Raw genomic sequence first — 72,089 nt, 5'->3', positions numbered from 1 at the left:
TCAGTTCTCCAGAATCTGGGATCACCAGTCCTGCGAGTAGTGCTTCAACACTACAGGCCATGTCATCGAGTGCTTCAGCAACAACTGCACCTTATGACTCAACAACAGTGTCTGAAACGCAACCTACCACAAAATCAACAACACAACTGCCAATAGTGAGTGCTTCACCATCGGAACAAAGCAGTACATCAGACGGACTGACCAGCAGTAGTACTGCCTCAACACGACAGGCAATGTCTGCAAGTCATGCTGCAACATCGACAACGGTTGTGTCATCCCCACAGACTACCGCAACTACAACCACAAAAGCAACAACACAACTTCTAAGTGTGGGTACTTCACCATCACAACAATTCAGTACTGCAGAAGGAGGAATCACCAGTCCTAGTATAACTGACTCAACAAAACAGTCAACGTTGTCTAGTCCTGTTGCAACATCTACTACAGTTGTCTCATCACCACAGACGACTGCAACTACAACCACCGAACCAACAACACAACTTCCAAGTGTGGGTACTTCACCATCACAACAAGTCAGTACTGCAGAAGGAGGAATCACCAGTCCTGCTATGACTGACTCAACACAACAGGCAACATCTTCTAGTCCTGTTCCAACATCTACAATGGTTGTCTCATCAATAGTGACTGAACCAACAACCACCACAAAACCAACAACACAACTTCCAAGTGTGGGTACTTCACCATCACAACAAGTCAGTACTGCAGGAGGAGGAATCACCAGTCCTGCTACGACTGACTCAACACAACAGGCCACATCTTCAACGCCGGTTACAACAACTACAACGGTTGTGTCATACCCACAGACGACTGCAAGTACAACCGCAATACCAACAACACAACTTCCAAGTGTGGGTACTTCACCATCACAACAAATCAGCACTGCAGAAGCAGGAATCACCAGTCCTGCTACCACTGACTCAACACAACAGGCAACATCTTCAACGCCGGTTACAAAAACTACAACGGTTGTGTCATCCCCACAGACGACTGCAACTACAACCACAATAGCAACAACACAACTTCCAAGTGTGGGTACTTCACCATCACAACAAGTCAGTACTGCAGAAGGAGGAATCACCAGTCCTGCTACGACTGACTCAACACAACAGGCAACATCTTCCAGTCATGTTCTAACATCTACAATGGTTGTCTCATCAATAGTGACTGAATCAACAACCACGACAAAACCAACAACACAACTTCCAAGTGTGGGTACTTCACCATCACAACAAGTCAGTACTGCAGAAGGAGGAATCACCAGTCCTGCTATGACTGACTCAACACAACAGGCAACATCTTCTAGTCCTGTTCCAACATCTACAATGGTTGTCTCATCTATAGTGACTGAACCAACAACCACCACAAAACCAACAACACAACTTCCAAGTGTGGGTACTTCACCATCACAACAAGTCAGTACTGCAGGAGGAGGAATCACCAGTCCTGCTACGACTGACTCAACACAACAGGAAACATCTTCAACGCCGGTTACAACAACTACAACGGTTGTGTCATCCCCACAGACGACTGCAACTACAACCACAAAGACAACAACACAACTTCCAAGTGTGGGTACTTCACCATCACAACAAGTAAGTACTGCAGGAGGAATCACCAGTCCTGCTACGACTGACTCAACAAAACATTTAACGTCTTCTCGTCCTGTTGCAACAACTACATCGGTTGTGTCATCACCACAGACTACCGCAACTACGACCACAAAACCAACAACACAACTTCCAAGTGTGGGTACTTCACCATCACAACAAGTCAGTACTGCAGAAGGAGGAATCACCAGTCCTGCTACGGCTGACTCAACAAAACAGTCAACGTCTTCTGGTCTTGTTGCAACATCTACAACGCTTGTCTCATCAATAGTGACTGAAACAACAACCACCACAAAACCAACAACACAACTTCCAAGTGTGGGTACTTCACCATCACAACAAGTCAGTACTGCAGGAGGAGGAATCACCAATCCTGCTACGACTGACTCAACACAACAGGAAACATCTTCAACGCCGGTTACAACAACTACAACGGTTGTGTCATCCCCACAGACGACTGCAACTACAACCACAAAGACAACAACACAACTTCCAAGTGTGGGAACTTCACCATCACAACAAGTCAGTACTGCAGGAGGAGGAATCACCAGTCCTGCTACGACTGACTCAACACAACAGGCAACATCTTCAATGCCGGTTACAACAACTACAACGGTTGTGTCATCCCCACAGACAACTGCAACTACAACCACAAAGACAACAACACAACTTCCAAGTGTGGGTACTTCACCATCACAACAAGTCAGTACTGCAGGAGGAATCACCAGTTCTGCTACGACTGACTCAACAAAACAGTCAACGTCTTCTGGTCTTGTTGCAACATCTACAACGGTTGTGTCATCCCCACAGATGACTGCAACTACAACCACAAAACCAACAACACAACTTCCAAGTGTGGGTACTTCACCATCACAACAAATCAGCACTGCAGAAGCAGGAATCACCAGTCCTGCTACCACTGACTCAACACAACAGGCAACATCTTCAATGCCGGTTACAACAACTACAATGGTTGTGTCATCCCCACAGACGACTGCAACTACAACCACAATAGCAACAACACAACTTCCAAGTGTGGGTACTTCACCATCACAACAAGTCAGTACTGCAGAAGGAGGAATCACCAGTTCTGCTACGAGTGACTCAACAAAACAGTCAACGTCTTCTGGTCTTGTTGCAACATCTACAACGGTTGTGTCATCCCCACACACGACTGCAACTACAACAACAATACCAACAACACAACTTCCAAGTGTGGGTACTTCACCATCACAACAAATCAGCACTGCAGAAGGGGGAATCACCAGTCCCGCTTCGACTGACTCAACACAACAGGCAACATCTTCTAGTCCTGTTCAAACATCTACAATGGTTGTCTCATCAAGAGTGACTGAAACAACAACCACCGCAAAACCAACAACACAACATCCAAGTGTGGGGACTTCACCATCACAACAAGTCAGTACTGCAGGAGGAATCACCAGTCCTGCTTCGACTGACTCAACAAAGCAGTCAACGTCTTCTAGTCCTGTTGCAACATCTACAACGGTTGTGTCATCACCACAGACTACCGCAACTACGACCACAAAACCAACAACACAACTTCCAAGTGTGGGTACTTCACCATCACATCAAGTCAGTACTGCAGACGGAGGAATCACCAGTCCTGCTACGGCTGACTTAACAAAACAGTCAACGTCTTCTGGTCTTGTTGCAACATCTACAACGCTTGTCTCATCAATAGTGACTGAAACAACAACCACCACAAAACCAACAACACAACTTCCAAGTGTGGGTACTTCACCATCACAACAAGTCAGTACTGCAGGAGGAGGAATCACCAATCCTGCTACGACTGACTCAACACAACAGGAAACATCTTCAACGCCGGTTACAACAACTACAACGGTTGTGTCATCCCCACAGACGACTGCAACTACAACCACAAAGACAACAACACAACTTCCAAGTGTGGGAACTTCACCATCACAACAAGTCAGTACTGCAGGAGGAGGAATCACCAGTCCTGCTACGACTGACTCAACACAACAGGCAACATCTTCAATGCCGGTTACAACAACTACAACGGTTGTGTCATCCCCACAGACAACTGCAACTACAACCACAAAGACAACAACACAACTTTCAAGTGTGGGTACTTCACCATCACAACAAGTCAGTACTGCAGGAGGAATCACCAGTTCTGCTACGACTGACTCAACAAAACAGTCAACGTCTTCTGGTCTTGTTGCAACATCTACAACGGTTGTGTCATCCCCACAGACGACTGCAACTACAACCACAAAACCAACAACACAACTTCCAAGTGTGGGTACTTCACCATCACAACAAATCAGCACTGCAGAAGCAGGAATCACCAGTCCTGCTACGACTGACTCAACACAACAGGCAACATCTTCAACGCCGGTTACAACAACTACAACGGTTGTGTCATCCCCACAGACGACTGCAACTACAACCACAATAGCAACAACACAACTTCCAAGTGTGGGAACTTCACCATCACAACAAGTCAGTACTGCAGGAGGAGGAATCACCAGTCCTGCTACGACTGACTCAACACTACAGGCAACATCTTCAATGCCGGTTACAACAACTACAACGGTTGTGTCATCCCCACAGACGACTGCAACTACAACCACAAAGACAACAACACAACTTCCAAGTGTGGGAACTTCACCATCACAACAAGTCAGTACTGCAGAAGGAGGAATCACCAGTCCTGCTACGGCTGACTCAATACAACAGTCAACGTCTTCTGGTCTTGTTGCAACATCTACAACGCTTGTCTCATCAATAGTGACTGAAACAACAACCACCACAAAACCAACAACACAACTTCCAAGTGTGGGTACTTCACCATCACAACAAGTCAGTACTGCAGGAGGAATCACCAGTCCTGCTACGACTGACTCAACAAAGCAGTCAACATCTCCTAGTCCTGTTGCAACATCTACAACGGTTGTGTCATCACCACAGACTACCGCAACTACGACCACAAATCCAACAACACAACTTCCAAGTGTGGGTACTTCACCATCACAACAAGTCAGTACTGCAGAAGGAGGAATCTCCAGTCCTGCTACGACTGACTCAACAAAACATTCAACGTCTTCTCGTCCTGTTGCAACAACTACAACGGTTGTGTCATCACCACAGACTACCGCAACTATGACCACAATAGCAACAACACAACTTCCAAGTGTGGGTACTTCACCATCACAACAAGTCAGTACTGCAGGAGGAGGAATCACCAATCCTGCCACGACTGACTCAACACAACGGGAAACATCTTCAACCCCGGTTACAACAACTACAACAGTTGTGTCATCCCCACAGACGACTGCAACTACAACCACAAAAGCAACAACACAACTTCCAAGTGTGGGTACTTCACCATCACAACCAGTCAGCACTGCAGAAGGAGGAATCACCAGTCCTGCTACGACTGACTCAACACAACAGGAAACATCTTCAACGCCGGTCACAACAACTACAATGGTTGCGTCATCCCCACAGACGACTGCAACTACAACCACAATACCAACAACACAACATCCAAGTGTGGGTACTTCTCCATCACAACAAGTCAGTACTGCAGAAGGAATCACCAGTCCTGCTACGACAGACTCAACACAACAAACAACATCTCCTCGTCCTGTTACAACATCTACAACGGTTGTCTCATCAATAGTGACTGAAACAACAACCACCACAAAACCAACAACACAACTTCCAAGTGTGGGTACTTCACCATCACAACAAGTCAGTACAGCAGGAGGAATCATGAGTCCTACTACGATTGACCCAACACGACAGACAATGTCTTCTACTCCTGTTGCAACATCTACAACGGTTGTCACATCAGCACACACTACCGCAGCTGCTACCACAAAACCAACAACACAACTTCCGAGTGTGGGTACTTCACCATCACAACAAGTCAGTACTACAGGAGGAGGAATCACCAGTCCTGCTACGACTGACTCAACACAACAGGCCACATCTTCAACGCCAGTTACAACAACTACAACCGTTGTGTCATCCCCACAGACTACCGCAACTACAACCACAAAAGCAACAACACAACTTCCAAGTGTGGGTCCTTCACCATCACAACAAGTCAGTACTGCAGGAGGAATCACCAGTTCTGCTACGACTGACTCAACAAAACAGTCAACGTCTTCTGGTCTTGTTGCAACATCTACAATGGTTGTGTCATCCCCACAGACGACTGCAACTACAACCACAAAGACAACAACACAACTTCCAAGTGTGGGTACTTCACCATCACATCAAGTCAGTACTGCAGACGGAGGAATCACCAGTCCTGCTACGGCTGACTTAACAAAACAGTCAACGTCTTCTGGTCTTGTTGCAACATCTACAACGCTTGTCTCATCAATAGTGACTGAAACAACAACCACCACAAAACCAACAACACAACTTCCAAGTGTGGGTACTTCACCATCACAACAGGTCAGTACTGCAGGAGGAGGAATCACCAATCCTGCTACGACTGACTCAACACAACAGGAAACATCTTCAACGCCGGTTACAACAACTACAACGGTTGTGTCATCCCCACAGACGACTGCAACTACAACCACAAAGACAACAACACAACTTCCAAGTGTGGGAACTTCACCATCACAACAAGTCAGTACTGCAGGAGGAGGAATCACCAGTCCTGCTACGACTGACTCAACACAACAGGCAACATCTTCAATGCCGGTTACAACAACTACAACGGTTGTGTCATCCCCACAGACAACTGCAACTACAACCACAAAGACAACAACACAACTTCCAAGTGTGGGTACTTCACCATCACAACAAGTCAGTACTGCAGGAGGAATCACCAGTTCTGCTACGACTGACTCAACAAAACAGTCAACGTCTTCTGGTCTTGTTGCAACATCTACAACGGTTGTGTCATCCCCACAGACGACTGCAACTACAACCACAAAACCAACAACACAACTTCCAAGTGTGGGTACTTCACCATCACAACAAATCAGCACTGCAGAAGCAGGAATCACCAGTCCTGCTACGACTGACTCAACACAACAGGCAACATCTTCAACGCCGGTTACAACAACTACAACGGTTGTGTCATCCCCACAGACGACTGCAACTACAACCACAATAGCAACAACACAACTTCCAAGTGTGGGAACTTCACCATCACAACAAGTCAGTACTGCAGGAGGAGGAATCACCAGTCCTGCTACGACTGACTCAACACTACAGGCAACATCTTCAATGCCGGTTACAACAACTACAACGGTTGTGTCATCCCCACAGACGACTGCAACTACAACCACAAAGACAACAACACAACTTCCAAGTGTGGGAACTTCACCATCACAACAAGTCAGTACTGCAGAAGGAGGAATCACCAGTCCTGCTACGGCTGACTCAATACAACAGTCAACGTCTTCTGGTCTTGTTGCAACATCTACAACGCTTGTCTCATCAATAGTGACTGAAACAACAACCACCACAAAACCAACAACACAACTTCCAAGTGTGGGTACTTCACCATCACAACAAGTCAGTACTGCAGGAGGAATCACCAGTCCTGCTACGACTGACTCAACAAAGCAGTCAACATCTCCTAGTCCTGTTGCAACATCTACAACGGTTGTGTCATCACCACAGACTACCGCAACTACGACCACAAATCCAACAACACAACTTCCAAGTGTGGGTACTTCACCATCACAACAAGTCAGTACTGCAGAAGGAGGAATCTCCAGTCCTGCTACGACTGACTCAACAAAACATTCAACGTCTTCTCGTCCTGTTGCAACAACTACAACGGTTGTGTCATCACCACAGACTACCGCAACTATGACCACAATAGCAACAACACAACTTCCAAGTGTGGGTACTTCACCATCACAACAAGTCAGTACTGCAGGAGGAGGAATCACCAATCCTGCCACGACTGACTCAACACAACGGGAAACATCTTCAACCCCGGTTACAACAACTACAACAGTTGTGTCATCCCCACAGACGACTGCAACTACAACCACAAAAGCAACAACACAACTTCCAAGTGTGGGTACTTCACCATCACAACCAGTCAGCACTGCAGAAGGAGGAATCACCAGTCCTGCTACGACTGACTCAACACAACAGGAAACATCTTCAACGCCGGTCACAACAACTACAATGGTTGCGTCATCCCCACAGACGACTGCAACTACAACCACAATACCAACAACACAACATCCAAGTGTGGGTACTTCTCCATCACAACAAGTCAGTACTGCAGAAGGAATCACCAGTCCTGCTACGACAGACTCAACACAACAAACAACATCTCCTCGTCCTGTTACAACATCTACAACGGTTGTCTCATCAATAGTGACTGAAACAACAACCACCACAAAACCAACAACACAACTTCCAAGTGTGGGTACTTCACCATCACAACAAGTCAGTACAGCAGGAGGAATCATGAGTCCTACTACGATTGACCCAACACGACAGACAATGTCTTCTACTCCTGTTGCAACATCTACAACGGTTGTCACATCAGCACACACTACCGCAGCTGCTACCACAAAACCAACAACACAACTTCCGAGTGTGGGTACTTCACCATCACAACAAGTCAGTACTACAGGAGGAGGAATCACCAGTCCTGCTACGACTGACTCAACACAACAGGCCACATCTTCAACGCCAGTTACAACAACTACAACCGTTGTGTCATCCCCACAGACTACCGCAACTACAACCACAAAAGCAACAACACAACTTCCAAGTGTGGGTCCTTCACCATCACAACAAGTCAGTACTGCAGGAGGAATCACCAGTTCTGCTACGACTGACTCAACAAAACAGTCAACGTCTTCTGGTCTTGTTGCAACATCTACAACGGTTGTGTCATCCCCACAGACGACTGCAACTACAACCACAAAGACAACAACACAACTTCCAAGTGTGGGTACTTCACCATCACATCAAGTCAGTACTGCAGACGGAGGAATCACCAGTCCTGCTACGGCTGACTTAACAAAACAGTCAACGTCTTCTGGTCTTGTTGCAACATCTACAACGCTTGTCTCATCAATAGTGACTGAAACAACAACCACCACAAAACCAACAACACAACTTCCAAGTGTGGGTACTTCACCATCACAACAAGTCAGTACTGCAGGAGGAGGAATCACCAATCCTGCTACGACTGACTCAACACAACAGGAAACATCTTCAACGCCGGTTACAACAACTACAACGGTTGTGTCATCCCCACAGACGACTGCAACTACAACCACAAAGACAACAACACAACTTCCAAGTGTGGGAACTTCACCATCACAACAAGTCAGTACTGCAGGAGGAGGAATCACCAGTCCTGCTACGACTGACTCAACACAACAGGCAACATCTTCAATGCCGGTTACAACAACTACAACGGTTGTGTCATCCCCACAGACAACTGCAACTACAACCACAAAGACAACAACACAACTTCCAAGTGTGGGTACTTCACCATCACAACAAGTCAGTACTGCAGGAGGAATCACCAGTTCTGCTACGACTGACTCAACAAAACAGTCAACGTCTTCTGGTCTTGTTGCAACATCTACAACGGTTGTGTCATCCCCACAGACGACTGCAACTACAACCACAAAACCAACAACACAACTTCCAAGTGTGGGTACTTCACCATCACAACAAATCAGCACTGCAGAAGCAGGAATCACCAGTCCTGCTACGACTGACTCAACACAACAGGCAACATCTTCAACGCCGGTTACAACATCTACAACGGTTGTGTCATCCCCACAGACGACTGCAACTACAACCACAATAGCAACAACACAACTTCCAAGTGTGGGAACTTCACCATCACAACAAGTCAGTACTGCAGGAGGAGGAATCACCAGTCCTGCTACGACTGACTCAACACTACAGGCAACATCTTCAATGCCGGTTACAACAACTACAACGGTTGTGTCATCCCCACAGACGACTGCAACTACAACCACAAAGACAACAACACAACTTCCAAGTGTGGGAACTTCACCATCACAACAAGTCAGTACTGCAGAAGGAGGAATCACCAGTCCTGCTACGGCTGACTCAATACAACAGTCAACGTCTTCTGGTCTTGTTGCAACATCTACAACGCTTGTCTCATCAATAGTGACTGAAACAACAACCACCACAAAACCAACAACACAACTTCCAAGTGTGGGTACTTCACCATCACAACAAGTCAGTACTGCAGGAGGAATCACCAGTACTGCTACGACTGACTCAACAAAGCAGTCAACATCTCCTAGTCCTGTTGCAACATCTACAACGGTTGTGTCATCACCACAGACTACCGCAACTACGACCACAAATCCAACAACACAACTTCCAAGTGTGGGTACTTCACCATCACAACAAGTCAGTACTGCAGAAGGAGGAATCTCCAGTCCTGCTACGACTGACTCAACAAAACATTCAACGTCTTCTCGTCCTGTTGCAACAACTACAACGGTTGTGTCATCACCACAGACTACCGCAACTATGACCACAATAGCAACAACACAACTTCCAAGTGTGGGTACTTCACCATCACAACAAGTCAGTACTGCAGGAGGAGGAATCACCAATCCTGCCACGACTGACTCAACACAACGGGAAACATCTTCAACCCCGGTTACAACAACTACAACAGTTGTGTCATCCCCACAGACGACTGCAACTACATCCACAAAAGCAACAACACAACTTCCAAGTGTGGGTACTTCACCATCACAACCAGTCAGCACTGCAGAAGGAGGAATCACCAGTCCTGCTACGACTGACTCAACACAACAGGAAACATCTTCAACGCCGGTCACAACAACTACAATGGTTGCGTCATCCCCACAGACGACTGCAACTACAACCACAATACCAACAACACAACATCCAAGTGTGGGTACTTCTCCATCACAACAAGTCAGTACTGCAGAAGGAATCACCAGTCCTGCTACGACAGACTCAACACAACAAACAACATCTCCTTGTCCTGTTACAACATCTACAACGGTTGTCTCATCAATAGTGACTGAAACAACAACCACCACAAAACCAACAACACAACTTCCAAGTGTGGGTACTTCACCATCACAACAAGTCAGTACTGCAGGAGGAGGAATCAACAGTCCTGCTACGACTGACTCAACACAACAGGAAACATCTTCAACGCCCGTTACAACAACTACAACGGTTGTGTCATCCCCACAGACGACTGCAACTACAACCACAAAGACAACAACACAACTTCCAAGTGTGGGTACTTCACCATCACAACAAGTCAGTACTGCAGGAGGAATCACCAGTTCTGCTACGACTGACTCAACAAAACAGTCAACTTCGTCTGGTCTTGTTGCAACAACTACAACGGTTGTGTCATCCCCACAGACTACAGCAACTACGACCGCAAAACCAACAACACAACTTCCAAGTGTGGGTACTTCACCATCACAACATGTCAGTACAGCAGGAGGAATCATGAGTCCTACTACGATTGACCCAACACGACAGACAATGTCTTCTACTCCTGTTGCAACATCTACAACGGTTGTCACATCAGCACACACTACCGCAGCTACGACCACAAAACCAACAACACAACTTCCGAGTGTGGGTACTTCACCATCACAACAAGTCAGTACTGCAGGAGGAGGAATCACCAGTCCTGCTACGACTGACTCAACACAACAGGCCACATCTTCAACGCCGGTTACAACAACTACAACGGTTGTGTCATCCCCACAGACGACTGCAACTACAACCACAAAGACAACAACACAACTTCCAAGTGTGGGTACTTCACCATCACAACAAGTCAGTACTGCAGGAGGAATCACCAGTCCTGCTACGACTGACTCAACAAAACAGTCAACGTCTTCTGGTCTTGTTGCAACATCTACAACGGTTGTGTCATCCCCACAGACGACTGCAACTACAACCACAAAACCAACAACACAACTTCCAAGTGTGGGTACTTCACCATCACAACAAATCAGCACTGAAGAAGCAGGAATCACCAGTCCTGCTGCCACTGACTCAACACAACAGGCAACATCTTCAACGCCGGTTACAACAACTACAACGGTTGTGTCATCCCCACAGACGACTGCAACTACAACCACAATAGCAACAACACAACTTCCAAGTGTGGGTACTTCACCATCACAACAAGTCAGTACTGCAGAAGGAGGAATCACCAGTCCTGCTACGGCTGACTCAACAAAACAGTCAACGTCTTCTGGTCTTGTTACAACATCTACAACGCTTGTCTCATCAATAGTGACTGAAACAACAACCACCACAAAACCAACAACACAACTTCCAAGTGTGGGTACTTCACCATCACAACAAGTCAGTACTGCAGGAGGAGGAATCACCAGTCCTGCTACGACTGACTCAACACAACAGGAAACATCTTCAACGCCGGTTACAACAACTACAACGGTTGTGTCATCCCCACAGACGACTGCAACTACAACCACAAAGACAACAACACAACTTCCAAGTGTGGGTACTTCACCATCACAACAAGTCAGTACTGCAGGAGGAATCACCAGTCCTCCTACGACTGACTCAACAAAGCAGTCAACATCTTCTAGTCCTGTTGCAACATCTACAACGGTTGTGTCATCACCACAGACTACCGCAGCTACGACCACAAATCCAACAACACAACTTCCAAGTGTGGGTACTTCACCATCACAACATGTCAGTACAGCAGGAGGAATCATGAGTCCTACTACGATTGACCCAACACGACAGACAATGTCTTCTACTCCTGTTGCAACATCTACAACGGTTGTCACATCAGCACACACTACCGCAGCTACGACCACAAATCCAACAACACAACTTCCAAGTGTGGGTACTTCACCATCACAACAAGTCAGTACTGCAGGAGGAGGAATCACCAGTCCTGCTACGACTGACTCAACACAACAGGCCACATCTTCAACGCCAGTTACAACAACTACAACCGTTGTGTCATCCCCACAGACTACCGCAACTACAACCACAAAAGCAACAACACAACTTCCAAGTGTGGGTCCTTCACCATCACAACAAGTCAGTACTGCAGGGGGAATTACCAGTCCTAGTACAACTGACTCAACACTACAGACAACATCTTCTCGTCCTGTTGCAACAACTACAACGGTTGCCCCATCAACCCAGACTACCGCAACTACGACCACCAAACCAACAACACAACTTCCAAGTGTGGGTACTTCACCATCACAACAAGTCAGCACTGCAGAAGGAGGAATCACCAGTCCTGTTACGACTGACTCAACACAACAGGCAACATCTTCAACGCCGGTTACAACAACTACAACGGTTGTGTCATCCCCACAGACGACTGCAACTACAACCACAATGCCAACAACACAACTTCCAAGTGTGGGTACTTCACCATCACAACAAGTCAGTACTGCAGGAGGAGGAATCACCAGTCCTGTTACGACTGACTCAACACAACAGGCAACATCTTCAACGCCGGTTACAACAACTACAACGGTTGTGTCATCCCCACAGACGACTGCAACTACAACCACAAAGGCAACAACACAACTTCCAAGTGTGGGTACTTCACCATCACAACAAGTCAGTACTGCAGGAGGAGGAATCACCAGTCCTGCTACGACTGACTCAACACAACAGGCAACATCTTCAATGCCGGTTACAACAACTACAACGGTTGTGTCATCCCCACAGACAACTGCAACTACAACCACAAAGACAACAACACAACTTCCAAGTGTGGGTACTTCACCATCACAACAAGTCAGTACTGCAGGAGGAATCACCAGTTCTGCTACGACTGACTCAACAAAACAGTCAACGTCTTCTGGTCTTGTTGCAACATCTACAACGGTTGTGTCATCCCCACAGACGACTGCAACTACAACCACAAAACCAACAACACAACTTCCAAGTGTGGGTACTTCACCATCACAACAAATCAGCACTGCAGAAGCAGGAATCACCAGTCCTGCTACCACTGACTCAACACAACAGGCAACATCTTCAACGCCGGTTACAACAACTACAACGGTTGTGTCATCCCCAAAGACGACTGCAACTACAACCACAATAGCAACAACACAACTTCCAAGTGTGGGTACTTCACCATCACAACAAGTCAGTACTGCAGAAGGAGGAATCACCAGTCCTGCTACGGCTGACTCAACAAAACAGTCAACGTCTTCTGGTCTTGTTGCAACATCTACAACGCTTGTCTCATCAATAGTGACTGAAACAACAACCACCACAAAACCAACAACACAACTTCCAAGTGTGGGTACTTCACCATCACAACAAGTCAGTACTGCAGGAGGAGGAATCACCAGTCCTGCTACGACTGACTCAACACAACAGGAAACATCTTCAACGCCGGTTACAACAACTACAACGGTTGTGTCATCCCCACAGACGACTGCAACTACAACCACAAAGACAACAACACAACTTCCAAGTGTGGGTACTTCACCATCACAACAAGTCAGTACTGCAGGAGGAATCACCAGTCCTGCTACGACTGACTCAACAAAGCAGTCAACATCTTCTAGTCCTGTTGCAACATCTACAACGGTTGTGTCATCACCACAGACTACCGCAACTACGACCACAAAACCAACAACACAACTTCCAAGTGTGGGTACTTCACCATCACAACAAGTCAGTACTGCAGGAGGAGGAATCACCAATCCTGCTACGACTGACTCAACACAACAGGAAACATCTTCAACGCCGGTTACAACAACTACAACGATTGTGTCATCCCCACAGACGACTGCAACTACAACCACAAAGACAACAACACAACTTCCAAGTGTGGGTACTTCACCATCACAACAAGTCAGCACTGCAGAAGGAGGAATCACCAGTCCTGTTACGACTGACTCAACACAACAGGCAACATCTTCAACGCCGGTTACAACAACTACAACGGTTGTGTCATCCCCACAGACGACTGCAACTACAACCACAAAGGCAACAACACAACTTCCAAGTGTGGGTACTTCACCATCACAACAAGTCAGTACTGCAGGAGGAGGAATCACCAGTCCTGCTACGACTGACTCAACACAACAGGCAACATCTTCAATGCCGGTTACAACAACTACAACGGTTGTGTCATCCCCACAGACAACTGCAACTACAACCACAAAGACAACAACACAACTTCCAAGTGTGGGTACTTCACCATCACAACAAGTCAGTACTGCAGGAGGAATCACCAGTTCTGCTACGACTGACTCAACAAAACAGTCAACGTCTTCTGGTCTTGTTGCAACATCTACAACGGTTGTGTCATCCCCACAGACGACTGCAACTACAACCACAAAACCAACAACACAACTTCCAAGTGTGGGTACTTCACCATCACAACAAATCAGCACTGCAGAAGCAGGAATCACCAGTCCTGCTACCACTGACTCAACACAACAGGCAACATCTTCAACGCCGGTTACAACAACTACAACGGTTGTGTCATCCCCAAAGACGACTGCAACTACAACCACAATAGCAACAACACAACTTCCAAGTGTGGGTACTTCACCATCACAACAAGTCAGTACTGCAGGAGGAATCACCAGTCCTGCTACGACTGACTCAACAAAGCAGTCAACATCTTCTAGTCCTGTTGCAACATCTACAACGGTTGTGTCATCACCACAGACTACCGCAACTACGACCACAAATCCAACAACACAACTTCCAAGTGTGGGTACTTCACCATCACAACAAGTCAGTACTGCAGAAGGAGGAATCTCCAATCCTGCTACGACTGACTCAACAAAACATTCAACGTCTTCTCGTCCTGTTGCAACAACTACAACGGTTGTGTCATCACCACAGACTACCGCAACTACGACCACAAAACCAACAACACAACTTCCAAGTGTGGGTACTTCACCATCACAACAAGTCAGTACTGCAGGAGGAGGAATCACCAATCCTGCTACGACTGACTCAACACAACAGGAAACATCTTCAACGCCGGTTACAACAACTACAACGGTTGTGTCATCCCCACAGACGACTGCAACTACAACCACAAAGACAACAACACAACTTCCAAGTGTGGGTACTTCACCATCACAACAAGTCAGCACTGCAGAAGGAGGAATCACCAGTCCTGTTACAACTGACTCAACACAACAGGCAACATCTTCAACGCCGGTTACAACAACTACAACGGTTGTGTCATCCCCACAGACGACTGCAACTACAACCACAATGCCAACAACACAACTTCCAAGTGTGGGTACTTCACCATCACAACAAGTCAGTACTGCAGGAGGAGGAATCACCAGTCCTGTTACGACTGACTCAACACAACAGGCAACATCTTCAACGCCGGTTACAAAAACTACAACGGTTGTGTCATCCCCACAGACGACTGCAACTACAACCACAAAGGCAACAACACAACTTCCAAGTGTGGGTACTTCACCATCACAACAAGTCAGCACTGCAGAAGGGGGAATCACCAGTCCTGTTACGACTGACTCAACACAACAGGCAGCATCTTCTAGTCCTGTCCCAACATCCACAACGGTTGTCTCATCAATAGTGACTGAAACAACAACCACCACCAAAGCAACAACACAACTTCCAAGTGTGGGTACTTCCCCATTACAACAAGTCAGTACTGCAGGAGGAATCACCAGTCCTGCTACGACTGACTCAACAAAACATTCAACGTCTTCTCGTCCTGTTGCAACAACTACAACGGTTGTGTCATCCCCACAGACAACTGCAACTACAACCACAAAGACAACAACACAACTTCCAAGTGTGGGTACTTCACCATCACAACAAGTCAGTACTGCAGGAGGAATCACCAGTTCTGCTACGACTGACTCAACAAAACAGTCAACGTCTTCTGGTCTTGTTGCAACATCTACAACGGTTGTGTCATCCCCACAGACGACTGCAACTACAACCACAAAACCAACAACACAACTTCCAAGTGTGGGTACTTCACCATCACAACAAATCAGCACTGCAGAAGCAGGAATCACCAGTCCTGCTACCACTGACTCAACACAACAGGCAACATCTTCAACGCCGGTTACAACAACTACAACGGTTGTGTCATCCCCAAAGACGACTGCAACTACAACCACAATAGCAACAACACAACTTCCAAGTGTGGGTACTTCACCATCACAACAAGTCAGTACTGCAGGAGGAATCACCAGTCCTGCTACGACTGACTCAACAAAGCAGTCAACATCTTCTAGTCCTGTTGCAACATCTACAACGGTTGTGTCATCACCACAGACTACCGCAACTACGACCACAAATCCAACAACACAACTTCCAAGTGTGGGTACTTCACCATCACAACAAGTCAGTACTGCAGAAGGAGGAATCTCCAATCCTGCTACGACTGACTCAACAAAACATTCAACGTCTTCTCGTCCTGTTGCAACAACTACAACGGTTGTGTCATCACCACAGACTACCGCAACTACGACCACAAAACCAACAACACAACTTCCAAGTGTGGGTACTTCACCATCACAACAAGTCAGTACTGCAGGAGGAGGAATCACCAATCCTGCTACGACTGACTCAACTCAACAGGAAACATCTTCAACGCCGGTTACAACAACTACAACGGTTGTGTCATCCCCACAGACGACTGCAACTACAACCACAAAGACAACAACACAACTTCCAAGTGTGGGTACTTCACCATCACAACAAGTCAGCACTGCAGAAGGAGGAATCACCAGTCCTGTTACGACTGACTCAACACAACAGGCAACATCTTCAACGCCGGTTACAACAACTACAACGGTTGTGTCATCCCCACAGACGACTGCAACTACAACCACAATGCCAACAACACAACTTCCAAGTGTGGGTACTTCACCATCACAACAAGTCAGTACTGCAGGAGGAGGAATCACCAGTCCTGTTACGACTGACTCAACACAACAGGCAACATCTTCAACGCCGGTTACAAAAACTACAACGGTTGTGTCATCCCCACAGACGACTGCAACTACAACCACAAAGGCAACAACACAACTTCCAAGTGTGGGTACTTCACCATCACAACAAGTCAGCACTGCAGAAGGGGGAATCACCAGTCCTGTTACGACTGACTCAACACAACAGGCAGCATCTTCTAGTCCTGTCCCAACATCCACAACGGTTGTCTCATCAATAGTGACTGAAACAACAACCACCACCAAAGCAACAACACAACTTCCAAGTGTGGGTACTTCCCCATTACAACAAGTCAGTACTGCAGGAGGAATCACCAGTCCTGCTACGACTGACTCAACAAAACATTCAACGTCTTCTCGTCCTGTTGCAACAACTACAACGGTTGTGTCATCACCACAGACTCCCGCAACTACGACCACAAAAACAACAACACAACTTCCAAGTGTGGGTACTTCACCATCACAACAAGTCAGTACTGCAGAAGGAGGAATCACCGGTCCTGCTACGGCTGACTCAACACAACAGGCAACATCTTCTAGTCCTTTTCCAACATCGACAATGGTTGTCTCATCAATAGTGACTGAAACAACAACCACCACAAAACCAACAACACAACTTCCAAGTGTGGGTACTTCCCCATTACAACAAGTCAGTACTGCAGCAGGAATCACCAGTCCTGCTACGATTGACCCAACACGACAGACAATGTCTTCTACTCCTGTTGCAACATCTACAACGGTTGTGTCGTCACCACAGACTACTGCAACTACGACCACAAAGGCAACAACACAAATTCCAAGTGTGGGTACTTCACCATCACAACAAGTCAGTACTGCAGGAGGAGGAATCACCAGTCTTGCTACGACTAACTCAACACAACAGGCCACATCTTCAAGGCCGGATACAACATCTACAACGGTTGTCTCATCAATAGTGACTGAAAGAACAACTACCACAAAACCAACAACACAACTTCCAAGTGTGGGTACTTCACCATCACAACATGTTAGTACTGCAGGAGGAGGAATCACCAGTCCTGCTACGACTGACTCAACACAACAAGCCACATCTTCAAGGCCGGCTCCAACAACTACAGTGGTTGTGTCATCCCCACAGACTACAACAACTACAACCACAAAAGCAACAACACAACTTCCAAGTGTGGGTACTTCACCATCACAACAAGTGAGTACTGCAGGAGGAATCACCCTTCATGCTACGACTGACTCAACACAACAAGCCACATCTTCAAGGCCGGTTACAACAACTACAATGGTTGTGTCATCACCACAGACGACTGCAACTACAACCACAAAGGCAACAACACAACTTCCAAGTGTGGGTACTTCACCATCACAACAAGTCAGTACTGCAGAAGGAATCACCAGTCCTGCTACGACTGACTCAACACAACAAACCACATCTCCTCGTCCTGTTACAACATCTACAACGGTTGTCTCATCAATAGTGACTGAAACAACAACCACCACAAAACCAACAACACAACTTCCAAGTGTGAGTACTTCACCATCACAACAAGTGAGTACTGCAGGAGGAATCACCAGTCCTGCTACGACTGACTCAACACAACAGTCAACGTCTTCTAGTCCTGTGCCAACATCTGCAACGGTTGTCTCATCACCAGAGACTACCGCAACCACGACCACAAAACCAACAACACACCTTCCAAGTGTGGGTACTTCACCATCACAACAAGTGAGTACAGCAGGAGGAATCATGAGTCCTACTACGATTGACCCAACACGACAGACAATGTCTTCTACTCCTGTTGCAACATCTACAACAGTTGTGTCGTCACCACAGACTACTGCAACTACGACCACAAAACCAACAACACAACTTCCAAGTGTGGGTACTTCACCATCACAACAAGTGAGTACTGCAGGAGGAATCACCCTTCATGCTACGACTGAATCAACACAACAGGCCACATCTTCAAGGCCTGTCACAACAACTGCAACAGTTGTGTCATCCCCACAGACTACCGCAACTGCGACCACAAATGCAACACAACTTCCAAGTGTGGGTCCTTCACCATCACAACAAGTCAGTACTGCAGGAGGAATTACCAGTCCTAGTACGACTGACTCAACACTACAGACAACGCCTTCTCGTCCTGTTGCAACAACTACAACGGTTGCCCCATCAACACAGACTACCGCAACTACGACCACCAAACCAACAACACAACTTCCAAGTGTGGGTACTTCACCATCACAACAAGTCAGTACTGCAGGAGGAGGAATCACCAATCCTGCTACGACTGACTCAACACAACAGGAAACATCTTCAACGCCGGTTACAACAACTACAACGGTTGTGTCATCCCCACAGACGACTGCAACTACAACCACAAAGACAACAACACAACTTCCAAGTGTGGGTACTTCACCATCACAACAAGTCAGCACTGCAGAAGGAGGAATCACCAGTCCTGTTACGACTGACTCAACACAACAGGCAATATCTTCAACGCCGGTTACAACAACTACAACGGTTGTGTCATCCCCACAGACGACTGCAACTACAACCACAATGCCAACAACACAACTTCCAAGTGTGGGTACTTCACCATCACAACAAGTCAGTACTGCAGGAGGAGGAATCACCAGTCCTGTTACGACTGACTCAACACAACAGGCAACATCTTCAACGCCGGTTACAAAAACTACAACGGTTGTGTCATCCCCACAGACGACTGCAACTACAACCACAAAGGCAACAACACAACTTCCAAGTGTGGGTACTTCACCATCACAACAAGTCAGCACTGCAGAAGGGGGAATCACCAGTCCTGTTACGACTGACTCAACACAACAGGCAGCATCTTCTAGTCCTGTCCCAACATCCACAACGGTTGTCTCATCAATAGTGACTGAAACAACAACCACCACCAAAGCAACAACACAACTTCCAAGTGTGGGTACTTCCCCATTACAACAAGTCAGTACTGCAGGAGGAATCACCAGTCCTGCTACGACTGACTCAACAAAACATTCAACGTCTTCTCGTCCTGTTGCAACAACTACAACGGTTGTGTCATCACCACAGACTCCCGCAACTACGACCACAAAAACAACAACACAACTTCCAAGTGTGGGTACTTCACCATCACAACAAGTCAGTACTGCAGAAGGAGGAATCACCGGTCCTGCTACGGCTGACTCAACACAACAGGCAACATCTTCTAGTCCTTTTCCAACATCGACAATGGTTGTCTCATCAATAGTGACTGAAACAACAACCACCACAAAACCAACAACACAACTTCCAAGTGTGGGTACTTCCCCATTACAACAAGTCAGTACTGCAGCAGGAATCACCAGTCCTGCTACGATTGACCCAACACGACAGACAATGTCTTCTACTCCTGTTGCAACATCTACAACGGTTGTGTCGTCACCACAGACTACTGCAACTACGACCACAAAGGCAACAACACAAATTCCAAGTGTGGGTACTTCACCATCACAACAAGTCAGTACTGCAGGAGGAGGAATCACCAGTCCTGCTACGACTAACTCAACACAACAGGCCACATCTTCAAGGCCGGATACAACATCTACAACGGTTGTCTCATCAATAGTGACTGAAAGAACAACTACCACAAAACCAACAACACAACTTCCAAGTGTGGGTACTTCACCATCACAACATGTTAGTACTGCAGGAGGAGGAATCACCAGTCCTGCTACGACTGACTCAACACAACAAGCCACATCTTCAAGGCCGGCTCCAACAACTACAGTGGTTGTGTCATCCCCACAGACTACAACAACTACAACCACAAAAGCAACAACACAACTTCCAAGTGTGGGTACTTCACCATCACAACAAGTGAGTACTGCAGGAGGAATCACCCTTCATGCTACGACTGACTCAACACAACAAGCCACATCTTCAAGGCCGGTTACAACAACTACAATGGTTGTGTCATCACCACAGACGACTGCAACTACAACCACAAAGGCAACAACACAACTTCCAAGTGTGGGTACTTCACCATCACAACAAGTCAGTACTGCAGAAGGAATCACCAGTCCTGCTACGACTGACTCAACACAACAAACCACATCTCCTCGTCCTGTTACAACATCTACAACGGTTGTCTCATCAATAGTGACTGAAACAACAACCACCACAAAACCAACAACACAACTTCCAAGTGTGAGTACTTCACCATCACAACAAGTGAGTACTGCAGGAGGAATCACCAGTCCTGCTACGACTGACTCAACACAACAGTCAACGTCTTCTAGTCCTGTGCCAACATCTGCAACGGTTGTCTCATCACCAGAGACTACCGCAACCACGACCACAAAACCAACAACACACCTTCCAAGTGTGGGTACTTCACCATCACAACAAGTGAGTACAGCAGGAGGAATCATGAGTCCTACTACGATTGACCCAACACGACAGACAATGTCTTCTACTCCTGTTGCAACATCTACAACAGTTGTGTCGTCACCACAGACTACTGCAACTACGACCACAAAACCAACAACACAACTTCCAAGTGTGGGTACTTCACCATCACAACAAGTGAGTACTGCAGGAGGAATCACCCTTCATGCTACGACTGAATCAACACAACAGGCCACATCTTCAAGGCCTGTCACAACAACTGCAACAGTTGTGTCATCCCCACAGACTACCGCAACTGCGACCACAAATGCAACACAACTTCCAAGTGTGGGTCCTTCACCATCACAACAAGTCAGTACTGCAGGAGGAATTACCAGTCCTAGTACGACTGACTCAACACTACAGACAACGCCTTCTCGTCCTGTTGCAACAACTACAACGGTTGCCCCATCAACACAGACTACCGCAACTACGACCACCAAACCAACAACACAACTTCCAAGTGTGGGTACTTCACCATCACAACAAGTCAGTACTGCAGGAGGAGGAATCACCAATCCTGCTACGACTGACTCAACACAACAGGAAACATCTTCAACGCCGGTTACAACAACTACAACGGTTGTGTCATCCCCACAGACGACTGCAACTACAACCACAAAGACAACAACACAACTTCCAAGTGTGGGTACTTCACCATCACAACAAGTCAGCACTGCAGAAGGAGGAATCACCAGTCCTGTTACGACTGACTCAACACAACAGGCAATATCTTCAACGCCGGTTACAACAACTACAACGGTTGTGTCATCCCCACAGACGACTGCAACTACAACCACAATGCCAACAACACAACTTCCAAGTGTGGGTACTTCACCATCACAACAAGTCAGTACTGCAGGAGGAGGAATCACCAGTCCTGTTACGACTGACTCAACACAACAGGCAACATCTTCAACGCCGGTTACAAAAACTACAACGGTTGTGTCATCCCCACAGACGACTGCAACTACAACCACAAAGGCAACAACACAACTTCCAAGTGTGGGTACTTCACCATCACAACAAGTCAGCACTGCAGAAGGGGGAATCACCAGTCCTGTTACGACTGACTCAACACAACAGGCAGCATCTTCTAGTCCTGTCCCAACATCCACAACGGTTGTCTCATCAATAGTGACTGAAACAACAACCACCACCAAAGCAACAACACAACTTCCAAGTGTGGGTACTTCACCATCACAACAAGTGAGTACTGCAGGAGGAATCACCCTTCATGCTACGACTGACTCAACACAACAAGCCACATCTTCAAGGCCGGTTACAACAACTACAATGGTTGTGTCATCACCACAGACGACTGCAACTACAACCACAAAGGCAACAACACAACTTCCAAGTGTGGGTACTTCACCATCACAACAAGTGAGTACTGCAGGAGGAATCACCAGTCCTGCTACGACTGACTCAACAAAACATTCAACGTCTTCTCGTCCTGTTGCAACATCTACAACGGTTGTCTCATCAATAGTGACTGAAACAACAACCACCACAAAACCAACAACACAACTTCCAAGTGTGAGTACTTCACCATCACAACAAGTGAGTACTGCAGGAGGAATCACCAGTCCTGCTACGACTGACTCAACACAACAGTCAACGTCTTCTAGTCCTGTGCCAACATCTGCAACGGTTGTCTCATCACCAGAGACTACCGCAACCACGACCACAAAACCAACAACACACCTTCCAAGTGTGGGTACTTCACCATCACAACAAGTGAGTACAGCAGGAGGAATCATGAGTCCTACTACGATTGACCCAACACGACAGACAATGTCTTCTACTCCTGTTGCAACATCTACAACAGTTGTGTCGTCACCACAGACTACTGCAACTACGACCACAAAACCAACAACACAACTTCCAAGTGTGGGTACTTCACCATCACAACAAGTCAGTACTGCAGGAGGAATCACCAGTCCTGCTCCGACTGACTCAACACAACGGGCCACATTTTCAAGGCCTGTTACAACAACTACAGTGGTTGTGTCATCCCCACAGACTACAGCAACTACAACCACAAAAGCAACAACACAACTTCCAAGTGTGGGTACTTCACCATCACAACAAGTGAGTACTGCAGGAGGAATCACCCTTCATGCTACGACTGAATCAACACAACAGGCCACATCTTCAAGGCCTGTCACAACAACTGCAACAGTTGTGTCATCCCCACAGACTACCGCAACTGCGACCACAAATGCAACACAACTTCCAAGTGTGGGTCCTTCACCATCACAACAAGTCAGTACTGCAGAAGGAATTACCAGTCCTAGTACGACTGACTCAACACTACAGACAACGCCTTCTCGTCCTGTTGCAACAACTACAACGGTTGCCCCATCAACACAAACTACCGCAACTACGACCACCAAACCAACAACACAACTTCCAAGTGTGGGTACTTCACCATCACAACAAGTCAGTACTGCAGGAGGAGGAATCACCAATCCTGCTACGACTGACTCAACACAACAGGAAACATCTTCAACGCCGGTTACAACAACTACAACGGTTGTGTCATCCCCACAGACGACTGCAACTACAACCACAAAGACAACAACACAACTTCCAAGTGTGGGTACTTCACCATCACAACAAGTCAGCACTGCAGAAGGAGGAATCACCAGTCCTGTTACGACTGACTCAACACAACAGGCAACATCTTCAACGCCGGTTACAACAACTACAACGGTTGTGTCATCCCCACAGACGACTGCAGCTACAACCACAATGCCAACAACACAACTTCCAAGTGTGGGTACTTCACCATCACAACAAGTCAGTACTGCAGGAGGAGGAATCACCAGTCCTGTTACGACTGACTCAACACAACAGGCAACATCTTCAACGCCGGTTACAAAAACTACAACGGTTGTGTCATCCCCACAGACGACTGCAACTACAACCACAAAGGCAACAACACAACTTCCAAGTGTGGGTACTTCACCATCACAACAAGTCAGCACTGCAGAAGGGGGAATCACCAGTCCTGTTACGACTGACTCAACACAACAGGCAGCATCTTCTAGTCCTGTCCCAACATCCACAACGGTTGTCTCATCAATAGTGACTGAAACAACAACCACCACCAAAGCAACAACACAACTTCCAAGTGTGGGTACTTCCCCATTACAACAAGTCAGTACTGCAGGAGGAATCACCAGTCCTGCTACGACTGACTCAACAAAACATTCAACGTCTTCTCGTCCTGTTGCAACAACTACAACGGTTGTGTCATCACCACAGACTCCCGCAACTACGACCACAAAAACAACAACACAACTTCCAAGTGTGGGTACTTCACCATCACAACAAGTCAGTACTGCAGAAGGAGGAATCACCGGTCCTGCTACGGCTGACTCAACACAACAGGCAACATCTTCTAGTCCTTTTCCAACATCGACAATGGTTGTCTCATCAATAGTGACTGAAACAACAACCACCACAAAACCAACAACACAACTTCCAAGTGTGGGTACTTCCCCATTACAACAAGTCAGTACTGCAGCAGGAATCACCAGTCCTGCTACGATTGACCCAACACGACAGACAATGTCTTCTACTCCTGTTGCAACATCTACAACGGTTGTGTCGTCACCACAGACTACTGCAACTACGACCACAAAGGCAACAACACAAATTCCAAGTGTGGGTACTTCACCATCACAACAAGTCAGTACTGCAGAAGGAATCACCAGTCCTGCTACGACTGACTCAACACAACAAACAACATCTCCTCGTCCTGTTACAACATCTACAACGGTTGTCTCATCAATAGTGACTGAAACAACAACCACCACAAAACCAACAACACAACTTCCAAGTGTGAGTACTTCACCATCACAACAAGTGAGTACTGCAGGAGGAATCACCAGTCCTGCTACGACTGACTCAACACAACAGTCAACGTCTTCTAGTCCTGTGCCAACATCTGCAACGGTTGTCTCATCACCAGAGACTACCGCAACCACGACCACAAAACCAACAACACACCTTCCAAGTGTGGGTACTTCACCATCACAACAAGTGAGTACAGCAGGAGGAATCATGAGTCCTACTACGATTGACCCAACACGACAGACAATGTCTTCTACTCCTGTTGCAACATCTACAACAGTTGTGTCGTCACCACAGACTACTGCAACTACGACCACAAAACCAACAACACAACTTCCAAGTGTGGGTACTTCACCATCACAACAAGTCAGTACTGCAGGAGGAATCACCAGTCCTGCTCCGACTGACTCAACACAACGGGCCACATTTTCAAGGCCTGTTACAACAACTACAGTGGTTGTGTCATCCCCACAGACTACAGCAACTACAACCACAAAAGCAACAACACAACTTCCAAGTGTGGGTACTTCACCATCACAACAAGTGAGTACTGCAGGAGGAATCACCCTTCATGCTACGACTGAATCAACACAACAGGCCACATCTTCAAGGCCTGTCACAACAACTGCAACAGTTGTGTCATCCCCACAGACTACCGCAACTGCGATCACAAATGCAACACAACTTCCAAGTGTGGGTCCTTCACCATCACAACAAGTCAGTACTGCAGGAGGAATTACCAGTCCTAGTACGACTGACTCAACACTACAGACAACGCCTTCTCGTCCTGTTGCAACAACTACAACGGTTGCCCCATCAACACAGACTACCGCAACTACGACCACCAAACCAACAACACAACTTCCAAGTGTGGGTACTTCACCATCACAACAAGTCAGCACTGCAGAAGGAGGAATCACCAGTCCTGCTACGACTGACTCAACACAACAGGAAACATCTTCAACGCCGGTTACAACAACTACAACGGTTGTGTCATCCCCACAGACGACTGCAACTACAACCACAATACCAACAACACAACATCCAAGTGTGGGCTCTTCCCCATCACAACAAGTCAGTACTGCAGGAGGAATCACCAGTCCTGCTACGACTGACTCAACACAACAGGCCACATCTTCAAGGCCGGTAACAACATCTACAATGGTTGTCTCATCAATAGTGACTGAACCAACAACCACCACAAAACCAACAACACAACTTCCAAGTTTGGGTACTTCACCATCACAACATGTTAGTACTGCAGAAGGAGGAATCACCAGTCCTGCTACGACTGACTCAACACAAGAAGCCACATCTTCAAGGCCAGTTACAACAACTACAATGGTTGTGTCATCACCACAGATGACTGCAACTACAACCACAAAGGCAACAACACAACTTCCAAGTGTGGGTACTTCACCATCACAACAAGTCAGTACTGCAGGAGGAATCACCAGTCCTGCTACGACTGACTCAACACAACAAACAACATCTCCTCGTCCTGTTACATCTACAACGGTTGTCTCATCAATAGTGACTGAAACAACAACCACCACAAAACCAACAACACAACTTCCAAGTGTGAGTACTTCACCATCACAACAAGTGAGTACTGCAGGAGGAATCACCCTTCATGCTACGACTGACTCAACACAACAGGCCACATCTTCAAGGCCTGTCACAACAACTGCAACAGTTGTGTCATCCCCACAGACTACCGCAACTGCGACCACAAATGCAACACAACTTCCAAGTGTGGGTACTTCACCATCACAACAAGTCAGTACTGCAGGAGGAATTACCAGTCCTAGTACGACTGACTCAACACTACAGACAACGTCTTCTCGTCCTGTTGCAACAACTACAACGGTTGCCCCATCAACACAGACTACAGCAACTACAACCACAAAACCAACAACACAATTGGCCATTGTCAGTACTTCACCTTCAAATCAAAGTAGTACTCCAGAAGCCGGAATCACTAGTCCTTCTGGCACTACTGACTCACCTTTCAAACCAACAACTGCAGCCACAAATACCACTGAACGGTCAACAACACAGTCTTTTACAACCACCATTCCGCCTGTGACACCTACCACTTGTCCCCCTAATCATTTGTCCAATGGATCCAGCTGTGTCTGTCCATCTGGGTTCTATGGGGATCTTTGTCAATATATTGAAGTACCAGCTCCAACAGGTAATACTGTCTTCTTTCATCTTCCTTGCATTTTAACTCTAAAATATTTCTTGCCATTTCCTATCTTTAATCTTAACTGCAAATCATAATTTGTACTTTACTTTTCTACAGAGACATTGGAGAGAGTAGTTGAAGTCAATATGGTCATCGAGGAGGAATATAAAGAATCTTATTCTGATCCATTATCAGATGAATATCAAGAATTTGTTGGGAACTTCACTGAAAGGGTGAGTCCACAAGATAAATAACTCACGATGAATTCACTGCCATTCTTTTCCATTTGTTTTTTATGCCTTGAATTACTTCCATCCATCCATCCATCCATCCATCTTCCACCACTTATCTGGGATCGGGTCACAGAGGCAGCAGTCTCAGCAGAGATGCTCAGACTTCCTGTCTCCAGACACTTCCTCCAGCTCTTCCGGGAGGATACCAATTTGTTCTCAGTCCAGCCCAGAGACATAGTCTCTCCAGCATATACTAGGTCTTCCCCGGGGTCTTCTCCTGGTGGGACATGCCCCGAACTCCTCCCCAGGGAGGCGTCCAGTAGGTTCCATCCTAAAGAGGTGTTGAGCCTCCTCAGCTGGTTCCTCTCGATATGGAGGAGAAGCGGCTCCACCTCGAGCTCCTCCCTGGTGACTGAGCTCCTCCCCCTGTCTCTATGGGAGTCCAGCCACCCTACGGAGGAAGCTCATTTCAGCCGCTTGTATCCGGGATCTTGTCCTTTCGGTCATGACCCAAAGTTCATGACCATAGATGAGGGTGGGAACGTAGACTGACCGGTAAATTGAGAGCTTCGCCTTTCGGCTCAGCTCCTTCTTCACCACGACGGACCGATACAACTGCATCACTGCAGCCGCTGCACCGATCCGCCTGTCAATCTCACCTCCATCCGTCCCCCACTCGTGAACAAGACCCCAAGATACTTAAACTCCTCCACTTGAGCCAGAGTCTCTCCACCGACCTGGAGAGGGCAGACCCTCCTCTTCCGGTCGAGGACCATGGCCTCGGATTTGGAGGTGCTGATCCTCATCCCTGTCACTTTACACTCGGCTGCAAACCGCCCCAGTGCATGATGGTCCAGGTTCGATGAAGCCAACAGGACAACATCATCTGCAAAAAGCAACGATGAAATCCTGTGGTTCTGGAACCGGACCCCCTCGGGCCCCTGGCTGCACTGAGAAATTCTGGCAGCTGCCGGAGTCCAACATGCACCAGGAACAGGTCCAACTTACTGTCGGCAATGTGGACCAGACTCCTACTCGGGTCATCCAGAGACCGGACGGCCCTTAACAAGGGGCCCGGACTCCATATTCCCGGAGCACCCCCCACAAGACACCACGAGGGATGCGGTCGAATGCCTTCTCCAAGTCCACAAAACACATGTGGACTGGTTGAGTGAATTCCCACGAGCTCTTGAGCACCTTATGGAGGGTATAGAACTGGTCCAGTGTTCCACGACCAGGACAAACACCACATTGCTCCTCCTGGATCCGAGGTTTGAATATCGGTCGGATCTTATCTGCACATCCAGAGATGGTACTCAGGGAGACCCTCATCCACCCCCGGTGACTTGCCACTGAGGAGCTTACCAACCAATCCGGTGACTTCAGCTTCGGTGATGGATGAGTCCACCTCTGAGACCTCAGTCCACCTCTGAGACCTCAGTCCACCTCTGAGACCTCAGTCCACCTCTGAGACCTCAGTCTCTGCTTCCTCCACGGAAGACGTGGCATTGGAATTATTTCATATTTTATCAATATCAGATAAATCTTCAGTCTTTCAGAGTTTTATTCTGGGAGATGTGTGAAGAAATGACTGTATTTAAAAGTTTTTAGGAGGTTTTGTGTGTTTATTCTATAGTTTTATGATCTATTTTGAAATAGCAAGTCCCATTGTGAAATCAGTGTGTTGTGATCACCATTATCCTCACAACAATATGAAGGTTTTCTCAAGCTGTTTGAGGAAAAAGCTTCGACTGTGTTTGGATGTTGTCTGTTTCAGTTCCGTCTCTCCTCAAGCCAGTCAACACAGACCTAATAATAAGACCAGGTGTTCATTTCACCAAGCAGCTTTCGTGAAAATTCTGCATCTATTAACCCTGAAATGAGGGAAGCTCAGAGATTTCAGTTTCATGAACGGAGGTAACTCAACCCTGAGCATAAGGGGTAACACTAACCCAGGGGTCTTCAACCTTTTTCAGGATGAGAGCTATTTTGAAACAATAAAACCCGTTGCAAGCTACTTATTGTTTTTTTTTTTGTTGTTTTTTTTTTGGGCACATATGCTTACCTTTAATGAGATGCTTGACACTGAATGCTGTCAACCAGGGCCTTATAATTTGGTGTGTATCCCGAGAGGTTCACTCGGATGCAGTCATTCAGGTGGGCATCAGTGAGACGAGTTCGGAACTTCGGCTTGATAAAGTTCATGTCAGAGAAAGGCGATTCACAAAGATATGTTGAGCCAAACAGCGTAGCACATTTCATGACTCCTGTGCAGATGTTGGGGAACTTCTTTGCATCCACAAGCTTCCAGAAATCAGCAGCAGACTTGCGTGACTTAAACTGTATGTCATTTTGCAGATTGAGAATTTCCGTCTCCAGCTCAACAGTGCTGGGAGTGAAGACCTCACTCATCTGTTAAGAAATCTCAGATATGTCCACATCCATGGGGGGGTTTGAAATAAATGTGACACAGGGCTCCAGGCTCACAAAGTCTGTGAATCTATCCTCAAATTCCTGATCCAGCCTGGTCAAGAGATCTGTGCATTTCTGGATGTCCATGGCCTCAGATGCAGCAACATTTTCGGTAACACTTTATAATAAGTGCACACTATAAAGCATTAGTAAATCAATAATGTATTTGTAAGTGATCAGCTCACTATTAATGAAACATTTACAAAGCATTCTTTGACATTAGTTAAGCATTTATAAGTACATAAGTAGATGCCTCACTACATATGTATAGGCACATATCTAGTCTCTTTATAAACATTAGTCCTTAATAAACTATTTAAAATGCATTCATAATTGATGATAAACTATTTATAAGCGCAGAATAACATATGTTGTTCATTATTTAGAACACTTTTGCAAATCATATTGATCCGAAAGTAAGTTTTAATAAATCATTAGTTAATAGTTAAATTATGATTTGTGAAGGATTTACAACGGACTTAGCAGTTCATTCGTTGTTAACAGCATGTGTAACCTGTTCAAACACAATAAGCATTAACTAAGCCTTAATGAAGCATATGTCAATGCTTAATTTGATGTTTACAAACACATTAATTACCTTCTAGTTATAACTGTATGAACCCCTCAGACAGTGAAACTTTTCCCTTTGCCTAACTTATTTTTTATAAATCATTTAAAACTCATTCATAATTGATTATAAATGATTAATAAGCACAATCAAAAGATATGTTGCCCGTTATAAGAGCAATTGCAAATAATATTGTGCCTAAAATAAGTTTCAATAAATCATTAGTTAATAGTTAAATTATGATTTGTTAAGGTTTTACAACTGACTTTTAAACACTTTACACTCAGACACAATACGCATTAACTAAGCCTTAATTAAGCATATGTCAATACTTTTAAATAAATTTTGTAAACACTTTATTAATTGCGACTTTGCAGTTAGTAATTGAATAAACCCCTTACAAAGTATTTGTTTATGGTTGGCTATCTCAAATATAAGGTGTTTGGACAATCAACTACGCCTTCACTAAGCTTTAATTCAACATTTCTTAATACTTATAAGATGGCCATATTTTCACTATAACTCATTTGTAGATGCATATGATGTATTTAGATAACAGTTGACCAACTCACTTTTAAAAGGCAATTCATAACTACTTATTAACCAAATAAAAGAAAATAATAATTAGTTATAAAGCCTGCATTAGCGGTTAGTAAAGTATTTCAAGAGATGTTGTCTAAAGTGATGGTGGAATTTCCATTGTAACTAATTTGTAGATGGATATCATGTAGTCATTAACCATAACAGTCAAATATTTCTTTTTAATATCATACTCTATAAATGCCTAAGAACCTTAAAATAGTAGTTTTAAAGCATCTACTAATAATTTGTAAAGTATTTCGAGGGAGCTTTTCTAAAGTGATGGCATATTATACATTCTAACTTATTTCTTAATGTAAATGATCCAGAATTAGATGCATGTGTAACCGGCGGCTGTTGTTCTGCGTTGTGTCATACATAAACTCCAGGAGACAGGATTCTTATTCAACACTCCTTTATCTGAACGTGGCTAAAGCACACATGAGCTGCTGCACATCAACTTCTCCTCAGCATGATGAGGGCTCTCTTCATAACATTATACACATGGAAAAAAATGCCAAAATAACAAATACCCCACACAAGATTCAAAACACATCGATCAAAACAAATATTAACACAAATAGCACCCCAAAGATCTATTTAATATGAATTGTATTTCATTATAACCCCAAAATTAATAGAAACATCCAGAAATATCATGAACTGAACACATTAAAGAACATAATAAAAAAAAGAAGTACTGTTGTACCTGTGAACGTGGATAAAGCACACATGAGCTGCTGCACATCAACTTCTCAGCATGTCTCCTCTCACTAATAGATAAAAAAAGAGCAAGTATGTTATGGGAAGCTAACACTAACTAGCACTAGCTAGTGGGCTTTCAATCCACAACGTGATTTGAGACTGCATTTTATAGATTAAGTCTTAAAAAAAACTGAATCGCGATGGGTTTAACATGGAACAGAACTACCCCAAAATGCTCAACAGGACACTTCAAATGCAATTAATAATGTTAAAAAAAAAAAAAAAAAAACTGCACAGGAGCGCTGGAGCTGCCCTCTGATCAGGCATGAGGGCTCTGACCAGAGAAGGCATGCGCAGGCAGTGTTGCCAACTCCCCAGTAAGGATATAAGCTGTCCTAAAAGTCGCTTGAAGTCGCTAGATGACGTCATCACCTAATTTGCATAATTGGCAATTTGCATGTAATTGTAATGGAGGCTGTAGGAGAGAGGAATAACGTCGTGGGAGAAGTAAAAAGTGAGTTAAAAACACCCTAAATATGTTTAGAACTACAAATGAACTGACAAAAGTGTGAGAGTGAAGAAACATTTACATGTCCGTCCCGCTCTGTGGCCCAGGACGGGAGCAGCGGCGAATTTGTGCACACTCGATTCATTTGAAGTGTGGAGGCGGAGCGGCGTGGGTCTGCTCTCTGCTCTGCCTGCAGCAGGGGGCGCTGCGCTGACCGCTGTGAGCGCTTTGGGACGGGGGAGGGGCTCACGGCAGCACCGCTGCTCATTGAGGACAGCAACGAGACGTCCTGTCACGTCTCCAGAGCACCAGAAAAAGTCGCTAAATTTGTCGCTAGTCGCTTTTTTAAAAAAAGTCGCTAGAGGGGTCTGAAAACTCGCTAAATATAGCGACAAAGTCGCTAAGTTGGCAACACTGTGCGCAGGATACGTCACTGCGCCGGCCGGTGCACGCACAAACACAAGCACAACAGTATTATAACTCATAAATCACAATAAATGAAGAATTTTAGTGAAATCCAGGAGGGGTGAATGTAACAGATTATTAATTTGAGTTTCACTAAAATCCTTCACTCGGTGTGGCTGAATGGATGATCCTACAGACATGATTTCTGCGCCATAAATCCATGAAAGGCTTCTGAATCTGACATCTGAAATCTTTTTCAATTTCACCTCTGGGTTCTCGAGACATGACATTTCTTCAACCATGTGCACTCCATTAAAAAGTGCTGATTCACTGTCATGGCTGCTGTGCAGCTGGTCTCCATGGCAACAGACACACCTGTTATGCTGACTGCTGCTTGATTAGTCTGGATTTTTCCATGAAGACCGGAGCTCTATTGATCCCAGTGTTGCCAGGTGGGAAATGTAGGATTATCGTACCAGAGACATAAAATTATCGTATTTTGAGGAAAATTATCGTTCACCCGTCATAATCAAACTAAAAAAGTCTATTGATGCGCTGTAGTCACTCTAGTGCTGAAAAGCGTCTAACAGGCACTCACGGCTTTGCGTCAATACGGAATGGATCAAAGAACGTCTGAATGGATTCATCAGCAGCTCCACAGTGGCGTCAGGCCAATGTGTCCCCCATAAACACTGACGGGTGGAACTAATGAGCCAAACTATGAGGCCTGGAGGCCGCCTAATGTCAGGAAATAGACATGGCACCAGGTTTAAAAGGTAAATAGTTTTCATGGTAACTGACAAGGAAATAAAGATCTGGCTTCAAGTATTGAAATTTTATTTTCAGTGAAACAACATTGTCTCTGTCCTCACAATGAAAACAGTTCATAAAATAAACAAAAACTGCACTTATGCAAACCTAAAAGTGCCTGTGTCGTGCCTAAACTTGATTTTTGCCAGAAAGTGATTTCCAGTAGGCGGAATCAGTTTTTGTCAAGCAAAATAAGCTGATTTTGACACTGTAATGTCTGTACTCATTTTTCAAGTGGTATAAAGTACTGGTTGTGTTCAAATGTTGTAAATCTGACTCTGCTGAGTTATATTAAATAATTTTGGGGCAAAATATCCCTCTATATACAATACCAGAGGCATGAATCTGTTTTTGTCAAGCAAAATAAGCTGATTTTCACATAATGTCCCTTTACTCAATTTTCAAACCGTTCAAAGCACTGCCTGGGATCAAATCACTCTGCTGAGCGATGTAGTAATTTTGGTGCAGAAAAAAACCACATAGAACAAGCAGCTGGACGTACAGGAGGCGATCACATGCAAACACATAGAAACATTAGATGTTCATGAACAAACTCGTTTGAGCCTGATGGAGACTGCTGCAGAGACACAGAAGCTGCGCTTTTCAGCCGTCCGCGGACCGTCTCCGTTTCTTCTTCTATTTTTTTTTTTTTTTTTGTCCTTTCCTCACTCATGGGGCGCAGCGGACTATTCAGCCAATCATTACCGCTGTTCTGAGGCCAGCTCACGTTTAGAAAAGCACGATTGCTTGAAACTTGTCACATGGAAAGAGATGCCTTCAGGTTTCACAAAAAAATCCGACAGACAGCTGCGACAGGCTGATTACAACCAATTACAACCACACTTTCACGGAATGGTCAAATTATCGTATATTTGGCCTTTTTTGGGATTATTGATCGATCATCGTACAGAGGGCAAAATTGTCGTACAAATACGATAATTATGGTACACCTGGCAACACTGATTGATCCTCTGTTACTCTGACACTGACTACTGCTTCTACTGCTCTCTTCTGCTTTCTCAACTTTTAAGCGTTTTAAATTCTTTTTTAGCTTTTTAGAACTTTTTTCAACTTTTTCAAACTTTTTCAAGTTTTTTCAGCTGTTTTCCCCTTTTTCAACCTTTGTTAATTTTTTTCAAGTTTTTTCAACTTTTTCGAACTTTTTAAGGCGTTTACAAGTTTTTTCAGCTTTTTTCAAGTTTTTCAACCTGTTTTCAACTTTTATTTTACAACTTTTTCAACCACTTTCAAGTTTTTTCAGCTTTTTTCAACCTTTTCAACTTAAGTTTTTCAACTTTTTCAGTTTTGTTCAGCTTTTTCAATGTTTTCAGCCTTTCTTAGCTTTTTTTCAGCTTCTTAAAAGTTTTTTCAGCTTTTTTAAACTTTTCAATTTTTTTCACAACTTTTTCAACTTTTTTTAAACCTTACTTCTTGAGCTTCTTCTGCATTACAGTTTAACATTTTCAGCTCAGCATTCACACTTGCATTTTTTTCAGGAAATGAAATTGTTTTCTAATTCATCATTTACAATCAATTATGAATGAGTTCTAAATGATTTATAACTGAAAGCAAAAAAAATACAGAGCGCACACCTTTTCATACCTGTGAAAACATACATATAGCATGAAAGTTTCCCCACTTATGTTACATCATCTTGTTCAGGAGAACCTGGTGACGCTTTACGTGTGCTCGGTTTGTTGATAGGAGTCACGGTTTAGCCACACTCGATGCTTGTTCGAGGTGCTGAAAAAAGGTGACTTTTTTTCGTTTGGCCATTGCACGAATAGAATTTATCGTCCTTATGACAGGTGTCATGACATGACTGAAATTCATGACTTTGGCACAGTGGCCTGTTGGTGGAAGATACAATGAGAGCTCAAACATTTGGGAAAATCTGGATCTGTTTTGCAGTTTGCAATGAAGCCATTATGTCTCCCTGTCATAGCTGGATAGCCATCAGTTTTTATTGACACCAGTTTTTCTAACGGCACATTTTTTTCAGCAAAGTCGTTCTTCACCACATTATAAATGTCCACGCCTCTGGTTGTTGTTGTCAAAGGTAGCAATGTGAGGAATTCCTCTTTCACAGAGAAGTCATCAAACACCATTCTTATGAAAACCACTAACTGAGCAGTGTCACTGGAGCCCGTTGATTCATCACACTGAATTGAAAACCATCTGCAGGTGTCCATGTCCTTGTCCAGCTGCCCCTTTGCGTCTTCGGAGAGCGCAGAAACTCTCCTTGCCAGCGTATTTGTGCACCTCTGCACCTCTGATATAGCAGACAGGATGTCTGGGCCATTTTTGTGATCCTTGAATAAAGAATCAACAACAAGAGTCATTGCATCCTTAACAAAGCTTCCATCTGTAAGAGGTTTTTTGTGCTTTGCTCGATGATGGGCCACTTTGAACGATGCTTCGGTCGCAGCCTCGGCTTTCTTCCCTGATTTTACAAACAGCGATTGCTGTCATTACAATCCCGCTTTCAACTCGCTGACCTGAGCTGACCGCAGGCTGCTGCCAGAAGGAAAATCGCTGTCAAACTTCTTGTGCATTGTGGTGAAATGCCGCTCCAAGTTGCTTTTCTTCCCGACTGCAACGCTGGTGACTGGAACCAGGATTTAATGTGGTTATTTACACTGAAATTCAGCATTTTTGAAAATTTGAAAAATGAAAATTTGTAACGACAACTTTTATTTGAATATGAATATGAATATATGAATATGAATACATTTATTCGAGGTACAGGAAAAGCAAGACAAAATATATTGTACAATAACTAACACAAAATTCCCCACACTGGGCAGAAAAAAAACAGATTATACAGAAGCAATATAAAAAATGAAAAAGAAGAAGAAAAAAAATTCATTATAAAAAAAAAGAAACAACAAAAACAAACAAAACCCCAACAACAATATTTACAATTAAGAACTAGACATATGTTGTTTTCAAATTTGATGACTGTGCCTCAAAAAGGAGTGGGATGAAAATAACTTGTTAACTCCCACCCCTTGTGGCGCAAATCAAGCACACACACCTGTCAAGACCTTCACACTTCTGAAGAAATAGTCTATCTCCCCCTCTTGATGGAAATGGTAGGCCTTCTGGTTTTTTTTTTTCAACGGACCGGTTTGTTCATTGTTTCATCTCTCAAAGGTACACAAGAGTAAAATAAAATCCTAATTTGTATCTTCTTCTTCTTCTTTGGAGTAATGGTGGCGACCAACAACTTAGGTGCATACCGCCACCTACTGTATGTATTGGTGAATGTAAGGTAGCGGAGTCATAAACACCAACTTGATTGGTTGGATTCTTTGTCGGGTGGGGGAGGGGAGGTTGGGTAGGTTTGTATTACTTCTTTCTATTTTTTTTTTTTTTCCACATTTTCAATTAGCTTGGCGAGCTACTTATTGAAGGCTCACGAGCTACCTGTTGGAGACCGCTGCGCTAACCTGTCTCATAGAGAGAAGTAACTTAACCTTAACTCTCAGTCAGTTACCACGGTAACGGACTCTCTGGAGCCAACCAGTCCGGAACAGGTTTTTTCCTCTAACCTCAGTGTCTCTCTGACTTCCCACTGTCAGCCACAGGAAGTGTCATTTTCTCCTTCATTCATTCAGCTGTAGATTTTAACTGAGTATATTTCTGCTGTCTGTTATTTCAAACAATCGTTTTTTTGGGGGGAAAAAAAAATTCAGTCAGCCTTGCTATCAGAGTCCTCAGGCTCAGCAGGTGGTGAGTATTTGCACTAACATGTTTTCTTTGATAAAGATCAGTAGATGAAGGGGCGGCGTTACTGCACAGAGATTTCAATATTAGTCAGGAGATCACTGTTAGACGGCGGCATTTCCAGACACCTTTTCAGTGGTACACTTTCACATCACAGTATATCATCTGCAAACAACCTCAGTCATCCTTGTATGCAAATGACAGAAACATTCATGCATGCAGGCGATACTATAAAAAAACAGGAAAAAAAAATCGTGCTGTGACCCTCCCTGGGTGGTGTATGTTTCCAGCTGGGGTCCTCCACCTGGTGATGGCCAGTCAGCCTGACAGAGTGGTGGATAAACATGAGAAGAGAGCAGCAGTGAGGGCTGTAGACAGAACATCAGACAGAAGGAACTGGAACAGCTGCAGGAATACTTCAGGTTGCTTTCAAGTGTGCCTCTGGCCGTCTGATTGCACCTACATTAAATCAGTTCAAAGCCTACACTCCAGCAGTTTTCTCCTGAAACATTATTGTGATAATCAAGGATTGCATTTAAACGGATGCTTTAAGCCCAGCAGCAATGTTCTCCCTCTTTTTGGCAGCTGCAGTGTTTCTACTTTATAAAATCATATTGAAACTCTCCATACAAGCACATGAAAATGAAAACCTCTCTCTCTGCCTCCCCGTTGCCATGGTGATTCATGGAATCGGGGATTCATTGATACTGTCTTTTAAAGTTGTGGCAGATGCACCTAACTCCAAGTACAACTATTCAGAGTTGATCTAACTCATTCAGATCAGCTTTTCTGAAACTGAAACTCGGATTTTCCAGTGTCATAGTAGATCAGCACAGAGTTCAGGGTTAGACTGAGAGTTGGTTGAACCTGCTTTGTGAAAGGGACTCCAGGCTCTCCGATCATAGGGGCCACAGGGGTTCAGAACCTGGGAGTCACACACCTATATGTTTATCTGCCTGATGCATTTCCAAAACGTGTCCAGGGTCCTGTGAAGGAGGATAAATCATCATGTTTCTCACTGAGAGACACTTTTCTCTGCTTCTAAAACACCATTTCATCACTATTTCAGATGATGAACTACTACAGAGATAAGAAGGTACCAAACCTGGAAGAGGTCAAAGTAACAAACATCAGGTAAATGGTTAACACTGCTTGATGTTAAATATGGTGAATTAAATTGTCATTGTAATAGTTGTATACCCCTCCCAAAAAACAAATGTCATCATTTTGCTGCTTCTTATTTTCTCAGGCCAGGACCGCCACTGAGGAGAACGAGGACAGTGAGGAGCCTGGAGGTGGTAAGTAAAGACACTCCAACTGGGGCCCGACCGATATGGCTTTTTTGAGGCCAATGCCGATTCCGATATTTGACAGAAAGAAATGCTGATGTCTTATTTATCAACCGATTAATTTACAAATTATTTAATAAATAAAATTTGAATATATAATGGTCCGACACTAATATTACTGCTTATCAACACACACAGTGAGATGCTGTTACAGCCTGTCACGTGGTAGTAGTTTCTGCCAAAGTAAAACTAAGAGTGACATGACATCATGACGGTTGCTGAACACAGACATTGATGGTAATCATCATTATTATTATTATTATTATTATTATTATTATTATTATTATTATTATTATTTCTGTCCACTAGGGTCTGCGAAGATCGATCCGCGGATGTCCGCGCTGCACCAAGATTTTGTGAACACATTACACGTATGCGCTTCTTGCGCCGGCATGCGCAACACGAAAAACAGGAAAAACTACTCTGAAAAGTCACTGTGTGAAGCCATCAGGCTGTAGCTCCGCCTACAAAGACACCCAGAGAGTGAAAGCAGAGAGAGCAGACTCTGTATGGCCGGATGAGAAGGTCTGCCGACAGAAGTGAAAGTATGTAATCGGAGAGGCGATTCACAAACAGAAAAAAAAGGCTGAATAAACTCTGACACTAAATGATAACGTACTGACAATATATGTGCCTCGGTTTCTATGAATATTATTTAATAAAAGAGCACATTGTGCCGGAAAAGCTCCCCAAGGATGCGTGGATCAGCGCGCATGCTCCAAAGCAGACACAGAAACGCAGACATGCGAACCATGGACAAGCCGCTCCTACAAGCAGTGAGGATATGAATGGAGTCAGAGCTCCCTCTGGTGGACAAATGGTGAAAGGACATTGTTCTGCATGACTCCGACACTTCCGATACAGTACTATTTTATGAAAAATTAAGAATATATCGGCGTTCAATCAGCAAAAACCCAGTCGATGATGATTCGTTTGAAAAGGGCTGATTTAAGCCGATAAAATCGGCCGGCTAATGAATTGGTCGGGATGTAACTCCAACATTCCTGAAGAGAATGCAAACCTCAAACCATGAACACAAGAAGAGAATAACGTGTTCTGCTTTCAGGTGAACGTTTCAAAAGAAGTCATCAAACCAAGAGCTGGAAGGTAAACGAAGGCACTGACACAATATGAAGCAAGACGAGGTCTTTAGATGGTGGATCAAATCCTGCAGGGAGAACATCCAGACAGCAGAGAGAGAATCCCATCCTATAACTGAAGCTTCTGATATTCCAGTTCCAGTGTTGACGTCGACCATGAAGTCATCTTGAGCATACCAAACAACGGCAGCATGGACGTCATGTATGATGAAAACTATGATGCTGTTCTGAACGCAACTCAAGAGCTTGTCGGCTGCATCGGTAAAGCACAAAATAATTGAACAATCAGTGTGATCATCGAATCCAGAGGTTGGGTCTTTGTTGTGGAGCTGATCCAATGTTTTGTCCGTTTTTACAATCTGTAGATGGTTGTCCATTCAATGTCACTGAAGAGCCTGAAATTTCTAACCGAACGGAAGTTACTCTCGAAGGTAAGGAGTGTGTGTGCGCGCGCGCGCGTGTGTGTGTGTGTGTGTGTGTGTGTGTGTGTAAGATGTCTGTCCATCCAGTCATCCATTCACCCACCTATCCGTCTATCATCCATCCATTTCTTTGCAGCTGTGTTACAATACTGAACTCTCAAAACCTGGTGAAAGTAACAAAGGTCTTTGTTTCTCCTTCCAGATGTTTGTGGATCGAATGCAAACATTCCTGAGTATTACGAGACTAAAGAAATTAACGGAAAATATGAATGTGTGAGTAAATGTGACCTCCGCCACTCCTCTCCAAAGCCCTGCTATAATAAGGGAAAGTGCAATGTGAACCGGGATCTTGGGCCGACATGCACGTAAGTTCACTGCAGTGAGGTTTTTTTATTCCATGTATTCTGTTGTTTTATTTTGCTGATGATAAACAGGAACAGAAAACAATGTTTTCCTTCGAACAACTAAATATCCAAACTTATTGACTTTGAACTTGTGCAACACACAAAAGATGGTGATCGTATGAAGAAAGACCTTTCTATCTGATGAAAAAATGTCTTCAATTAATGTACCAAGACCAAGAAAAATATCTTATCCCTGTAGCAGCTACTTCATCAACTCTTATTGGTCACTTCTCTTTGTCCAGTCTGTAAAGTGATATTGTTTCTGCCTTATTTCATTCTCAGCTGTCGGGATGTGGATTCCACCTGGTACCTGAGCGATGACTGTCAGTTTCCAATCCAGAAAACAGCTTTCTATGTTGGCTTGAGCGTGACACTTCTCTGCCTGCTGCTGATTGGAGCAGCTCTGACTGTTCGACTGATGACCAACAGACACAAGCAAACAAAGTAAGCTGTGGACTGACATGCAGCGTTGCTACTGGCTGACAAGAGAAGAAACAAGCAGCCAAATCATCTTTATCTATTCATTTTTCAAACCATTGTTCTTTGTAGTTAGAATCTATCAGCTGGAATAACCTCAGCGGTAGCCGGAGGCTACATGATCATTTTTCAGTCAGTAACTGTCGATCTCTCCTCAGTTCATCAGTCTGAATGGTTTCAAATGTAACTTAAGCTTGACTTCCTGGTTGAAAGTTCAGTTTCATAACACGGTGAAAAATGTTGAGCATGATGTGTTGCTTTGTGGTTGGTATTTAAAAAAATCCAATTCTATCTGATTCTGCAGGAAGAAAGACATGAAAGAGAAGCTGGTGAACCAGTGGCTGAGTGAGGAATTTCAATGGACCAGATCTAAGAGTCCAGCCGGCGCAACCAACACTGGTCAGTGTTTCATCTCCTGTCCAGATGATATGTTATGACGTTCAGAAATCTCTTGAATCTTTGAACCTTCTCAGAATGAACACAAATGGAACAAGTAGACCATTACAATGCCATTGTATGTATTTGAAGGTTGAACCTAAGATACTCTGCTCCATGCTTCACGTGACTTCCATCAAACCAGGAATGTTAAAGCAAAACGTGGTTTTATTGAAGTCAGTGGAGCATTTTAGGCCATCAAAGGCATTGAAGGGAATTGTTGATACTGCATTACTGAAATGTAATCAAATCCAGTTTTCTGTTGATCTTTGATGTGTCCAAGACTCTAATCACCACCAATCATCATCAATCTTTTTATTTCATGTAAGATTGACTCAGGACTTGCTTTTTCGTGGACCCTGAGGATCAACATGCATCTTAAATGTCTTCTTCATATCTATCAACCAGCCTTCTCCAGTGAGGATCCAGGTGAATCCAGCAGCCCTGACTCACTCTACCAGATGACCCGGCCCTTTTCAGTCAACACCTCTTCTCCCGCTCAAACAGAAAGTCCATTTCCTTACAGGGGGATGTCTCAGTTTTCTCCAGCCGACCGATTCCCAACCAGTCGGTCAGTGGTTACACACAGTGGAAATCTGGAGCTTTGTGCTGGTTGGTCCTTTCTCACTCTCATTCTCATCTTGGTCCTTTTGTTGTCTTTATTTCCACAGATGAGAATCAACAGGCCTCAGATCAGGGGCTCGTGGGAAGCTTAACGGATCCCCACAACTCTGCTTTCAGTCAACTTTCAGCTGAAACAGCTGATGACTCTAATCTATTTATACACATTAAAAAATGTTGAGTTATTCTAATGTTTGAGAATGCTTTGTGTTTTTATTTCCAGTAAAGTTACCCAATTTCTGTCAAATGTTTGACAGTTGTGTTTTGTAAAATAAATACATTTTCTTGTGAAAAATTCATTCTCATTTTTTGCTTTTATTGATTTTAAGTATATTTTTGATAAAGAAATAAAAATAATTCTGATCAGTAGTTGGGAAGTAGGACAAACCAGCAGTAAAATGTATTTATTATTGTTATTATTGGAGCGACAGTAGCTCAGTTGGTAGAACAGGTCGTCTCATAACCTTCCGGTTATGAGACACTCCCGCAGGCGTAAAACTGTCGTTGTGTCCTTGGGCAAGACACTTCACCCACCTTGCCTAGTGTGAATGTCGTGTGAGAGTGAATGGTTGGTGGTGGGAGGGGCCAATGGTGCAGATTGGCAGCCTCGCTTCCGTCAGTCTGCCCCAGGGCAGCTGTGGCTACAGCAGTAGCTTCCCACCACCCAGTATGGAGAGAATGAAGAATGCAATGTAAAGCGTCTTTGAGCGTCCAGAAAAGCGCTGTATAAAACCAATGCATTATTATTATTACAATTATTTTAAAGGGGCTGTATCATGCAAAATTCACTTTTTGTATGTTTTAACCTTGTTATATAGTTATGCACTCACCCAGGGGTGAAAGTAAGATAAGATTCTTGCAGGAACTGTGCAACTCAAAAAAATGTTTTAGTTTGTGCGCAAAGCCTGCGAGCATCATACAAGACAGATATTGATAAATCCTGCTCTTTTTTTACATCCTTGAAAGCATAATGCTTCTTTAATTGTTTGAATGTTGTTTAGAATGTTTAAATATAATACATATTGTGACAGCGGCAGTGACCTTTTCACGATGGAGGCAATCGACAAGGACTGCTGCTCTTTAGCTCATTCAAAGCTTTTATTGTTGTAAGTACTAATATACACTGGGAGTTTGTCACTCACACAAAACAATGCTGGCATAGAGGCCACATCACTCTCACACCGAGCCTTCTCACTGTTGGTCCAACATAAAGTAAATGAAACTTAACAAGAAAAAGACCGGAAAAACGGCATCAACACATAGAAAAACAATAACTTAACACACCTACAACAAAACGAAGTACATTTTAACACATTTTAACACAAAATACATCTTGAAACGGCCCGAACAAACTTCTCCCATGATGCCTTGCGGCACCAAACAGTATGGCGGCCCCTGGTGGCGCCTGCCGCCGCAACAATATATACAATATATAACAGGGGTCGGCAATTAGCGGCCCGCGGGCCAAATGTGGCCCGCCGAACCGTTCAATCCGGCCCGCGAGAGGATTCCAACACGCGCGCGCACGGACGCACGCACCCCTGTTGGAGTGCGATATCTGTCATTGTGTTGCAATAGACAATCTTTGAAGGATGTGTTGTTTAGTTGTGGTTTCCGGTTTGTCACTGAAAAATAAAGAGGAGTGGCACCTCGTCTGGTGAACATAGAGCGCAAGTGAGTGCGCGGCGAGCGGCCGGCGGCGAGCGTCTCCAGGGAAAAATCAGCGCGCCCGTCGACTTGCACTGCCACTCGCTGCCGCCCGCCGCTCCATTGCTCGTCGCTCGAGTTGGTTGAAATAGTGAATTGGCGCCAGGACAGCCTGTCAGCGTGGAGGTCTTCACGGACGTGCTGACGGAGGGCAGCAGGACTCCGACCACGCAGAACAGTTGGCGTGATGCCAAGGCGAGCGGCGTCCGCGATCTCACTTGTTCACCGCTTCTGGTGGAAACCGGGGGTCAGCCTGAAGCAGCGCTGGAACCGTCCGTCCGGCAGCTCCTGCAGAAGACGGTGGAACTCACCGAGCTCAGACCGCCTCCAGGGAAGCAGGCAGCCAGAGGCGATGCGGCACCTCGCTGCAGCCGGAGCTGACTTCCTCAGGCCAGATACAGAGCAGCGACGGTGGCAGGCGGAGCATCTCGATCTCAATCTTTATTTGTAAAAGCACTTCTCATATTCATAAAAGTGCTGAACAGTAAAAACAGTCATAAAAACAAAAAAGAACAAAACCCGCACCATCGATCAGTATGCGCGCTCGCTGCTCGCGCACACACACATACACACAGAAAGCCGGGTGCACACAGGACTGTGGGACAAACATCAGAAAAATCCTGCCCACTGTGCAGGAGACGGTGATGAGGAGCTGTGATGTATGTGCAGGATGTTTTGTGTGGCATATTTGTACCAGCGTGACGCGTCCGTGCAATGCAGTCCGCTGGCCCACTGCCAAATGTAATTGCCGACCCCTGATATATAATATATGTTGTTTTTAGTTAAATGTATTTTTTCATTTTTCTTTGCATTTTTGACCTGTCCTGGTTGTCTCTTGAGACGGGGACGGGGGGAGTGTCCTTACATCACCTCGGCAACCAGCCATCCAATGAAAAGAACGCATTGAGTTTACCTCACTTCCACATGTGCTTGTTTGCGGAAGGAGTGATGCTGCTGCATGACAGAGAGACGGAGAATATTTTATGACGCGTGAACCCTCACAATTTATTACTTGTGGATTTATGTTTTGTTTATTTTGCAAAAATGACTTCCCTGTTGTCTACAAAAAACACACAACAGTGGACATTGGATTAACGTTACGCTACAGCGAGAGACTGCCGCTACAAGCTGCAACCTGTCACGGTAAGCGAGTGCTCCAGTGCTCGTCAGGCGCATTAACCTTGTTCAACACGTCACAGAAGATGTAGTCTGGAGATGAGTTTTATGTATTCATCAATTTTACACTTATTTCGGTAAAATTTGCTTGAAAAAAGAAAGGGCTCGCTTTGTATGCATGAGTGAAAGTTGCTTTTCAGAGGCGTTCAGGGGCGTTCCTGTAGAAGAGGCCAGAATATTTCTTACCGGCACGGCGTTCCGGTGCGTTCCAGCTTACTTTCACCTATGCACTCACCTAAAACACCCCAAAGCGTTTTTTTTCCTTCGTGCCTGTGTGTTTGAGCTTTCCTGGTGTTTGTGCTGCTCAGAGAGGCAGCCCCTCCCGCACCCGTGAAAACGCTCTGTTTTCCCACGTTCACGTCACACGGAGAAGACGGCTCCCCTGAGCCCCCCTCCTCCAGGCCCTCGGCAATCAGCGTTGCTGCTTTTTGTAACTCCGATTTCGATGATAAACTCTGACCATCGTCTGAAAGCAACAGTCAAGCAAGAGCAAGAGTCTGAAGGGTCTGAAGGGTCTGAAGGGTCTGGAGGGTCTGGAGGGTCTGGAGGGTCTGAAGGGTCTGAAGGGTCTGGAGGGTCTGAAGGGTCTGGAGGGTCTGGAGGGTCTGGAGGGTCTGGAGGGTCTGAAGGGTCTGGAGGGTCTGGAGGGTCTGGAGGGTCTGAAGGGTCTGAAGGGTCTGCGCTTGGTGAGTTTCTAACAGGAAAAGACGTCTTTGCGTGTGGAGAAGCTAGAGCTAAAGAGCTAAAGCTAGCTAGCGTATTTGTTTTGAAGCTCTGATTGGTTGAAGTAGCTGTCAGTCAAAGTCCACAGGGGGAGAGGCGGGATTTCAGTGAAACTGAGCATTTTCTCTTCCGGGTTTCAGAATTAGCCCCAGAAAATCTTTTATTTCACACAAAATGACTTTTCCTTAGCGCCAAAAATAAACTATTACCATGTTAATGCCATTTCTAGGGTTTGGACGAGCTAAAAAAGCAGGATACAGCCCCTTTAACCCAACTATTGGGAGCGCTAAACTGCGCAACTCAATGGTTGGGTGAGGAATAACCCAACATTGTAGTTGGCATCACCCAACTTTTGGGTTAAATAATTCAACCCAAAAATTGGGTTGAAAGAAAAGAACCCAACCTGTTGGGTTAAAATAACCCAAAAAAGGGGGTTGTCCTTTTCTAAACCAGCAGTTGGGTTAAAACTGGGTTATTTTTTAACACAACTGTTTTTAGTGTGTACCTTTTACACTAGATGTGAACATGTTGTCCTGAGTTTTTATTGATTTCTGAAAGTGACCATCAGTATCAAACCTATTTCCTATTTCTTTTGTGATAACAGCCAAACAATGAACAAACAAGAATTAGTTTTCAGTGTTCACTTGTCCACAGTAGCCTGTGTTTGCTTTGAGATAGCTGTCCCTGTGGGCCACAGATGGCCCAGTTGAAGTGTTTTCACTGATGCACTCACTCTCCATAGACATCGACGGCTGAGACAAACTGACCTGCTGACTGAAAACTGTTCCAGCTGCCTGAACACGACTTTTCATCTGCTGTCACTTTAGAAAATTGAAACAACAGTGACTGCATCAATGTTTGTGTTTCTGTACATTTTGAAAAGTGAGCTTTTTTATTCTCTGCATGTTTTATTTGTCAAAGAGATCATTGACATGTCCTGCTCGTGTCCTACAACACTGGTTCCTGCCGTTTTTTTGCTCAGTCCCCTCAGATGGGCCGTAAAATATTCTGTGGATCCCCTTGCTACAGTACGGTGAAGGGAAAACCTATTAGACACATACTGTTACCAGCACGCATGAACAGGAGCATTCAAAAGAAAAGCACAGAGCGGTTTTCCTCGTCTAGTCTGGAGTCCACAGCAACACATTCAGCTGTGGTTTTACTCAACTGGACCAAATGATAACATAACATTAGTCCAAAAAGGTTCATTGGTCTTCCAAGTTATAATCCAAAACAAAAGTTCTTTTCCAAAGACCAGTGTGGTATTTTGTTGTTTACCTGATGGTTTCGGCAGCTGTCAGCTGTCTTCTTCAGAGAGTCACGTGATGTTGTTGTGACGTGTCTTGTCAGCTGATTTATACAGGTTTTGGCGCTATTCTCCCACTAGTGGAAGCGGGAGAACAGCGCCATCTGCAGTCCGACTTCTTGAGTACAGCATCCCAGGTGTGTGAAAGCAGAAAGGCCCCCTCATCCCGGTTCACTGTCTCGGGGGCACGTTTCCGAACTTCAATAGCCTCTTTTATCCAGCGTCGGTGTTTGTTCTCTTCTGTCCCGATGACTCTCGCTCCGTCCCAATCCATAATGTGATTTTCTCTTTTGCAATGATCTGAAATGGCCGACTTGAGTTGTTCCTGTTCAGCTTTTCTTTTTGTTGCTCGTGTTAGTGCTGTTGTGGTTTCTTTCTATCATTCTGTCTTGTGTTCCTTTTTTCGTGTGCTGAAAGTCCTCCCTGTCTGGCCAATGTATGTTTTGTTACATAGCTTACATGGGATTTCGTAGATTATGTTGCATTTTTGTTCCGGTTGTATTCTGTCTTTGGGGTGTACAAGTATTTGTCTGAGTTTTCTATATGGTTTTACAGGAGTATTGATGTTGTGTTTTTTCATTGCTCTTTGTACTTTCTCTGTGACGCCCCTGATGTATGGGAGGGTTACCATCGTGGTGTTCTCCGTTCTCTCTCTGTTGTTTTCCTTTGGCTTGGGTCTCTTTTCCTTCTCCTGAACCTGCCTTCTTCCTTTTTGTTTTGCCCAGTTGGGGTATCCACATTGTTTGAGCGCTTGGATGATGTGTTGTTCTTCTTTTTTCCTGTCCTCCTCGTCTGTGATTATATTGGCCCGGTCAAAAAGTGTTCTTATTACAGAGAGTTTGTGCGCTGTGGGGTGTTCAGATGTCCATAAGAGATATTGAATCTTTTCTTTGGGGTTGTCTGTTGGGGTGGCAGCATGACAAAAAGAGGCAGCAATCGGCTGGACAGACTGATCAGGAGGTGTGTGTCTGTGATGGGGAGGAAGGTGGACTCTGTTGGAGCAGTCTTGGAGAGGAGGATGAGGCTCTAATGCAGAGTATCTTGAGGAACTCCAAACATCCACTGCACGACACAGTTGCAGCTCAAAAAAGTGAGCGGAGTAACAGGCTCCTGTCACTGCGCTGCAGAACTGAGGCTTCCAGAGGTCGTTCATCCCCTCAGCAGTCAGGCTGTATAACAGATGTGCCTGAGCCAAACCAAGTACAATCTGAGCACTTGTATTTATTGTACTGTTGTTATTTATTATTTGCATGTGGATGATCTGTGTGCTGCTGGACACCTGAATTTCTCCCTTGGGAGATTAATAAAGTTTTATCTATCTATCTATCTATCTATCTATCTATCTATCTATCTATCTATCTATCTATCTATCTATTGATCGGTGTGCGTTGGTTTCCTGTAAATGTTTATTTTAATGCTGCCGTCCTCTGTGGGAAATGTTGATATCCAGAAAATGTATTGCCTGGTTCTCTTCTTCTTCATGTATGAACTGTATTTTTCCGGTGGTGTCGATTGTGTTGAGATGTTTTGTTAATTCTTGTGTGTGTCCTTTTTTTATTTTCTCCAAGATGTCGTCCACGTACCTCTTCCACATAGTGAGTCCACATTGAGCTGGTGCAGTGTTGATGGCCTTCTCCTCCAGATCCTCCATGAAAAAACCACTCATGATGGCTGAGAGGGGGTCCCCCATGGCAAAACCCTCTTTTTGTCTGTAAATGTTTTGTTTGTACTGGAAATATGTTGACGTGGAGACAAAATGTAAAAGCCGGGTTATGTCCTCTGCTGTCAAATTGGTGCGTTTCTTGAGTGTTTTGTCCGTCCTGAGTCTGTTTTCCACTCTGTGCAGGGTCACGTGTGTGGGGGTCTTTGTGAAGAGGGATATGGCATCATGTGAGATTAGGATTTCATCTGGGTGTACTTGGATGTTCTTTAGTTCTTCTGCCAGTTCTCTTGAGTTTTTGCAATGCTGTTTTGATTGTCCAAGTAATGGTTTGATTAAGTCCACCAGTGCTTTTGATAAGTTATAAGTAACTGATCCTATGCTGTCCACCATGGGCCTCAGGGGGGCATCCTTGTTGTGGATTGTAGGTGTGCCATATGTATGTGGGGTGATATTGGCTGTTGGAATGAGGTGGTTGTATGTGTCTTTGTCTATTTTTTCCTCTGCTAACTGTGGTTTGAGTAGAGCTTTGAGAGCCTTCTTTTTTTCCTCTGATGGATCCTTTTTGATTATTTCATAAGTATCTGTGTCTTTTATCATGTCCTCCATTTTCTGTTCGTAGCACTTTGTGTCCATGATGACCGTCGCTCTTCCCTTATCCGCTGGTATCATTGTTTTGTTTTATCATTCTTAAGTGCGTGGATGGCCTTTCTCTCCTGGCAAGATACGTCACAACAACATCACGTGACAAACACTCTAAAGAAGACAGCTGACAGCTGCCGAAACCGTCAGGTAAACAACAAAATACCACACTGGTCTTTGGAAAAGAACTTTTGTTTTGGATAACATAACATCCTGTAAAAACTTGCAAAGGCACTGACAATGAAAGAACATCATGGAAATCTGACACTGAATGCTGTTTCTCTCAAAAATGTGATGCACTTTATGAAATTGTGTTCAGGAAACTGTCATCTGTAATGGGACTGAGCTGCCACAGTGTTTGTCGTCAGAGTAGTTACTGCAGGTTTTCAGAGACTCTCCCTCACTGGACGCTTTGATGATCATGAAACCTGTCCAACAATCATAAGTTAGCTAGCTTTGAGGAATCTCTTGATTATGAGCTTTGTTGTCACAGTTTGCGTTGCGAGCTCCACACCTACAGAAACAATGCAGCCTCTAGTGGACAGGCGAGGAACAGCGGTCACTGTCACTGAAGAACAAATGCACTGAATCAGTTTTCTATCATTTTTATATTTTGCACAACTATTGCTCAGACTGGACTGACCGACTGATGGGAAGCAGAGTAAAGGTTGAAGAAATTGAAAAAGTGAATTGTTGTGAGGTTAATGATTTGGATGCACTTTATGTGAATAAATGTTTAGAACTGCAGAATTTTTTCTGTAAAACTGTCAGTGATTTATTTTACAAGAACATACAGACGCTGGGGATCAATATCTTGGGCTGGTAAACAAATGTGAAACTGTGTGTGTGAGAGAGAGAGAACAAGAAAGAGAGAGAGAGGGAGAGAGAGAGAGAGATTTTCGATTTTAAAAACACACTTTATTCACATTTCAAATAATCCTTCACATTTCCAGAACCATTCTCATGTTCACCAGTAGTTAATCAGTTCACAGATCAGGATCGGTCTCAGACTCCTCCATGGTTTAAGCCTCCATCAGTCCCAGCAAACAGAATCCTCTACATGAAAATAAAAAGAATCACGGGAACTCGTATTCTTTCTGTTCTTTCAGCTCTTTTCTGACTTTCTGCACCAGTTTCTTCAGTCTGTATTCCTCCCGGTCCGTCAGCTCATTTATACTTTATGTTGACTGTACCAAAATAAACTAAATCCTCCAGATCTGAGAAGTAGTCCTCCACCTGAACACCTTTTTAGGCCCGAGCCCCTGGCCTGCCAAGGGCGAAGGGCCTATTGTTTCTGCAACACAGACAACGACGAGTCGAGCGCGCAGCGCTCGACCTCAGGCCTTTCACACTCTCAAAACACACAACGATGACAAGTCGAGCGCGCAGCGCTCGACCACAGACATCATACAACATGTCCAGACACACACACACCGACACGCACTCACACATACGCGTGTACAAACACAAAAACGCACACACACACACGAATTTTCGAGCGCGCAGCGCTCGACCAAGGCCTTTCACACACTCAAACGTACAAAAATGACAAGTCGAGCGCGCAGCGCTCGACCTCAGACATAGGCCAACATGTCCAGACACACACACCCCAAAATGCACTCATACACACGTGTATAAACACAAAAAATGCACACACACTCTCACACACAAACATGACTTGTCGAGCGCGTAGCGCTCGACCACAGGCATTCACACTCTCAAACACCTCACAGACGCGTCGGGCTTGTCGAGACCTTTCCGAAAATATGTAACATGTGGGCGAAATAACTACAGAAAAAAAAATCGCATATTGTTTTTGCAAAAAATATTTAGGCCCGAGCCCCTGGCCTGCCAAGGGCGAAGGGCCTATTGTTTCTGCAACACAGACAACGACTAGTCGAGCGCACAGCGCTCGACCTCAGGCCTCTCACACTCTCAAAACACACAACGATGACAAGTCGAGCGCGCAGCGCTCGACCTCAGACGTAGGCCAACATGTCCAGACACACACACCCCGACATGCACTCATACACACGTGTACAAATACAAAAAACACACACACACTCTCACACACAAACATGACTTGTCGAGCGCGTAGCGCTCGACCACAGACATCCACACTCTCAAACACCTCACAGACACGTCGGGCTTGTCGAGACCTTTCCGAAAATATATAACATGTGGGCGAAATAACGGCAGGAAAGAAAAAAGCATATTGTTTTTGCAAAAAATATTATTAGGCCCGAGCCCCTGGCCTGCCAAGGGCGAAGGGCCTATTGTTTCTGCAACACAGACAACGACTAGTCGAGCGCGCAGCGCTCGACCTCAGGCCTTTCACACTCTCAAAACACACAACGATGACAAGTCGAGCGCGCAGCGCTCGACCACAGACATCATTCAACATGTCCAGACACAAACACACCGACACGCACTCACACATACGTGTGTGCAAACACAAAAACGCACACACACACACGAATTTTCGAGCGCGCAGCGCTCGACCACAGGCCTTTCACACACTCAAACGTACAAAAATGACAAGTCGAGCGCGCAGCGCTCGACCTCAGACGTAGGCCAACATGTCCAGACACACACACCCCGACATGCACTCATACACATGTGTGCAAATACAAAAAACGCACACACACTCTCACACACACACATGACTTGTCGAGCGCGTAGCGCTCGACCACAGACATTCACACTCTCAAACACCTCACAGACGCGTCGGGCTTGTCGAGACCTTTCCGAAAATATATAACATGTGGGCGAAATAACGGCAGAAAAAAAAAAAGCATATTGTTTTTGCAAAAAATATTATTAGGCCCGAGCCCCTGGCCTGCCAAGGGCGAAGGGCCTATTGTTTCTGCAACACAGACAACGACTAGTCGAGCGCGCAGCGCTCGACCTCAGGCCTTTCACACTCTCAAAACACACAACGATGACAAGTTGAGCGCGCAGCGCTCGACCACAGACATCAGCCAACATGTCCAGACACACACACACCGACACGCACTCACATATACGCGTGTACAAACACAAAAACGCACACACACACACCACTTTTCGAGCGCGCAGCGCTCGACCACAGGCCTTTCACACACTCAAATGTACAAAAATGACAAGTCGAGCGCGCAGCGCTCGACCTCAGACATAGGCCAACATGTCCAGACACATACACACCGACATGCACTCATACACACGTGTACAAATACAAAAAACGCACACACACTCTCACACACAAACATGAATTGTCGAGCGCGTAGCGCTCGACCACAGACATTCACACTCTCAAACACCTCACGGACGCGTCGGGCTTGTCGAGACCTTTCCGAAAATATATAACATGTGGGCGAAATAATGGCAGGAAAAAAAAAAGCATATTGTTTTTGCAAAAAATATTATTCTTTCTTTCTTTCTTCTTCTTCTTCTGCTCTTTAAACTGGAATTTGACCCCCTGAACATGCTCGAAAACTCACCAAATTTTGCACAAAATTCAGTTCCGGTGAAAAATTTTTTTTAATATGTGTTTCAATTTTGGGATTTAAAAATTGGCTCTACAGCGCCACCTGCAAAACCCAAAATGCATTGCGTCAATGGGAGGGGGTCCGCAATAAACTTTGTCGTACAGCCATAAAATTTGGTATACACATGCGCGTTGTCGGGACAAACAAAAAATATTATTATGACCCCGACCTCAAAACAGCAAGAAAGCAGCTATCTGGGATTGAATTTTCAAAATTGCTGAGTCAGCGTTTTCCAGGGCGTCGTACAAAATGTTCGTTTTGATCGCACGCTTCTCCAAATGAGCTGAAATTTGGTGGACACCATCTACACAAGTAGACAATTAAAAGTTATCCAATTCACAAATCTTCAGATTACGGTTTCCGCGTGGCAACGCCGCAAATTTGATGTCAAATTTCGCCATTTTTTCAGTGTGATAAATGGCTGCCATTTCTACATAATGACTCCAATCCAAACCAAATTTTAATCACTGATTAATCCTTCCTTCCTGGACACATTGACATTTAAATTTTGAAAATCGGCATTACAGCGCCCCCTACAGAATCAAAAAAAATATCTGTATGGGGAGTAAAATTATTAGTTTGTCAGAAATGAATGAAATTTGGGTGAAAATTTCTTCATGTCGTCCCGATCAAAAAAGCAAATGGTAACCATATTGTAATATCAACGCTGTTGCCGTGGCGATGGCTGAAGTTCCCCATGTTATTCTAATGGGCCCAAGTGAAAAATCTCCCATCAAATCAAATGTACTTGTTGCCATGGAAATGTGCCAAATTTGACAAACATCAATGAAAGAATAAAACGGGGCGGGTCAGGTAAGCGGCGGGCGAGGGCCTTTTGACGCCGCTCGCGGCTTTAATATTCTTTCTTTCTTTCTTTCTTTCTTCTTCTTCTTCTTCTGCTCTTTAAACTGGAATTTGACCCCCTGAACATGCTCGAAAACTCACCAACTTTTGCACAAAATTCAGTCCCGGCGAAAAATTTTTTTTAATATGAATTTCAATATTGGGATTTAAAAATTGGCCCTACAGCGCCACCTGCAAAACCCAAAATGCATTGTGTCAATGGGAGGGGGTCCGCAAAAAACTTTGTCGTACAGCCACAAAATTTGGTATACACATGCGCCTTGTCGGGACAAACAAAAAATATTATTATGACCCCGACCTCAAAACAGCAGGAAAGCAGCGAGCTGGGATTGAATTTTCAAAATTGCTGAGTCAGCGTTTTCCAGGACGTCGTACAAAATGTTCGTTTTGATCGCGCGCTTCTCCAAATGAGCTGAAATTTGGTGGACACCATCTACACGAGTAGACAATTAAAAGTTATCCAATTCACAAATCTTCAGATCACGGTTTCCGCGTGGCAACGCCGCAAAGTTGATGTCAAATTTTGCCATTTTTTCAGTGTGATAAATGGCTGCCATTCGTACATAACAAATCCAATCTCAACCAAATCTTAAACACTTATTGACCTTTCTTATCTGGACACATTGACAGTCAAATTTTGAAAATCGGCGTTACAGCGCCCCCTACAGAATCAAAATAAAATCTGTATGGGGAGTAAAATTATTAGTTTATCAGAAATGAATGGAATTTGGATGATAATTACTTCATGTCGTCCCGATCAAAAATGCAAATGGTAACCATGTTGTATTATCAACGGTGTTGCCGTGGCGATGGCTGAAGTTCCCCATGTTATTCTAATGGGCCCAAGTGAAAAATCTCCCATCAAATCAAATTTACTTGTTGCCATGGAAATGTGCCAAATTTGACAAACATCAATGAAAGAATCAAACGGGGCGGGTCAGGTAAGCGGCGGGCGAGGGCCTTTTGACGCCGCTCGCGGCTTTAATTCTTTCTTTCTTTCTTTCTTTCTTCTTCTTCTTCTTCTGCTCTTTAAACTGGAATTTGACCCCCTGAACATGCTCGAAAACTCACCAAACTTTGCACAAAATTCAGGTCCGGTGAAAAATTTTTTTTAATATGTGTGTCAATTTTGGGATTTAAAAATTGGCTCTACAGCGCCACCTGCAAAACCCAAAATGCATTGCGTCAATGGGAGGGGGTCCGCAAAAAAGTTTGTCGTACAGCCACAAAATTCGGTATACACATGCACCTTGTCATGACAAACAAAAAATATTATTATGACCCCGCCTTCAAAACAGCAAGAAAGCAGCTATCTGGGATTGAATTTTCAAAATTGCTGAGTCAGCGTTTTCCAGGACGTCGTACAAAATGTTCGTTTTGATCGCGCGCTTCTCCAAATGAGCTGAAATTTGGTGGACACCATCTACACAAGTAGACAATTAAAAGTTATCCAATTCACAAATCTTCAGATTACGGTTTCCACGTGGCAACGCCGCAAAGTTGATGTCAAATTTCGCCATTTTTTCAGAGTGATAAATGGCTGCCATTTCTACATAATGACTCCAATCCAAACCAAATTCTAAACACTGATTAATCCTTCCTTCCTGGATACATTTACATTGAAATTTTGAAAATCGGTGTTACAGCGCCCCCTACAGAATCAAAATAATATCTGTATGGGGAGTAAAATTCTTAGTTTGTCAGAAATGAATGGAATTTGGGTGATAATTCCTTCATGTCGACCCGATCAAAAAAGCAAATGGTAACCATATTGTAATATCAACGGTGTTGCCGTGGCGATGGCTGAAGTTCCCCATGTTATTCTAATGGGCCCAAGTGAAAAATCTCCCATCAAATCATTTTTAACTTGTTGCCATGGAAATGTGCCAAATTTGACAAACATCAATGAAAGAACAAGACAGGGCGGGTCAGGTAAGCGGCGGGCGAGGGCCTTTTGACGCCGCTCGCGGCTTTAATTCTTTCTTTCTTTCTTTCTTTCTTCTTCTTCTTCTTCTTCTGCTCTTTAAACAGGAATTTGACCCCCTGAACATGCTCGAAAACTCACCAAACTTTGCACAAAATTCAGTTCCGGTGAAAAATTTTTTTTAATATGAATTTTAATATTGGCATTTAAAAATTGGCTCTACAGCGCCACCTGCAAAACCCAAAATGCATTGCGTCGATGGGAGGGAGTCCGCAAAAAACTTTGTCGTACAGCCACAAAATTTGGTATACACATGCACGTTGTTGGGACAAACAAAAAATATTATTATGACCCCGACCTCAAAACAGCAGGAAAGCAGCGAGCTGGGATTGAATTTTCAAAATTGCTGAGTCAGCGTTTTCCAGGACGTCGTACAAAATGTTCGTTTTGATCGCGCGCTTCCCCAAATAAGCTGAAATTTGGTGGACACCATCTACACGAGTAGACAATTAAAAGTTATCCAATTCACAAATCTTCAGATAACGGTTTCCGCGTGGCAACGCCGCAAAATTGATGTCAAATTTTGCTGTTTTTTCAGTGTGATAAATGGCTGCCATTTCTACATAATGACTCCAATCCAAACCAAATTTTAAACACTTATTGACCCTTCTTATCTGGACACATTGACAGTGAAATTTTGGAAATCGGCATTACAGCGCCCCCTACGGAATCAAAATAAAATCTGTATGGGAGTAAAATTATTAGTTTATCAGAAATGAATGGAATTTGGGTGATAAATTCTTCATGTCGTCCCGATCAAAAAAGCCAATGGTAACCATATTGTAATATCAACGGTGTTGCCGTGGCGATGGCTGAAGTTCCCCATGTTATTCTAATGGGCCAACGTGAAAAATCTCTCATCAAATCAAATTTACTTGTTGCCATGGAAATGTGCCAAATTTGACAAACATCAATGAAAGAATAAAGCGGGGCGGGTCAGGTAAGCGGCGGGCGAGGGCCTTTTGACGCCGCTCGCGGCTTTAATATTTAGGCCCGAGCCCCTGGCCTGCCAAGGGCGAAGGGCCTATTGTTTCTGCAACACAGACAACGACTAGTCGAGCGCGCAGCGCTCGACCTCAGGCCTTTCACACTCTCAAAACACACAACGATGACAAGTCGAGCGCGCAGCGCTCGACCTCAGACATCATACAACATGTCCAGACACACACACCCCGACGTGCACTCACACATACACGTGTGCAAACACAAAAACGCACACACACACACGATTTTTCGAGCGCGCAGCGCTCGACCACAGGCCTTTCACACACTCAAACATACAAAAATGACAAGTCGAGCGCGCAGCGCTCGACCTCAGACATAGGCCAACATGTCCAGACACACACACCCCGACATGCACTCATACACACGTGTACAAATACAAAAAACACACACACACTCTCACACACAAACATGACTTGTCGAGCGCGTAGCGCTCGACCACAGACATCCACACTCTCAAACACCTCACAGACACGTCGGGCTTGTCGAGACCTTTCCGAAAATATATAACATGTGGGCGAAATAACGGCAGGAAAGAAAAAAGCATATTGTTTTTGCAAAAAATATTATTCTTTCTTTCTTCTTCTTCTTCTTCTTCTTCTTCTGCTCTTTAAACTGGAATTTGACCCCCTGAACATGCTCGAAAACTCACCAAATTTTGCACAAAATTCAGTTCCGGCGAAAAATTTTTTTTAATGTGAATTTCAATATTGGGATTTAAAAATTGGCTCTACAGCGCCACCTGCAAAACCCAAAATGCATTGCGTCGATGGGAGGGAGTCCGCAAAAAACTTTGTCGTACAGCCACAAAATTTGGTATACACATGCGCGTTGTCGGGACAAACAAAAAATATTATTATGACCCCGACCTCAAAACAGCAGGAAAGCAGCGAGCTGGGATTGAATTTTCAAAATTGCTGAGTCAGCGTTTTCCAGGGCGTCGTACAAAATGTTCGTTTTGATCGCGCGCTTCTCCAAATGAGCTGAAATTTGGTGTACACCATCTACACAAGTAGACAATTAAAAGTTATCCAATTCACAAATCTTCAGATCACGGTTTCCGCGTGGCAACGCCGCAAAGTTGATGTCAAATTTTGCCATTTTTTGAGGGTGATAAATGGCTGCCATTTCGACATAATGACTCCAATCCAAACCAAATTTTAAACACTTATTGACCCTTCTTATCTGGACACATTGACAGAGAAATTTTGAAAATCGGCGTTACAGCGCCCCCTGTGGATTAAAAATAAAATTTGTATGGGGAGTAAAATTATTAGATTGTCAGAAATCAATGAAACTTGGGTGATAATTCCGTCATGTGGTCCCGATCAAAAAAGCAAATGGTAACCATATTGTAATATCAACGGTGTTGCCGTGGCGATGGCTGAAGTTCCCCATGTTATTCTAATGGGCCCGAGTGAAAAATCTCCCATCAAATCAAATTTACTTGTTGCCATGGAAATGTGCCAAATTTGACAAACATAAATGAAAGAATAAAACGGGGGCGGGTCAGGTAAGCGGCGGGCGAGGGCCTTTTGACGCCGCTCGCGGCTTTAATTAGGCCCGAGCCCCTGGCCTGCCAAGGGCGAAGGGCCTATTGTTTCTGCAACACAGACAACGACTAGTCGAGCGCTACGCGCTCGACCTCAGGCCTTTCACACTCTCAAAACACACAACGATGACAAGTCGAGCGCGCAGCGCTCGACCACAGACATCATTCAATATGTCCAGACACACACACACCGACACGCACTCACACATACGCGTGTACAAACACAAAAACGCACACACACACACGAATTTTCGAGCGCGTAGCGCTCGACCAAGGCCCTTCACACGCTCAAACGTACAAAAATGACAAGTCGAGCGCGCAGCGCTCGACCTCAGACATAGGCCAACATGTCCAGACACACACACCCCGACATGCACTCATACACACGTGTACAAATACAAAAAACGCACACACACTCTCACACACAAACATGACTTGTCGAGTGCGTCGCGCTCGACCACAGACATTCACACTCTCAAACACCTCACAGGCGCGTCGGGCTTGTCGAGACCTTTCCGAAAATATATAACATGTGGGCGAAATAATGGCAGAAAAAAAAATCGCATATTGTTTTTGCAAAAAATATTATTCTTTTCTTTCTTTCTTTCTTTCTTTCTTTCTTTCTTTCTTCTTCTTCTTCTTCTGCTCTTTAAACAGGAATTTGACCCCCTGAACATGCTCGAAAACTCACCAAACTTTGCACAAAATTCAGTTCCGGCGAAAAATTTTTTTAAATATGAATTTCAATATTGGGATTTAAAAATTGGCTCTACAGCGCCACCTGCAAAACCCAAAATGCATTGCGTCAATGGGAGGGGGTCCGCAATAAACTTTGTCGTACAGCCACAAAATTCGGTATACACATGCGCCTTGTCGGGACAAACAAAAAATATTATTATGACCCCATCCTCAAAACAGCAAGAAAGCAGCTATCTGGGATTGAATTTTCAAAATTGCTGAGTCAGCGTTTTCCAGGACGTCGTACAAAATGTTCGTTTTGATCGCGCGCTTCACCAAATGAGCTGAAATTTGGTGGACACCATCTACACAAGTAGACAATTAAAAGTTATCCAATTCACAAATCTTCAGATCACGGTTTCTGCGTGGCAACGCCGCAAAGTTGATGTCAAATTTTGCCATTTTTTCAGTGTGATAAATGGCTGCCATTTCGACATTATGACTCCAATCCAAACCAAATTTTAATCACTGATTAATCCTTCCTTCCTGGACACATAGACAGTGAAACTTTGAAAATCGGTGTTACAGCGCCCCCTACAGAATCAAAATAAAATCTGTATGGGGAGTAAAATTCTTAGTTTGTCAGAAATGAATGGAATTTGGGACATAATTCCTTCATGTCGTCCCGATCAAAAAAGCAAATGGTAACCATATTGTAATATCAACGGTGTTGCCGTGGCGATGGCTGAAGTTCCCCATGTTATTGTAATGGGACAAAGTGAAAAATCTCCCATCAAATCAATTTTACTTGTTGCCATGGAAATGTGCCAGATTTGACAAACATCAATGAAAGAATGAAACGGGGCGGGTCAGGTAAGCGGCGGGCGAGGGCCTTTTGACGCCGCTCGCGGCTTTAATTCTTTCTTTCTTTCTTTCTTTCTTCTTCTTCTTCTTCTTCTGCTCTTTAAACTGGAATTTGACCCCCTGAACATGCTCGAAAACTCACCAAACTTTGCACAAAATTCAGTTCCGGTGAAAAATTTTTTTCAGTATGTGTTTCAATTTTGGGATTTAAAAATTGGCTCTACAGCGCCACCTGCAAAACCCAAAATGCAATGTGTCAATGGGAGGGGGTCCGCAATAAACTTTGTCGTACAGCCACAAAATTCGGTATACACATGCACCTTGTCAGGACAAACAAAAAATATTATTATGACCCCGTCGTCAAAACAGCAAGAAAGCAGCTATCTGGGATTGAATTTTCAAAAATGCTGAGTCAGCGTTTTCCAGGACGTCGTACAAAATGTTCGTTTTGATCGCGCGCTTCTCCAAATCAGCTGAAATTTGGTGGACACCATCTACACAAGTAGACAATTAAAAGTTATCCAATTCACAAATCTTCAGATCACGGTTTCCGCGTGGCAACGCCGCAAAGTTGATGTCAAATTTCGCCATTTTTCCAGTGTGATAAATGGCTGCCATTTCTACATAATGACTCCAATCCAAACCAAATTTTAAACACTGATTAATCCTTCCTTCCTGGACACATAGACAGTGAAATTTTGAAAATCGGTGTTACAGCGCCCCCTACAGAATCAAAATAAAATCTGTATGGGGAGTAAAATTATTAGTTTATCAGAAATGAATGGAATTTGGGTGATAATTCCTTCATGTCGTCCCGATCAAAAAAGCAAATGGTAACCATATTGTAATATCAACGGTGTTGCCGTGGCGATGGCTGAAGTTCCCCATGTTATTCTAATGGGCCAAAGTGAAAAATCTCCCATCAAATCAAATGTACTTGTTGCCATGGAAATGTGCCAAATTTGACAAACATCAATGAAAGAATAAAAGGGGGCGGGTCAGGTAACCGGCGGGCGAGGGCCTTTTGACGCCGCTCGCGGCTTTAATTAGGCCCGAGCCCCTGGCCTGCCAAGGGCGAAGGGCCTATTGTTTCTGCAACACAGACAACGACTAGTCGAGCGCGCAGCGCTCGACCTCAGGCCTTTCACACTCACAAAACACACAACGATGACAAGTCGAGCGCGCAGCGCTCGACCACAGACATCATACAACATGTCCAGACACACACACACCGACACGCACTCACACATACACGTGTACAAACACAAAAACGCACACACACACACGAATTTTCGAGCGCGCAGCGCTCGACCAAGGCCTTTCACACACTCAAACGTACAAAAATGACAAGTCGAGCGCGCAGCGCTCCACCTCAGACATAGGCCAACATGTCCAGACACACACACCCCAACATGCACTCATACACACGTGTACAAATACAAAAAACTCACACACACTCTCACACACAAACATGACTTGTCGAGCGCGTAGCGCTCGACCAAAGACATCCACACTCTCATACACCTCACAGACACGTCGGGCTTGTCGAGACCTTTCCGAAAATATATAACATGTGGGCGAAATAATGGCAGAAAAAAAAAAAGCATATTGTTTTTGCAAAAAATATTATTAGGCCCGAGCCCCTGGCCTGCCAAGGGCGAAGGGCCTATTGTTTCTGCAACACAGACAACGACTAGTCGAGCGCGCAGCGCTCGACCTCAGGCCTTTCACACTCTCAAAACACACAATGAAGACAAGTCGAGCGCGCAGCGCTCGACCACAGACATCATTCAACATGTCCAGACACACACACCCCGACATGCACTCACACATACACGTGTACAAACACAAAAACGCACACACACACACAAATTTTCGAGCGCGCAGCGCTCGACCAAGGCCTTTCACACACTCAAACGTACAAAAATGACAAGTCGAGCGCGCAGCGCTCGACCTCAGACACAGGCCAACATGTCCAGACATACACACCGCGACATGCACTCATACACATGCGTACAAATACAAAAAACGCACACACACTCTCACACACAAACATGACTTGTCGAGCGCGTAGCGCTCGACCACAGACATTCACACCCTCAAACACCTGACAGACGCGTCGGGCTTGTCGAGACCTTTCCGAAAATATATAACATGTGGGCGAAATAATGGCAGAAAAAAAAAAAGCATATTGTTTTTGCAAAAAATATTATTTAGGCCCGAGCCCCTGGCCTGCCAAGGGCGAAGGGCCTATTGTTTCTGCAACACAGACAACGACTAGTCGAGCGCGCAGCGCTCGACCTCAGGCCTTTCACACTCTCAAAACACACAACGATGACAAGTCGAGCGCGCAGCGCTCGACCTCAGACATCATTCAACATGTCCAGACACACACACACCGACACGCACTCACACATACGCGTGTACAAACACAAAAACGCACACACACACACGAATTTTCGAGCGCGCAGCGCTCGACCAAGGCCTTTCACACGCTCAAAGGTACAAAAATGACAAGTCGAGCGCACAGTGCTCGACCTCAGACGTAGGCCAACATGTCCAGACACACACACCCCGACAATCACTCATACACATGTGTGCAAATACAAAAAACGCACACACACTCTCACACACACACATGAATTGTCGAGCGCATAGCGCTCGACCACAGACATTTACACTCTCAAACACCTCACAGACGCGTCGGGCTTGTCGAGACCTTTCCGAAAATATATAACTTGTGCGCGAAATAACGGCAGAAAAAAAAAAAACATATTGTTTTTGCAAAAAATATTATTCTTTCTTTCTTTCTTTCTTTCTTCTTCTTCTTCTGCTCTTTAAACTGGAATTTGACCCCCTGAACATGCTCAAAAACTCACCAAACTTTGCACAAAATTCAGTTCCGGCGAAAATTTTTTTTTAATATGAATTTCAATACTGGGATTTAAAAATTGGCTCTACAGCGCCACCTGCAAAACCCAAAATGCATTGCGTCAATGGGAGGGGGTCTGCAATAAACTTTGTCGCACAGCCACAAAATTCGGTATACACATGCGCGTTGTCGGAACAAACAAAAAATATTATTATGACCCCGACCTCAGAACAGCAGGAAAGCAACGAGCTGGGATTGAATTTTCAAAATTGCTGAGTCAGCGTTTTCCAGGACGTCGTACAAAATGTTCGTTTTGATCGGGCGCTTCTCCAAATGAGCTGAAATTTGGTGGACACCATCTACACAAGTAGACAATTAAAAGTTATCCAATTCACAAATCTTCAGATCACGGTTTCCGCGTGGCAACGCCGCAAAGTTGATGTCAAATTTTGTCATTTTTTCAATGTGATAAATGGCTGCCATTTCTACATAATGACTCCAATCCAAACCAAATTTTAAACACTTATTGACCCTTCTTATCTGGACACATTAACAGTGAAATTTTGAAAATTGGCGTTACAGCGCCCCCTACAGAATCAAAATAATATCTGTATGGGGAGTAAAATTATTAGTTTATCAGAAATGAATGGAAATTGGTTGATAAATTCTTCATGCCGTCCCGATCAAAAAAGCAAATGGTAACCATATTGTAATATCAACGGTGTTGCCGTGGCGATGGCTGAAGTTCCCCATGTTATTCTAATGGGCCCAAGTGAAAAATCTCCCATCAAATCAAATGTACTTGTTGCCATGGAAATGTGCCAAATTTGACAAACATCAATGAAAGAACGAAACGGGGCGGGTCAGGTAAGCGGCGGGCGAGGGCCTTTTGACGCCGCTCGCGGCTTTAATCTTTCTTCTTCTTCTTCTTCTTCTTCTTCTGCTCTTTAAACACGAATTTGACCCCCTGAACATGCTCGAAAACTCACCAAAATTTTGCACAAAATTCAGTTCCGGCGAAAAATTTTTTTTAATATGTTTTTCAATATTGGGATTAAAAAATTGATTCTACAGCGCCACCTGCAAAACCCAAAATGCATTGCGTCAATGGGAGGGGGTCCGCAATAAACTTTGTCGTACAGCCACAAAATTCGGTATACACATGCGCGTTGTCGGGACAAACAAAAAATATTATTATGACCCCGCCTTCAAAACAGCAGGAAAGCAGCGAGCTGGGACTGAATTTTCAAAAATGCTGAGTCAGCGTTTTCCAGGACGTCGTACAAAATGTTCGTTTTGATCGCGCGCTTCTCCAAATGAGCTGAAATTTGGTGGACACCATCTACACGAGTAGACAATTAAAAGTTATCCAATTCACAAATCTTCAGATCACGGTTTCCGCGTGGCAACGCCGCAAAGTTGATGTCAAATTTTGCCATTTTTTCAGTGTGATAAATGGCTGCCATTTCTACACAATGACTCCAATCCAAACCAAATTTTAAACACTGATTAATCCTTCCTTCCTGGACACATTGACAGTGAAATTTTGAAAATCGGCGTTACAGCGCCCTCTACAGAATCAAAATAAAATCTGTATGGGGAGTAAAATTATTAGTTTATCAGAAATGAATGGAATTTGGGTGATAATTCCGTCATGTCATCCCGATCAAAAAAGCAAATGGTAACCATGTTGTATTATCAACGGTGTTGCCGTGGCGATGGCTAAAGTTCCCCATGTTATTCTAATGGGCCCAAGTGAAAAGTCTCCCATCAAATCAAATTTACTTGTTGCCATGGAAATGTGCCAAATTTGACAAACATCAATGAAAGAATAAAGCGGGGCGGGTCAGGTAAGCAGCGGGCGAGGGCCTCTTGACGCCGCTCGCGGCTTTAATTCTTTCTTTCTTTCTTCTTCTTCTTCTTCTTCTTCTTCTTCTGCTCTTTAAACACGAATTTGACCCCCTGAACATGCTCGAAAACTCACCAAATTTTGCACAAAATTCAGTTCCGGCGAAAAATTTTTTTTAATATGAATTTCAATATTGGGATTTAAAAATTGGCCCTACAGCGCCACCTGCAAAACCCAAAATGCATTGCGTTGATGGGAGGGAGTCCGCAAAAAACTTTGTCGTACAGCCACAAAATTCGGTATACACATGCGCGTTGTCGGGACAAACAAAAAATATTATTATGACCCCGACCTCAAAACAGCAGGAAAGCAGCGAGCTGGGATTGAATTTTCAAAAATGCCGAGTCAGCGTTTTCCAGTGCGTCGTACAAAATGTTCGTTTTGATCGCGCGCTTCTCCAAGTGAGCTGAAATTTGGTGGACACCATCTACACAAGTAGACAATTAAAAGTTATCCAATTCACAAATCTTCAGATCACGGTTTCCGCGTGGCAACGCCGCAAAGTTGATGTCAAATTTTGCCATTTTTTCAGTGTCATAAATGGCTGCCATTTCTACATAATGACTCCAACCCAAACCAAATTTTAAACACTTATTGACCCTTCTTATCTGGATACATTGACATTGAAATTTTGAAAATTGGTGTTACAGCGCCCCCTACAGAATCAAAATAAAATCTGTATGGGGAGTAAAATTATTAGTTTATCAGAAATGAATGGAATTTGGGTGATAATTCCTTCATGTCGTCCCGATCAAAAAAGCAAATGGTAACCATATTGTAATATCAACGGTGTTGCCGTGGCGATGACTGAAGTTCCCCATGTTATTCTAATGGGCCCGAGTGAAAAATCTCCCATCAAATCAAATTTACTTGTTGCCATGGAAATGTGCCAAATTTGACAAACATCAATGAAAGAATAAAACGGGGCGGGTCAGGTAAGCGGCGGGCGAGGGCCTTTTGACGCCGCTCGCGGCTTTAATTCTTTCTTTCTTTCTTTCTTTCTTCTTCTTCTTCTTCTTCTGCTCTTTAAACTGGAATTTGACCCCCTGAACATGCTCGAAAACTCACCAAATTTTGCACAAAATTCAGTTCCGGCGAAAAAATTTTTTTAATATGAATTTCAATATTGGGATTTAAAAATTGGCTCTACAGCGCCACCTGCAAAACCCAAAATGCATTGCGTCGATGGGAGGGAGTCCGCAAAAAACTTTGTCGTACAGCCACAAAATTTGGTATACACATGCGCGTTGTCGGGACAAACAAAAAATATTATTATGACCCCGACCTCAAAACAGCAGGAAAGCAGCGAGCTGGGATTGAATTTTCAAAATTGCTGAGTCAGCGTTTTCCAGGGCGTCGTACAAAATGTTCGTTTTGATCGCGCGCTTCTCCAAATGAGCTGAAATTTGGTGGACACCATCTACACAAGTAGACAATTAAAAGTTATCCAATTCACAAATCTTCAGATTACGGTTTCCGCGTGGCAACGCCGCAAAGTTGATGTCAAATTTTGCCATTTTTTGAGGGTGACAAATGGCTGCCATTCGTACATAACACATCGAATCTCAACCAAATCTTAAACACTTATTGACCCTTCTAATCTGGACACATTGACAATGACATTTTCAGATTCGGCGTTACAGCGCCCCCTACAGAATCAAAATGAAATCTGTATGGGGAGTCATATTATTAGTTTGTCAGAAATGAATGAAATTTGGCTGATAATTCCTTCATGTGGTTGCGATCAAAAAAGCAAATGGTAACCATGTTGTAATTTTAACGGTGTTGCCGTGGCGATGGCTGAAGTTCCCCATGTTATTCTAATGGGCCCAAGTGAAAAATCTCCCATCAAATCAAATTTACTTGTTGCCATGGAAATGTGCCAAATTTGACAAACATCAATGAAAGAATAAAACGGGGCGGGTCAGGTAAGCAGCGGGCGAGGGCCTTTTGACGCCGCTCGCGGCTTTAATTAGGCCCGAGCCCCTGGCCTGCCAAGGGCGAAGGGCCTATTGTTTCTGCAACACAGACAACGACTAGTCGAGCGCGCAGCGCTCGACCTCAGGCCTTTCACACTCACAAAACACACAACGATGACAAGTCGAGCGCGCAGCGCTCGACCACAGACATCATACAACATGTCCAGACACACACACACCGACACGCACTCACACATACACGTGTACAAACACAAAAACGCACACACACACACGAATTTTCGAGCGCGCAGCGCTCGACCAAGGCCTTTCACACACTCAAACGTACAAAAATGACAAGTCGAGCGCGCAGCGCTCCACCTCAGACATAGGCCAACATGTCCAGACACACACACCCCAACATGCACTCATACACACGTGTACAAATACAAAAAACTCACACACACTCTCACACACAAACATGACTTGTCGAGCGCGTAGCGCTCGACCAAAGACATCCACACTCTCATACACCTCACAGACACGTCGGGCTTGTCGAGACCTTTCCGAAAATATATAACATGTGGGCGAAATAATGGCAGAAAAAAAAAAAGCATATTGTTTTTGCAAAAAATATTATTCTTTCTTTCTTTCTTCTTCTTCTTCTTCTTCTTCTTCTTCTTCTGCTCTTTAAACACGAATTTGACCCCCTGAACATGCTCGAAAACTCACCAAATTTTGCACAAAATTCAGTTCCGGCGAAAAATTTTTTTTAATATGAATTTCAATATTGGGATTTAAAAATTGGCCCTACAGCGCCACCTGCAAAACCCAAAATGCATTGCGTTGATGGGAGGGAGTCCGCAAAAAACTTTGTCGTACAGCCACAAAATTCGGTATACACATGCGCGTTGTCGGGACAAACAAAAAATATTATTATGACCCCGACCTCAAAACAGCAGGAAAGCAGCGAGCTGGGATTGAATTTTCAAAAATGCCGAGTCAGCGTTTTCCAGTGCGTCGTACAAAATGTTCGTTTTGATCGCGCGCTTCTCCAAGTGAGCTGAAATTTGGTGGACACCATCTACACAAGTAGACAATTAAAAGTTATCCAATTCACAAATCTTCAGATCACGGTTTCCGCGTGGCAACGCCGCAAAGTTGATGTCAAATTTTGCCATTTTTTCAGTGTCATAAATGGCTGCCATTTCTACATAATGACTCCAACCCAAACCAAATTTTAAACACTTATTGACCCTTCTTATCTGGATACATTGACATTGAAATTTTGAAAATTGGTGTTACAGCGCCCCCTACAGAATCAAAATAAAATCTGTATGGGGAGTAAAATTATTAGTTTATCAGAAATGAATGGAATTTGGGTGATAATTCCTTCATGTCGTCCCGATCAAAAAAGCAAATGGTAACCATATTGTAATATCAACGGTGTTGCCGTGGCGATGACTGAAGTTCCCCATGTTATTCTAATGGGCCCGAGTGAAAAATCTCCCATCAAATCAAATTTACTTGTTGCCATGGAAATGTGCCAAATTTGACAAACATCAATGAAAGAATAGAACGGGGCGGGTCAGGTAAGCACGCGGCGAGGGCCTTTTGATGCCGCTCGCGGCTTTTTAGGCCCGAGCCCCGGCCTGCCAAGGGCGAAGGGCCTATTGTTTCTGCAAACACAGACAACGACTAGTCCGAAGCGCGGCAGGCGCTCGACCTCAGGCCTTTCACACTCTCAAAACACACAACGATGACAAGTCGAGCGCGCAGCGCTCGACCTCAGACATCATACAACATGTCCCAGACACACACACCCCGACGTGCACTCAACATACACGTGTGCAAACACAAAACGCACACCACACAACGATTTTTCGAGCGCGCAGCGCTCGAGCCCACAGGCCTTTCACACACTCAAACATACAAAAATGACAAGTCGAGCGCGCAGCGCTCGACCTCAGACATAGGCCACATGTCCAGACACACCACACCGACATGCAGCTCATACACACGTGTACAAATACAAAAAACACACACACACTCTCACACACAAACATGACTTGTCGAGCGCGTAGCGCTCGACCACAGACATCCACACTCTCAACACCTCACAGACACGTCGGGCTTGTCGAGACCTTTCCGAAAATATCTAACATGTGGGCGAAATAACGGCAGGAAAGAAAAAAGCATATTGTTTTTGCAAAAAATATTATTCTGTCTTTCTTCTCTCTCTTCTTCTTCTTCTTCTGCTCTTAAACTGGAATTTGACCCCTGAACATGCTCGAAACTCACCAAATTTTGCACAAAATTCAGTTCCGGCGAAAAATTTGTTTTAATGTGAATTTCATATTGGGATTTAAAAAGTTGGCTCTACAGCGCCACCTGCAAAACCCAAAATGCATTGCGTCGATGGGAGGGAGTCCCGCAAAAACTTTGTCGTACAGCCACAAAATTTGGTAGTACACATGCGCGTTGGTCGGGACAAACAAAAAATATTATTATGACCCCGACCTCAAAACAGGCAGGAAAGCAGCGAGCTGGGATTGGAATTTTCAAAATTGCTGAGTCAGCGTTTTCCAGGACGTCGTACAAAATGTTCGTTTTGATCGCTGCGCTTCTCCAAATGAGCTGAAATTTGGTGTACACCATCTACACAAGTAGACAATTAAAAGTTATCCAATTCACAAATCTTCAGATCACGGTTTCCGCGTGGCAACGCCGCAAAGTTGATGTCAAATTTTGCCATTTTTTGAGGGTGATAAATGGCTGCCATTTCGACATAATGACTCCAATCCAAACCAAATTTTAAACACTTATTGACCCTTCTTATCTGGACACATTGACAGAGAAATTTTGAAAATCGGCGTTACAGCGCCCCCTGTGGATTCAAAATAAAATTTGTATGGGGAGTAAAATTATTAGATTGTCAGAAATCAATGAAACTTGGGTGATAATTCCGTCATGTGGTCCCGATCAAAAAAGCAAATGGTAACCATATTGTAATATCAACGGTGTTGCCGTGGCGATGGCTGAAGTTCCCCATGTTATTCTAATGGGCCCGAGTGAAAAATCTCCCATCAAATCAAATTTACTTGTTGCCATGGAAATGTGCCAAATTTGACAAACATAAATGAAAGAATAAAACGGGGGCGGGTCAGGTAAGCGGCGGGCGAGGGCCTTTTGACGCCGCTCGCGGCTTTAATTAGGCCCGAGCCCCTGGCCTGCCAAGGGCGAAGGGCCTATTGTTTCTGCAACACAGACAATGACTGGTCGAGCGCGCAGCGCTCGACCTCAGGCCTTTCACACTCTCAAAACACACAACGATGACAAGTCGAGCGCGCAGCGCTCGACCACAGACATCATTCAACATGTCCAGACACACACACACCGACACGCACTCACACATACGCGTGTACAAACACAAAAACGCACACACACACACGAATTTTCGAGCGCGCAGCGCTCGACCACAAGCCTTTCACACACTCAGACGTACAAAAGTGACAAGTCGAGCGCGCAGCGCTCGACCTCAGACGTAGGCCAACATGTCCAGACACACACACCCCGACATGCACTCATACACATGTGTGCAAATACAAAAAACGCACACACACTCTCACACACACACGACTTGTCGAGCGCATAGCGCTCGACCACAGACATTCACACTCTCAAATACCTCACAGACGCGTCGGGCTTGTTGAGACCTTTCCGAAAATATATAACATGTGGGCGAAATAATGGCAGAAAAAAAAAAAGCATATTGTTTTTGCAAAAAATATTATTAGGCCCGAGCCCCTGGCCTGCCAAGGGCGAAGGGCCTATTGTTTCTGCAACACAGACAACGACTAGTCGAGCGCGCAGCGCTCGACCTCAGGCCTTTCACACTCTCAAAACACACAACGATGACAAGTCGAGCGCGCAGCGCTCGACCACAGACATCATTCAACATGTCCAGACACAAACACACCGACATGCACTCACACATACACGTGCAGAAACACAAAAACGCACACACACACACGACTTTTCGAGCGCGCAGCGCTCGACCACAGGCCTTTCACACACTCAAACGTACAAAAATGACAAGTCGAGCGCACAGCGCTCGACCTCAGACATAGGCCAACATGTCCAGACACATACACACCGACATGCACTCATACACACGTGCACAAATACAAAAAACACACACACACTCTCACACACAAACATGACTTGTTGAGCGCGTAGCGCTCGACCACAGACATTCACACTCTCAAACACCTCACAGACGCGTCGGGCTTGTCGAGACCTTTCCGAAAATATATAACATGTGGGCGAAATAATGGCAGAAAAAAAAAAGCATATTGTTTTTGCAAAAAATATTATTCTTTCTTTCTTTCTTTCTTTCTTTCTTTCTTTCTTCTTCTTCTTCTTCTTCTGCTCTTTAAACTGGAATTTGACCCCCTGAACATGCTCGAAAACTCACCAAACTTTGCCCAAAATTCAGTTCCGGTGAAAAATTTTTTTTAATATGTGTTTCAATTTTGGGATTTAAAAATTGCCTCTACAGCGCCACCTGCAAAACCCAAAATGCATTGCGTCAATGGGAGGGCGTCTGCAATAAAGTTTGTCGTACAGCCACAAAATTCGGTATACACATGCGCGTTGTCGGGACAAACAAAAAATACTATTATGAGCCTGACCTCAAAACAGCAGGAAAGCAGCAATCTGGGATTAAATTTTCAAAAATGCTGAGTCAGCGTTTTCCAGGACGTCGTACAAAATGTTCGTTTTGATCGTG

Source organism: Salarias fasciatus, chromosome 3, assembly GCF_902148845.1.
Source record: "Salarias fasciatus chromosome 3, fSalaFa1.1, whole genome shotgun sequence".
NCBI classification, from domain to species: Eukaryota; Metazoa; Chordata; class Actinopteri; order Blenniiformes; family Blenniidae; genus Salarias; species Salarias fasciatus.
The sequence above is the reverse complement of the archived record's forward strand: the minus strand, read 5'-3'. Positions refer to the sequence as shown.